The 72,089-nt window shown below is 38.7% G+C and overlaps 4 protein-coding genes across 6 annotated transcripts; 1 reads left to right on the top strand and 3 right to left on the bottom strand.

The window, feature by feature from the left end:
- Positions 1 to 13,076: 13,076 nt before the first annotated feature.
- LOC135637211 (two-component response regulator-like APRR7) lies at positions 13,077 to 14,370 on the bottom strand. 2 transcript variants are annotated; one of them, XM_065149771.1, is made up of 3 exons: positions 13,826 to 14,370; positions 13,558 to 13,713; positions 13,077 to 13,448 (listed from the first exon to the last, which is right to left on the bottom strand). In XM_065149771.1, exons 1-3 carry the CDS (start codon positions 14,345 to 14,347, stop codon positions 13,194 to 13,196), a joined length of 933 nt encoding a protein of 310 aa, XP_065005843.1. In that variant the 5' UTR covers positions 14,348 to 14,370; the 3' UTR covers positions 13,077 to 13,193. The 2 variants fall into 2 exon arrangements, with proteins under 2 accessions (XP_065005843.1, XP_065005837.1); XM_065149765.1 differs by having other exon boundaries at positions 13,077 to 13,713.
- A 21,412-nt stretch (positions 14,371 to 35,782) lies between these two features.
- LOC135624268 (uncharacterized) lies at positions 35,783 to 37,283 on the top strand. Its single transcript, XM_065127702.1, has 5 exons — positions 35,783 to 36,297; positions 36,374 to 36,453; positions 36,538 to 36,656; positions 36,826 to 36,902; positions 37,010 to 37,283. The coding sequence occupies exons 1-5, from the start codon at positions 36,063 to 36,065 to the stop codon at positions 37,033 to 37,035; spliced, it is 537 nt and encodes a 178-aa protein (XP_064983774.1). The 5' UTR covers positions 35,783 to 36,062; the 3' UTR covers positions 37,036 to 37,283.
- Positions 37,284 to 37,340: 57 nt separating this feature from the next.
- On the bottom strand, positions 37,341 to 53,211 carry LOC135624262 (pentatricopeptide repeat-containing protein At1g05670, mitochondrial-like). Its single transcript, XM_065127691.1, has 2 exons — positions 52,111 to 53,211; positions 37,341 to 38,588 (listed from the first exon to the last, which is right to left on the bottom strand). The coding sequence occupies exons 1-2, from the start codon at positions 53,173 to 53,175 to the stop codon at positions 37,521 to 37,523; spliced, it is 2,133 nt and encodes a 710-aa protein (XP_064983763.1). The 5' UTR covers positions 53,176 to 53,211; the 3' UTR covers positions 37,341 to 37,520.
- Positions 53,212 to 54,226: 1,015 nt separating this feature from the next.
- On the bottom strand, positions 54,227 to 57,772 carry LOC135637222 (transcription factor bHLH110-like). 2 transcript variants are annotated; one of them, XM_065149786.1, is made up of 7 exons: positions 57,063 to 57,772; positions 56,081 to 56,645; positions 55,337 to 55,465; positions 55,157 to 55,222; positions 54,830 to 54,895; positions 54,590 to 54,649; positions 54,227 to 54,456 (listed from the first exon to the last, which is right to left on the bottom strand). In XM_065149786.1, the coding sequence occupies exons 1-7, from the start codon at positions 57,185 to 57,187 to the stop codon at positions 54,313 to 54,315; spliced, it is 1,155 nt and encodes a 384-aa protein (XP_065005858.1). In that variant the 5' UTR covers positions 57,188 to 57,772; the 3' UTR covers positions 54,227 to 54,312. The 2 variants fall into 2 exon arrangements, with proteins under 2 accessions (XP_065005858.1, XP_065005852.1); XM_065149780.1 differs by having other exon boundaries at positions 54,227 to 54,486.
- Positions 57,773 to 72,089: the final 14,317 nt, after the last annotated feature.

Consider the following 72,089-nt stretch of genomic DNA (forward strand, 5'->3'; position numbering starts at 1 on the left):
TTCTTGATATCTTCCATATGATGACTTGAATATTTACACCTTTGTGTTATTCTCTTTTTTTTGCCTATGACAAAGGGGGAGAAGGCATGATGATCTGAGAATCATACATGATAGGATGTAATTTATTTTGATATTTTGATACCATGATTATTTGAACTATTTATGATGATGTTTGCAAAACTTATGATAATGATGCATGCAATGCAATGATATGCATATAATGTATTGCAAATATTCATGATGTAAAACTTGCTCTCTTGCTAGCTTTCTATCTTGCATTCTTTTTGAAAAACTTTCTAGTCTTCATACTTCAAAGCGAAGTAATAGTTGTCAAATTACTAGCTTGCATATTGTAAAATAATGTAAAATTTTGCTAACTTGCACTTTGCAAAGGAAGAAAAAAATTGTACTTCTCAAAAGAGAAGAAAAAACTTGCTATCTTGAATGTCACCAAAAATTGCTAGCTTGTCTATCTTAAGAAGCAAAAGTGCAAACTTGTAAAATTTATAATCTTACACATCTTTAAAATTAATGATGATTTGGTAATTATACATGTTGTAAAGTGATGAAAATTTTACTAGATTGTATGTTTTAAAACTTGCATATCTCAAAAGCTAGCTAGATGCACTTCTTCTTTTTGTTGATGACAAAAGAGGAGAAGTATGATGACGATATTAAAATCTTATGTATGATTTTATGATAACATATTGCTTGAATTTTTGAATTCAAGAGTTTTATCAATATGGCATATTGATAGGGGGAGTTAAGGTTAACTCCGTCATCAATTGGTTGTCATCATCAAAAAGTGAGAGATTGTTGAATCTTAGATTTTGATGATGAAACCAATTGATAGTTTTTATGATCTGATCTACGTTTTGAGTGACGAAGGAAGCTTCGATCAGGGAGAGATAATTAAAGCAAGAAGAATCATGTTGGGCCGGAGTGGAACATGTTAGAAGATTGGATGTCGAACCGAATGATCGGTCAACGTATCGGCAAAAGGCTTCGGGCCATGGGTTTGGGCATCAGGCTAAGAAAAGTGAAAATTATGTCAAGGAAATCAGAGTTACGAAGGTCAACTAGCCGCTTGGGCAATAGGCCGCAAGAGAGGATGATGTGCCAAAGAATCGGATGAGGAATCGATGAACCAATGACATACCGGACAACATTTGATTTAGCTTTATAATAATTATCTAGATTGAAGTAGGTTTTAGGTGTAATTGGGTTGAAATTGGGCCAACTCAATTAGGGGCCAATTGGGCCCAAGTTTGAGCTATGTTGGGCCAAATGAAAGGCCTAAACAATGACCCAATAAGTGGAACCGTCGGTGGCGTAGTCTTCGAGGCTATGTTAGGCAGTGGTATCATATAGATATAGTCTCAAGACTGTGTTAGGCGGTAATACCACTAGACTTGGCGGTGGTACAATACAGTGGCAAGGTGTTAGGCGATGGTACTGCCCAGCACTAGCGGTGGTACCGCTAGTACCCGGAAGACCCAAGATGAGACTAGTTTTAGCTCCAAATTTGAATCCATTTAGAGCCTATAAATACCCCTCTCATCCCTGCTTAAGACACACAAGCACAAAGAACTTAATGTTGAATCTCGTATTTTGATGATGAAACTACTTGATATATGTTTATGATTTAATCTGCGTTTTGAGTGACGCAGGATGCTTCGATCAGGATGAGACAATTAAAGCAGCAACATCATGTTGTGCCGGAGGAACATGTCAGAAGATTGGACGTTGGGCCGGTGGATCGGTCGACGTATCGACAAAAGGCTTCGGGCCGTGGACTCGGGCATCGGGCCAAGAAGAGCGGGTATTGTGCCAAGGATATCGGAGTTGCAGAGTCAACTGGCCGATTGGGCAATAGGCTGCAGAAAAGGACGATGCGCCGAAGAATCGGACGAAGCGTCGAGGGACCAATGACTTGCCGGACAACTTGGTTAATTGCTTAGGATTAATTGTCTCGATCGAAGTTTTTGTTTTAAGTGTGCAGGATTAACTACGATGAAAGTAAGACATGCAGCAGGAGTTGCGCCGAAGTCATGACAATGATCACGTTGGGAGTTCGAGAGCTCGACGGAAGTTCGGACAATCGTCGGAGGTTCTGCGGGAACAAATCCGAGAAGTCCAGAAGCTTGCCAAAGGAGCTCGTCGGAACTTGCCAAGTGGATCATCGCAGTCCAGGAGTTTGCCGGAAGTCCGCAGGAGCATCACCGAGGGTTCATCGGATGATCGACGGAAGTTCGCCGAAAACTCGTCGGAAGAAGCGAGTGACGCACCGAAGCAAGCTGCAGAATATGTCTTAGGAAATAATCGTAGTTAGCACTTTGATTAAGTTAGAAATGGGAGGTGATCCCATTAGCTTAATCCTGGGGCAATTGGGCCCCTGAAGAACTCAAATTGGGTCGAATGGTTTAGCCCATTCGGACCCAGGTTGCTGTGGGAGGTGCAACCGCCCAGGCAGGGAGGTAGCACCGCCCAGGCTATGTCTCCCAGTGAGACTGGGCAGTGCAACCGCCCAGGGCTCAGTCTCCGAGCGAGACTGGGCGGTGCAACCTCCTCTGTCAGGAGGTAGCACCGCACCGCCAGAGCTCCAGTTTCGAGCTCTGCCAGGCGGTGCAACCTCTCCAGTCAAGCGGTGCAACCGCCTGAGCTCGGTCTTTGAGCTCTGGCAAAGAGGTGCAACCGCCCCTGACAGAGGTAGCACCACCCAGAGGCTCAGTCTTCGAGCTCTGCCAGGCGGTGCAACCTCTCCAGTCAGGAGGTGCAACCGCTTGATCCCGGAATTCCGGGATTTGATCGTTTTGAGCTCCAAATTTGAACTGGGTTGGGGCCTATAAATACCCCACCCATTCAGCATTGAAAGCACAGAACACACACTCGAAATCTTGCTGTCTTTCTGTGTTTCTTAGAGCTCAAAACTGCTAGTTCTCCTCTTTCTATTCTTCAAGTTTGAGTTGTAAAGAGAGGAGAGAAAACTTCTGTAAGGGTTGTCTCCTAAGCCCATCAAAAGGAGTGAATCTGTAAGAGGGTAGTTGGCCTTCGCCTATTGAAAGAACGCCTCTAGTTGACGTCGGTAACCTCGTCGGTGGAGGAAGCCAAAAGTGGAGTAGGTCAAGACTGACCGAACCACTCTAAATCTCTTGTTTGCGTTTATTTTGAGCACTTTATCATTACTGCAAACCTCCTACATAGCTACTGCTCTCTGCGCTCTTACGAACAAGTTTCTAAGTTCTGATCTTTCCGAATCTGCATTCAGACGTAAATCGGTGTTTTCGTACGATCTTTACATTGCAGTTTACATTTATGTTTTGATTCTATTTATAACTGCAAACTGTCTTCTGCGCTTTTACGAATGAGTTTCTTTACAGTTTACGTTTACGTTTTGACTCCATTTATAACCACGCTTAGACGCAATCTGCGCTTAGACGCAAACTGCGCTAAGACGCAAACTGCGCTTAGACGCAATCTGAGCTTAGACGCAAACTGCGCTTAGATGCAAACTGCGCTTATACGCAATCTGCATTTAGACGCAAACTGCACTTAGACGCAAACTGTGTTTAGACGTAAACTGCACTTAATCATAAGTAATCTTAGAATCGGCTTTTGCATCGAAACAGTTCTTATCGAACAAACGTAGCTTTCGTTTTTAATCGCTGAAAGATTTCCGCTGCACTAGTTCACCCCCCCCTCTTAGTGCTCTCGATCCTAACAATTGGTATCAGAGCGGGGTATTTCTCATTTCGGATTTACACCCGAGAGAAATGGCTCTTCAAGGCTTTCAAGAGGGCTTATCGGTCTTTCGTCCATCGTTGTTTAACGGATTGGACTACACTTATTGGAAAACTCGAATGAGAGTTTTCTTGATTTCTTTGAATTTGGATTTATGGAATATCGTTGAAAACAATTTTCAACTTACCTCTAAACCGATGAACGAATGGTCGGATTTGGAGAAGAAGTATTTTTCTTTAAACGCAAAGGCTATGAATGCCTTATTTTGCGCTTTGGACAAAAATGAGTTCAATCGGATTTCTACGTGCGAAACGGCTTTTGACATTTGGCGAACACTTGAAATCACACACGAGGGAACTAGTAGAGTCAAAGACTTGAAAGTTAACATTTTATTGCATGATTTTGAGCTTTTTCGAATGCAACCAAGCGAGACTATAGGCGACATGTACACCCGTTTCACGGATGTCGTCAATAGTTTAAGTGCTCTTGGCAAATGTTTTTCGAATTCTGAACTTATGAACAAGATTTTGCGTTCTCTTTCTAAGAAGTGGGATTCAAAAGTAACGGCTTTACAAGAAACAAAAGATTTAAATATTTTTCCACTTGAAGAACTAATTGGTTCATTGATCACATATGAAATGACGTGCAATGCACGTGAAGAACTTGAGAACCACCTTCCAAAGAACAGGAAGGATTTGGGAGATAGAACATTTGAAGACCACTCGAGCATAAGCTCAAGTGATGGTGAACTTAAACAACAAATGAAACAAAAATTAAAAAGTAAAAAGAACGGAACTACTTGCTTTGAACGCAAGAAGAAGAACAAAAATTGGGATGAATCGAGCTCCTCCGAAGACGAGGAGAAAATCAACAAAGGCGAGGTGGCAAACTACGCCTTTACGCCTTTCGACGCTGAGGTAATCAAAATGCCTTTAATTTACTTTGAAATTACATGATGCTTTTCATAAAGTATTTTTCTTTTTTATTTAATTTTCTTGAAAATTGCATGTTTAATAATTTTATAATGAAAATACAAACAATTAGGAATCATGCTTATCATTCTAGTAATTTTGAAAATAATCATGAAAATTGCATGTTTATGATAAACAAAATGATTTTGATTAAAAATACCTTATGAAATCATGCTATATGTGGTTGAGAAGTAATAATGTGTATCATGTTGATTTCCATTGTTATTTCTCGATTTTGAGTATATGAAATCATGTTTAATTTGAAGTTATGATTAATGAGTATATATTTTTGAAATTATGTATGATGATTCTTGATATTTATGGATTATCGATTTTCATGATAATAACAGTGGCTTTAAAAAAAAAAATTGATGCATGTTTTCATAAATGAAAAGGCATGCTAACATGAAATCGACCACTTAAAATGAAATACTTAAAAAGGGGGAAAATATATTATCAATGAAATCATAAATCTATTTATGTTATAAATTTTGTGAGCCATAAAAATGATTTTGATGATTTAAATTTGAAATGAGTTTTATCAAAATCATGATCTTGATTTATCAAATTGAATGAATTGAAAATGAATGATGATTTTTTTTCTTGAATGATTGTGACTTGTATTCCTTGTTTTCATGATATAATTTTTATACAATTCTTTGTATTCATGAAATATTTATCTCATCACCCAATTATTTCTTTTCAATATTCCTCAAGTGATGATATGAATGCATGAGATATTCATGAATTTATTTTGATGTATGCAAATGAGAAGTTCCGATCATGCATGGTAGGATGCAATGTGACAAATTAATACCATGATGATTTGAAATATTTATGATTTGGAATGATGCATATGCTTTTTATTATGATAATATATGATGTGTATCATGAATGCTTAAAAAATTAAATAAATAAATGTTTATATCATGTTAGATGGTTTTACATATTATGCATGATAAGCTATAATGATGAGTGAAACAATGATTGAAATAATATGAATGATGATTTGGAATCATGCATATAATAATGAGTTTATATGTTTTGAAAATGTGCATGTTTTAATTTAAAAATATAATGATGTACAAATGAGATTGATACTAACCTTTGTCATGATTTAAAAATTGATGTAAAGGGTTTTTCCCTTCTTTTTGACAATGACAAAAGGGAAGATAGCTAGCTTGCACAATTCAAGAAGAAAGCAAAAATTGTACTTCTCAAAAGAGAAGAAATTGCTATCTTGAACATCACCAAGAAGTGCTATCTTGCAAATCTCAAGACACACAAATGCAATCATGAAAAATATTTTTCGAGAAACATATTTGATGATTCCCTCTTATAAAAGGAAGATATTTTTACATACAAGGATTTGACTCACTTACATATCTTAATCTTTGCAAAAATGAAGTGTGCTTTAATATCTTATCAATTTGAACTTCACATATGGCTTTCCTCCTTCATGTAAAAAGATAACAAATAAAAAGGAAGAAGCAATAAAAGCTATCTCCATGTCATGTTTTCCTCGAGATGTTTGCATAATTGGTATCCTATCACTCACTGTTGGAAAATGACATGAACCAACTTATGGCATCGCACTTATATTTAAAATTTGCTTATATCGTTCTCCTTGTTGTTGATGACAAAGGGGGAGAAATATATAAATTGATACTATGAGTGCCATATTTGAAGAATATGAATAAATGTTATGAATGTCATATTATGATGAGATATCAAAAGCAGCATTCATATGAATAGGTGCTATGAATGTCATATCATGTTAAGATATCAAGAACTTGAATCGCAATTTTATATGTTGATATCTTACCATTTGATGATAGCAAACTTGCATGATGATAAAACTTGATATTATGTTTTTCATACAATGAGTTGAACCAATATCATAAACACTTGATTGTAGTACCTCTCCTTTTTGTTGATGACAAAGGGGGAGAAGTATGTTGATGACATGACATGTTATGCATAAGTTTATGCATAAGTTCATAATGACGTGTTGTAAGTATTCATGATGAATATTGCAATGACTTGAATTCAGCTTGAATTCAAGATTATATCAATATGGCATATTGATAGGGGGAGTTTGTTTAAACTCCGGGAGTTAAGTTTAACTCTGTCATCAAGTGGTTGTCATCATCAAAAAGGGGGAGATTGTTGAATATCGTATTTTGATGATGAAACTACTTGATATATGTTTATGATTTAATCTGTGTTTTGAGTGACGCAGGATGCTTCGATCAGGGTGAGACAATTAAAGCAGCAACATCATGTCGTGCCGGAGGAACATGTCAGAAGATTGGACGTCGAGCCGGTGGATCGGTCGACTTATCGACAGAAGGCTTCGGGCCGTGGACTCGGGCATCGGGCCAAGAAGAGCGGGTATTCTGCCAAGGATATCGGAGTTGCAGAGTCAACTGGCCGATTGGGCAATAGGCTGCAGAAAAGGACAATGCGCTGAAGAATCGGACGAAGCGTCAAGGGACCAATGACATGCCGGACAACTTGGTTAATTGCTTAGGATTAATTGTCTCGATCGAAGTTTTTGTTTTAAGTGTGCAGGATTAACTACGATGAAAGTAAGACATGCAGCAGGAGTTGCGCCGGAGTCATGACAATGATCATGTTGGGAGTTCGAGAGCTCGACGGAAGTTCGGACAATCATCGGAGGTTCTGCGGGAACAAATCCGAGAAGTCCAAAAGCTTGCCAAAGGAGCTCGTCGGAACTTGCCAAGTGGATCGTCGCAGTCCAGGAGTTTGCCGGAAGTCCGCAAGAGCATCACCGAGGGTTCATCGAATGATCGACGGAAGTTCGCCGGAAACTCGCCGGAAGAAACGAGTGACGCACCGAAGCAAGCTGCAGAATATGTCTTAGGAAATAATCATAGTTAGCACTTTGATTAAGTTAGAAATGGGAGGTGATCCCATTAGCTTAATCCTGAGGCAATTGGGCCCCTGAAGAACTCAAATTGGGTCGAATGGTTCAGCCCATTCGGACCCAGGTTGCTGTGGGAGGTGCAACCGCCCAGGCAGGGAGGTAGCACCGCCCAAGCTATGTCTCCCAGCGAGACTGGGCGGTGCAACCGTCCCAGCCAAGAGGTGCAACTGCCCAGGGCTCAGTCTCCGAGCGAGACTGGGCGGTGCAACCTCCTCTGTCAGGAGGTAGCACCGCCAGAGCTCAAGTTTCGAGCTCTGTCAGGCGGTGCAACCTCTCTAGTCAAGCGGTGCAACCGCCTGAGCTCGGTCTTCGAGCTCTGGCAGAGAGGTGCAACCGCCCCTGACAGAGGTAGCACCGCCCAGAGGCTCAGTCTTCGAGCTCTACCAAGCGATGCAACCTCTCCAGTCAGGAGGTGCAACCGCCTGATCCCGGAATTCCAGGATTTGATCGTTTTGAGCTCCAAATTTGAACTGGGTTGGGGCCTATAAATACCCCACCCATTCAGCACTGAAAGCACAGAATACACACTCGAAATCTTGCTGTCTTTCTGTGTTTCTTAGAGCTCAAAACTGCTAGTTCTCCTCTTTCTATTCTTCAAGTTTGAGTTGTAAAGAGAGGAGAGAAAACTTCTGTAAGGGTTGTCTCCTAAGCCCGTCAAAAGGAGTGAATCTGTAAGAGGGTGGTTGGCCTTCGCCTATTGAAAGAACGCCTCTAGTTGACGTCGGTAACCTCGTCGGTGGAGGAAGCCAAAAGTGGAGTAGGTCAAGACTGACCGAACCACTCTAAATCTCTTGTTTGCGTTTATTTTGAGCACTTTATCATTACTGCAAACCTCCTACATAGCTACTGCTCTCTGCGCTCTTACGAACAAGTTTCTAAGTTCTGATCTTTCCGAATCTGCATTCAGACGTAAATCGGTGTTTTCGTACGATCTTTACATTGCAGTTTACATTTATGTTTTGATTCTATTTATAACTGCAAACTGTCTTCTGCGCTTTTACGAACGAGTTTCTTTGCAGTTTACGTTTACGTTTTGACTCCATTTATAACCACGCTTAGACGCAATCTGCGCTTAGACGCAAACTGCGCTGAGACGCAAACTGCGCTTAGACGCAATCTGAGCTTAGACGCAAACTACGCTTAGATGCAAACTGCGCTTAGACGCAATCTGCATTTAGACGCAAACTGCACTTAGACGCAAACTGTGTTTAGACGTAAACTGCACTTAATCATAAGTAATCTTAGAATCGGCTTTTGCATCGAAACAGTTCTTATCGAACAAACGCAGCTTTCGTTTTTAATCGCTGAAAGATTTCCGCTGCACTAATTCACCCGACCCCCCTCTTAGTGCTCTCGATCCTAACACTTAAAAGTGGAAAAACTCTATAGCAATCACTTGAGAAATTCCCTCCTCGAGTTCTAAACTCTAGAATTCTGTTTAGGGAGGAGTGAGTGCTTGTAAAAGGTTATCTCCTAAACCTATAAAAAGGAGAAGAGGGGTATAAAAGGGTAGTTGATCTTCGCCCATTGAAAGAAGATCGTTAGTAGATGTCGATGGCCTCGATGGAAGAGGAATTGAGAGTGGATATAGGTCACGATGACCGAACCACTATAAAATTCAGTTTGCATTTCTATTTATGCAATTTACCTTTATTGCAATCTGCCTTACTTTATTTTCTCATTACATGCTTCTGTATGCTTTCAAAGTTAAATATTTCCTATACGGGCTTTGTCGAAATGTTTTTTATCAAATGAGATTTTTGAACCGATATGATTTATCCGCTATACTAATTCACCCTCCCTCTTAGTACCGACTCGATCCTAACAATATTCATACAACAAGCAATATAAAGTGATAAAATGCTAATATATAATAAGCAAAAAAAGTGTGTGTCATGTCACACATGTCATCACTCACGTTATTGGCTTGCAGGGCATCTATGACTAGCATAGCCAACCTTACAATGACTATTGAGTGTCGATAGAGGATCATCTGCTCTCATTGTCATGAGACGAATATCCCATGTATTCTTGCTTAGACATATCCTTGGCTAGGGTCATTCGGATTGAGAGAGAAAAAGTTCTCTGGGATAATTCGATTAGAGCGAGACTCAAGTAGAAACTGTATAGGCCTGATAGTACCATGCCCGGTATACAGTCTTTGGGGTATTAAATAAATGAGAGATTATAGGTACATAATAACTGAAGACAGACAGGTCTAATAGATTATATTCCCTTATATCGTCTAGGGACTACGACGTAGTGGCCTAGTATGTCCGTAGTCGATGAGTCAAGTGAATTATTATAGAGATAATAATTCACTTAGCCAAAAGAAGTTCTGACAAGTATAACTCACTGCCAGCTCAATATTGGGCCTAGAGAGTCACGCACATTTGGTAGGTATTACGACGTGTAAATGTTCGGATATGGGATATCCGTTGGAGCCACTATCTTATTAGATATCCAATAAGCCCCTGAATTATTGAATCTTATGGATTAGATCGAATAAGAACCAATAATAGATTATTAGGTAGAGACCTACTAATCTAAGAGGCTTGGATAGTTGGATGGAGATTCAGTACCTAATATGGAAGGATCCATTATGGTAAGTTAATAAGGGACCTCTATAAATATGAGGGAACTAAAGGGTCATGGGCTGGGTTCTTTTTGGCTGCCACCTCCTATTCTCCTCTCTCCCTCTCCTCCTTAACCTACAGCTCCTATTTCCTATTTGGGGGTGTGTGGACAACAAGAAGAGGCATCCCCTTTTTTATTGTATGGTGCACAGAGCGAGGAGGATTGTGCAGCGATTTGATGAGCATCTTCATACCCCCTACCGTGTGGATCACCACTAGAGAGGAGGACAATTAACCTCCTTCATTCTCTCTCATAGATCTATAGGTTTTCAAGGATATATGATCTCCCTAGATAACACATCTTTCTTATACGCGTAGTTTTCAATTTCATGGATTTTTACGTATCAATTATGGAGATAATAATTTATTGAGCTAAAAAGAGTTATGACAGGTATAACTCACGGTCAACTTAATATTTGGCCTACGGGGTCATACACTTATGGTAGGTGTTGTAGCGAGTAGTAGTTCGGATATGAGATATCCGTTGGAGCCTCTATCTTATTGGATATCCAATAGGCCCATGAATTATTGGATCCTATGAATGAGATACAATAAGAGCCAATTAGAGGTTATTGGGTAGAAATCTACTAATCTAAGAGACTAAGTAGTTGGAGGGAGATCTAGTACCTAATATAGCAGGATCTATTATGGTTAAGTTGACAAGAGACCTCCATAAATAGAGCAAAATCAAATGGTCATAGACTAGACCCTTTTTGGCTGTCACCTCCTATTCTCCTCCCCCCCTCTCCTCCTTAGCTAGTAGCAATGCGTGATTTTTCGGTTTTACGTGTTTTTGTATACCAATCTTCGCACGACGATAAAAAACTATTTTCTATAAAAATATGAGATTTTTATTTTTTATTCTTCCGTTACACATGTGATGTCGACCTCAAATTTTTCGTAGAGATCCATTATCATGGTTGGCCATAATATCACATCAGCCACTGTACCATCGTAAAGAGAACCTCCATCGTTATTGGCCATAACATCAGCCACCTTTAACAAAACAGGAGCCAAGGCTGCAACTCCCACATATTGGTCATGTGATTGAACAGTAACGAAAACCTACACCGTCTGAGTCTCTAATCGAGAATAGCTAGCATCAATTAATAGCCAATCCAATATATAGATCCTCCCTGGTAGAAGAATGTTTCGTAAGTAGGGCTACAAAGCCATCCAGCTTGGATTGGGATTACTCTAACGCGGCTTGAGAATCATAAAGAGGAGAAATCTAAGAAGAAATTGAAGCCAAAAGGCAACCTCCATCTTATACCTAAAAAATTTTTATTTTAGACGATCCAACCAAATATCTAAAAAAATTCTCATAAGAGACAACCTAAAACACTTTCTCTTTGGAACGATCCAACCGAATATCTTATTTAGGAGTTTCAATAAATCAATCTCAATATAAACCTTAATAAATTATCCTCGTTCAAATGAGAGAACTTTTTTTTTATTTGAAGAGAATAGCCCAAAAGAGCGGTTATTACAAAAAAACACAATCATAATTCTAGTATTCAAAATATAAATCAGCATAAACTCAAACCAAAGCTAATAAGACTTTCTCGATAAACCGATTGTAAGTTTGCACGCCAAGTGTAACACCTCGCCATTGATAGTTCATGGACCGTCAGTAAAAACATGAACAACCTTAACCTCCAAAGGAAAATGGAAAAAGAAAAAATAATTTTAGCCATGTCAATAATTTAGTAGGAGATAAACAGTTTCATAGTCATGAAACTATAGATTTGAGAAAATCTAGTGGAGGACGTCAGAGAAAATGACCTACTAATTTATAGACACTGTCATTTCTGAAGACATGCTTGATCAAACTTTATAAAATTCATATATGACTCATATAAAATCTATAGACAATTCACAAATTCGATTATAAATAGAGAAAGAAAGCAACGAACCCAATAGGAGGAATCAGCAAGTAGTTGAGTCTAGGATATCTCACGAGCAGTAGCACGATCATTAAAGGAACGACTCTTAGAAGCAAACAGGGGACCATAGGGAACACTTTAATGGGAGGAAGAAGCATCTTTAGGATCAAGGGGTGAATCGATCGCTTTAGCTTACAATCAAATTAAAAGGGAGGAGGAGACTATCACCACTATCTTACCTAGGAAGGGAGCCAACATCTAACTACTTATCAAATTGAATTCATAAGAATTTTGACTCATTAGTTCATGAAAGTGTCATACATAATTTGATACTGCTCGGGACTTTAAGATATGATAATCTTCAAAAAATGAGTAAGGTCAAATCGATTTTGTAATATATATATATATATATATATATATATATAATGAATTATTCATGATAAGGCAATAATGTTACATGAATAACCCTTTTGTCTGCATCTCCTGCGCAGCTAGTTAATAGTGGTTGGCGAAGTTTGGCGGCCCTGTGGTCAATGCACCGGACTACATCCATCTGCTCATTAATCCCCTGAAGATGACAGGCAACCTCCTCTTCCCTCGAAACAAATTAATCCGACTTCTACAAACCTCAAAGCCGTTACGGCAACTTTGTCGTCGGACAGCGATAGATCTCACGGGGCACTCGCCGGACTTTGCCGTGCATTGCATTAAAGCAAGCTCCTTTCCAAAGCGTTGTAACACGAGCCCGATAGTAATCTGCTTTTGAAAAAGGTAAGGCTCTATTTTTTGTCTTTTTTTTTTTTTGTTACTAGCACATGGAGCATCTTTTTCCACCACCATTTTGCTTTTTCTTTTGATTTGAAATTAACGTCCACTAAATTAAGGAAGTAACTGGGAAGAAGAAAAAGGAAAGTAAGCATGCTGCTGCTACTACTACTGCAACTACGTACAGTTGCCGGTCCCACCATATCATTTGTTCTCTCTCTATTATCTTATTCTTTTCATTATTTTAGGAGAGAAGATTCATGGAAAGGACGTCAGAGATAGCGGCCCAGATGTCCTCGTCGTCGTACTCTTCGCCGGCTGTCGGCGCCGCCCTAGACCGATCACTCCCGTCGCCCACTTCTCTGCCGCCGTCCGCCTGTTCGCAGCTGTTCTCGGCCGCATCCGTTTCCACCTCCACCCTCCCGTCTGTCTCGCCGTTTCTCGCGAACCTGCCCCTCACCCGTGGCCGGCTGTCGGCTAATGTCTTCCTGCACGCGTACTGTCAAGCCAAACAACAGTGTTAGAGGTATCGTTTTTCTCACGAATTGTAAACAAGAAATGTCGAGTGTCGTAGACGAAAGGGAAGGATGAAATGGAACAGTATGCACAGTGATCTTCTTGTGGAAATTCCTATGCTTGCGTCTGCTCCGATATCTTACGATCCGCTCCTTCCTCTCCTCTGGTTTGTACCGCGCCGCTTTCGCAGCAATCTCGCCTCCTTCCTGATTATGATTCTCCCCAGACACCACCATTCCAGTCAACCTCTGTTTTGGAAAGATTCACGAAGAGACGCAAAGGTGGGATATTGATCGAGAGACGCTCATCCAAAATGCGATTCTTGGAATGACGTATGAGAAAGGCAGAGGCTTCGCGCACCTGGAGGTCGCCGGTGCTGAAGACGCACCTCACGGGACAGGCCTTGAAGTGAGGAAAGTCGCAGGAGGAGGAGGAGGGCGGGCTCGACGGCGAGGCGAGTTCTGGCGGAGGATTCTGGTGACGGGGTTGGTGCTGGAGAGGGAAAGAAAAGGGCATCGGCTTGAAGGGATGGGTGGTAGGGTGGTAGACGGGGAGCAAGTGGCTGCTGCTGCTCCTGGGGAGAGACCGAGGACGGAGGGAGGACGAAGAAGAAGCAGAGGAGGGAAGGAAGCCGGAGGCATTGACATCGATGAAGCCACGGGGTGGGGCGCCATCAACAGCATGCGTGGCGGTGGTGCAGCTGGCCGGAGGGAAAAGTGTAGCATCACGGAAAGAAGAGGAGGAGGTGGTGGTGATGGTGGAGGAGGAATGAAACATTGACGTCGGGTGGGCTCTTGTGGAGGGGTGTGCTTGGTTACCGGCAGCCGAGGGCTGGCTTTTATTGGTGGTAGCGAGTATACGCCTCAGATCAAACAAGGACATGATCGTGGCGTAGCCCAGCAAAGCTTGACGGGTTCAGCCACGGTGGTCAATGACTGACTTTTTATTTAGAACAGAGTCAATCAATGTCCGTGATATGGGCCGGTACAGAAAGAGAGAATCACATGAAGTGCAATCCTTTTTCAAATTATAGTAATAAAATATTATTAATCTAAGATTAAATCAAATAAAATAAGAAACAGAGGTAAAAAAAAAATTAAATCTCTCCAAAAAAAAATTTAAGACTTGACTTGAATACTTGAGATTTGAATTAATCTATCGATGCCACATATTTATAGACGTAAAATACAAGAATCCTTAATCTCTACAACTCTATTTAATTTTATTTGAAATCTTCTAAAATATATTTTAAATTAAAAAATCCTTAAAACTCTATTTAATATTATTTAAAAAAATAAAATATTAATTTGTGATCTTACAAAAGATAATTTAACTTCTTAATACTCCCTCTTAAAGTATACCTTTAAAGATAAAGTCCCTGCTTGCTTCAGAATCAAGTTGAACTTGTTCAGCCACCAGGATTTTGCGTCGACGATAACGAACTTAACCTCACCACCAAACCAGTAAGAGGTGATGAATAGAGGGACTAGCATGTCGGTGAAGTTGCAAAAGAAACTCGTCGATCAAGAAAACCACTATGGGCATCATATAATTCTTAATGCATCTTGAGCATGTTTCCTGATCTATGAACAGCTTAATTGTCCATTCCTTTACATAGGCAATGGCAGCTTGGTTGTGATTTCGGGTTGATACCGGTGTGATGCAGAACGAGGGGTGGTGTAGTAGAATAGAATTCGAAAGAAAACCGATAGTACAGTTTGTCGAATAGAAAAGGAGAGAACTAACGAAGTAACTTTGATAAAAACGAAAAGTAGCTCACCACCAAGTTTAAAATCACATTGGGATACAGAAAGTTCACCACCCAACAAAAATTAAACAATGATACAAAACTAGAAAATAAAAGATTTACCACTCAAGGACGCATCCAAGAGATATAGAGTTCATGGGAGCACTCCAAGAGAGCTTCTACTAAAATATCATCAGTTTCTAAAGTCCTTTCTAAGCCCTAAACACCAAAATAAATACTAGTGCATAAAACAATCCTTCATGTATAGAGAATTTTGAAATGAAGTGTTCACAGCTGCTAACCAACTCCTTTAATACATTCCTTGGTCATAAAAAAAAGTACCTTGAAACAGCCTTAACTTTGTGCAGGGAATATGCTGATGAGCTATCATATTTGAGTGAGCTGAGTTGAAGATTATGAGGCATTATTGTTGGCTGAAAAAAATATCATATCATAATCAAGGTTTATATGATCAGATTGTAGTAAATTAGACACTCTCGTATCAATCTCCCCCGATTAAAAAAGACTTGTCCACAAGTCCTTGTTTGATTGATCAACATGATTATAAAAAGAACTTAAATCAGCCACATTAAATGTAGCTCAAACTTCATGTAGCTCAATCTCATGAGCATTTTTGTCAATTCTTTTAAGCACCTTGAATAGGCCATCAGCCTTTAGTTTCAGTTTTCCAAATTTGCCCGGTGGAAACCTCTCCTTCCTTAGATGAATCCAGACCAAATCACTTGCATTAAACTCCATATGTTTTTTGTGTTTGTTGGCAACTTGCATGTACCTCTCATTTTGCTTCTCAATGGTCGCTTTCACACTCTCATGCAGTTTCTTTATCTGCTTAGCTCTTTCATCGGTATCTCCACTAAATTGTTTTATTGTAGAATGAGGTTTTAAGTCCAAAGGACCAGCAGGATTAGCACCATAAACTACCTCAAAAGGACTCTTATCAATACTATGATGTATAGAACGATTATAGGCAAACTCAATTTGTGGAAGAATAACATCCCACTACTTAATATTCTTACCAACATAGCTTCTAAGCAAATTTTTCAAGCTTCTATTCGTTACCTCAGTTTGCCCATCGGTTTATGGATGATGCGAGCTACGGAAATTCAAAGAAGTACCCAGCTTCCTCCAAAGAGTTCTCTAAAAATGACTAATAAATTTTGAATCTCGATCAGACACCATAGTTCTTGGAATACCATGTAATTTAACAATCTCCTTAAAATACAAATCAGCAATATGAGATGCATCATTCGATTTATTGCAAGGAACAAAGTGAGACATTTTTAAAAATCTGTCAACAACAACCATGATAGAATCCTTGTTCCTTTAAGTTCTTGGCAATCCCAAAGTGAAATCAAGACTCACATCCTCGCATGGAGCATTTGGAACTGGCAATGGAGTGTATAAACCAGAATTTTAACTTCTTTGTTTTGCCAAATGACACACTCGGTGTTGCTTTACATCTCTCCACATCTCTGAATATCTTAGGCCAATAGAAATTTGATTGAACAAGAGCTAGAGTCTTGTCCCTACTGAAATGTCCTCCCAAAATACCACCATGAGCTTCAACTAGAATTACCTATCTCAAAGAACAAGATGGAACACACAAAGCATTAGCTCGAAAAAGAAAACCATATAGAAAATTGTTGAACGGAACCCGATTTGTAATTATGCCATATTGAGCCGAATCTACATTATTTTCATAAAGATATTTGAATGTCTCAAATCCAACCACTTTAACTTCCATTGCTGATAATAAAGAATACTTTCTGCTTAATGCGTCAGCAACTACATTTTGAACACCAGATTTATGTTTAATTATAAAATTATAAGATTGCAAGAACTCCATCCAAGCTGCATGCCTCTTGGTCTTGTGATGGTGATTAATGAACTTTAATGCCTCATGATCTGAATATAGCAAAAATGGCTTGACAAGAAGATACTGACTCCAATGAGATAAAACTCGATAAATGACATAGAACTCTTTATCATAAGTAGAATATTTCCTTCTTATATCATTTAGATTCTCGCTAAAAAAAGCAATAGGCTTTCCGTCTTGACTCCAAATAGTGTCAATTCGTATATTAGAAGCATCACATTCAACCTCAAACATATTGTCAAAATTTGGTAGAACTAAGATAGGAGCTTCGGTCACCTTTCTTTTTTAAAGCTCAAAAGCATCATTAGCCTCACTAGTCCATTTAAATTTTATATTTCAGATATTCAGTGGTTGGAGTGATAATAGAGCTGAAACCCTTGATGAATCTTCTCTAAAACGAAGTTAAGCCATGGAAACACCTCACGTCATGCAATGAAGTAGGTGTTGGCCAATTTAGAATAGCTTCTACCTTACTTTGATCCATCATGATTCCATCTTTTGAAACAACATACCCCAAAAACACAATACTAGAAGTAAAGAAATCACACTTCTTTATATTAGCATAAAGCTTTTACTGCCTCAAAATAAGAAGGATCTCTTTTAGATGATTCAAATGCTCCTCTTCGCTCTTGCTGTACACCAATATATCATCAAAGCAAACTATAACAAATATTCCAATGCATTGTCACGGATTTAGCTGGTTTTGCCTAAGTCGTGCGGCACCCTTGCGTGTCCGTCTGCAAAGGTCAACCTCCCCAAAACCTCCCATGGTCCCTTAGGACCTACAAAAGAGAAAATGGGTTAGAGAAAGCACCTCACTCGGGATGCACAAGCAAATGTTCCAAGAAACACTTCATAGACAATACAAATTACAAGCAGACTTTACAAGCTCTGAACGGTTGTACAACAAAGGGTCAAAATGATCCACTATAGACCGAGTATCTCTCACAAGTGTCCACATGACATAACATTTATTTACAAGCCTAAGAAGGCCACCAAACCCATCTAAAATGGGGTTGTTAAGCCTTCAACCATTCCTCTACATGCTGTACAAAGCATGAACAAATATAAAGACATTGACATACATAAGTATTACATCAAACATCTTATTTAGAACTTTGTCCATGACATTCTCCCTCACTTATTCCTTCAACGTCCTCGTCGAAGCCTTTACTGACACTACAACTCCTCGCCTTTACTGAGTCTTTAATCTTTTGCTCCAGTTGCAATGCGCCTCTTGGCTCCCAACTACTCTCTGCTGTTGTTTTTAAGTAGTCGAACCTTTGATCTGCCATGCTGCTTTAACTCGCCAATTACTCTGACTCTAGTGTGGGGTTGGCTGAGTTATATTGATCCTTGTTGGTTCCTACGGATCCTCTAGATGAAGGAAAAGACTATCTTTATTATGCTCCAGTCTCTCAAATGCGTCGTGTTACTTGAACTGGGTGGATGCTTGTTGGAGCTTTAACGAGCATCGCTTTGCAAACTTCTGAAATTTTGGGTCCTTCATAAAATTTGCTTATCGACTCTTCTTTCACTTAGTTGTCACTTCCAAGTAGATTTGTATCACTTCCGCTTTCGATTGACATTCTGTTGGGAAATGAAGCGGATAATCTACTCTCAGTAGCACTGATCATCATTGGTGAGGATTTGGTAACTATTGTCTTCTAATATCTTCGAAGGGTCTTTGAACCTGTGCAAAGCTCTTCTGTTGGATAGATAAGAGAATTGGGGTACTCGGTTTTGTCCATTCTCTTAAGAGTTGAGAAGGCAATGGTTACTTGACTTCACCCGCCACCTCAAGGGTTGTAATCCATACATCGAGCTGGTTACTGGCCTTCGCCTGCTCTTTGCTTATACTTCTGAAGCACTCAAAGTATTTGCACTCCTTGCGTTGAGTTAGCTATTGTGATTCACCTTCTCAATGCCATCGAACTTTTGGAATGCAAAAAGTTTTCACCCTAACTTGGAGTAAGTCTCTAATAATTTTAGTCGCCTCTGGGATTGTACTGTCTTCTCCATCAACCTGATCGCCTACTCCACTAAGTAGCAAAGGTATAGCACCGCATACTGCCTACTTCGTTCCTTGGTCGTGCACTCTTGCATGACCTGAAGTCCTTCACTTTCGACTATCTTTGATGAGAAGCTCGTTGAAACCGGCCTCACGAAGTTCCTTAGCCTTTGCCCTTCAGCCTTGTCTCGGAACTTGGAGTTTGCCTCTGCATGCTCTACCTCCTTGACCCCTTTCACGACCAAGTGCTCTTCCTCCATGAGAGCAAGGGATCAATAACTTTCACAGAAGTCCCACCTCTACGGTACCATGTGTTAGGACTCTAGCTAGAAGAGTCCTAATTGAGAGGGACATTCATGTAAAACATACCTAAGCCGACCCCTATTAAAGAGATGAAGAGGCCGGCTAGAGTTAGGAGGTTTTTTCTTAGAGAAGAATTAGGAGTTGTAAGGGAATAGGAGTCTTGAGTAGGAGTCCTATTAGGAGTTGGTTAGAAGTAAGAGTCTTAAGTATGAGTCCTATTAGGAGTTAGGGTTTAGAAGCCCTATAAATAGCCATGTATTCCTTCTCTTTTCTTAAGCAATAGATGAATCTTTTCTGCGAGCAGCAACTTGGAGGGAGGAACCCCTATAGAGTTCCAAGGAGGCCGATCCCCTAAAGAGATCAACCCCAAGTTTAGAATCTACAAGGGTTCTAACACCTGGTATCATAGCAGCATTCTTGGCATCTCGCTACCCTTCCAAGCCATCCATCAGCCCTCCATAGCCGCCCAAAGCAATTCCCACAATTGCTTAAAAGATCATCGCCAAATTCCGCCATCATCTCCACCACCGCGGATCATCCCGTGAATTGCAATAGGTTCTGGTTTCCTACCTTACTGCTACTGCAATTTAGTTATCCCTATCCGAAAATCCAAAAAAACAAAAAATTGTTCCTATATTGCTGCATAAACTTTTCGTCAAAAAGTTTTCATCTCTACAACGAAAGATACATTGCAGAATTTCAGTCGCATAGCACTGTTTGTTTGATCTTGATACTCTATTTTCTCTGTCATATAAACTAAGATATTACCGTTAATTCCCTCCTCAAATCTCTCAAATTTTTGGTGGAGATTTCGTCGAAAAATCATTGTTTCTTCGACGACAATTCTGCTCTTACAAGACAACACAATTCTGCAGCAAACTTTCACTGATTTCTATCAAACCTTTGCTGTCATCCACCACAGATCGAAAACTTTCATCCACAGCCCTAAACTCCATAAAACCACACTCTCAAACTGCACCCAAAAAAGCCACAAAACAAACCTAAACCGCAGCCTACATCTACCAATCCACCAACCCTTTCAACCATCACTTCTCTCAACCTATACATGCCTTTAACCCATCAACAAAAGAGAGATCTTAACATCACAGATTTGGAGTCATATACTATGGCATCTGAGGAGGCAATCAATGCTAAATTTGAAGCCTTTGAGGCACGAATGGAGGATAAGATTCGGACTCTCCTTACCGAATTCAATTTGGGCTAACCACCAAGCCCGAAGAAATCACATCAAGGAGAGAGCTCTAACCAATCACATCATGCCCAAAGAGATGACTTCCAAGAGAGGGGAGGCTCTATGACTGACCCCAACTATTCACGCATGAGAGTGGACTTCCCTAGATGGGAAGAAGGAGACCCAATTGGTTGGATCACGCACGCGAAGCGATATTTTCGGTACCATAAAACTGTGGATGCATCCATGGTGGAAATTACTGCTATACATCTTGAAGGGGATGCCATACAATGGTTTGACTGGTTTGAACACACTTATGGAATCCTTTCATGGTGACAATTCAAAGAAGGACTACTGATCCGCTTCGGACCAACTTATTACGAGAACATTGACGGACAACTAGCAAAGATCCAACAAACCTCCACCATTCAGGAGTACCAAACCAGGTTTGAAAGGTTATCTAATCAAACTCGTGATTGGTCTGAAAAACAACTATTGGGGATCTTTATTGAGGGCTTTAAGCCGGAGATCCGGGGAAAAGTTAAGGCGCGATAACCATACACGCTTATGGAAGCCATCTCTTTCGCACGACTTCAAGAAGAGCAATTGAACCATGAAGCCCGGAGGACTAGGATCACTCCTCGACCTACAATACTAAAGCCCTCAGCCCCCCCTAGTATCAACCGAGTCCCTGTTGAATCTCGGATTTTGATGATAAAATCAATTGATGGGTTAATTGATCTAATCCATATTATTGAGCTAAGTGTGCAGGATTAACTATGATAACCAGAAAACACAAAGCAAGAATACTGGAGTCAAGTTCGATGGACGTTTAAGAGTCCGAAGAATCGTCGGAGATGCTGCCGGAACCAATCGAGAAGAAATCGGGAACCTGTCAGAATTTTCGGAAGTTCGCCGAAGATATCGTTGGAGGTTCACGGAGATCACCGAGAAGGCTCGGCTACTCGTTAAAGTCATCACAAGTTCGGGAGCTTGCTGGGAGTCCGTCGGAAGAAGTTCGTCGGAAAGCTCACCGAAACAAGACTCGACGTTCGTGGTTGAAAACTTGCTTAGGATGTTTTTTTTGTGTTATGTAGTTCACTTGTAATTAGGATTAGGATTAAGAGATAATCCTATATCCTAGTTAGGGGCCAACTGGGCCCAAAATTAGACTTGGTTTGGGCTAAATTTAAAGCCCAACAAATGAACCAAAGGGTCTGGCGGTGGCACCGCCAGACTGGGCGGTTGCACCGCCCAGCACTCGAGAGCTGGGCGGTGGCACCGCCCAGCACCCAAGAGCTGGGCGGTGGCACTGCCCAGCACTGTCAATGTCTGACAGTGACAAGCGGTGACACCGCCACTGACAGGCGGTAGCACTGCTAGCATCGGGAACCCAAAGAGAATTCAGATTTTGGAGCCCAAATTTGAATCCTCTTGAGGCCTATAAATACCCCTCAAATCTCAGCTGAGATTACAACTTTTTGAAAAGCAATTGATTGAGAGAAAGGTCTTAGAAAGTGTTAGCAAGTCTTGTTTTTCAATTTGCTAGAGAGTTCACCTCCTTCTTTCTTACTGAAAATTTCTAAGAGGATGAACTGCTTGTAAAAGGTTGTAAGAGGGGTATTTGCCCTTCCATTTCAAGAGATTTGCTAGTGGAAGGTGGGAGCCTCATCAAAGAGGGGCCTCGCAAGTGGATGTAGGTCATTTGACCGAACCATTGTAAAATCGACGTAATCTCTGGTTTGCACTTTCTTATCGCTACTTACATTACTGCAAACCTTCTTACGTGCTTTATTTCCTCGTTACCTTTGCTGTACACGTTTACGAACACACGTTCAAGTTAAGTTTTTCAAGTTCCATTTTTAACGTACAAAAGATTTGTCGAAACGAAAGTTTTAATCCGCTGCACTAATTCACCCCCCCCCCCTCTTAGTGCCGCTCCGATCCTAACAGTTGGTATCAGAGCAAGGCTCACTCTCATATTTGGTTTGATACCCAAGAGAGATGGCTTACTCCGGCATACATGAGGGTCATTCTATCACACGTCCACCCTTGTTTAATGGGTCGGATTATACTTATTGGAAGACTCGTATGAGGATCTTCCTCATTTCCATGGATTTCGAGCTTTGGACTATTGTTGAAAACGGATTTCAAAAATCTTCTCTTCCGATGAGCGAATGGAATGATTCGGAGAAAAAGGTTTTTGCTTTAAACGCAAAGGCTATGAATGCCTTGTTTTGTGCACTAGACAAAAATGAATTTAATCGTGTTTCAATTTGTGATTCGGCTTTTGATATTTGGAGAACTCTTGAGGTCACTCATGAAGGCACTAGCCGAGTGAAAGAGTCCAAAATCAACATCCTTGTGCACTCTTACGAACTTTTCTGAATGAAACCAAGTGAGTCCATCGGAGACATGCACACCCGGTTCACGGATGTCATCAATGGACTCAAAGCTCTTGGTAAAGATTTTACTAACTTTGAACTAGTAACTAAAATCTTAAGATCCCTCCCTAAAAGTTGGGATCCAAAAGTTACAGCCATTCAAGAGGCCAAAGACCTTAAAACATTCCCTCTTGAAGAACTCATTGGGTCTCTAATGACCTACGAAATGACATGTCAAGCTCATGACGAGCTCGAGAACCCCCTTCCAAAGAATAGGAAAGATACGACACTCAAATCACAAGAAGACCACTTGAAAGGAACATCAAGTGATGAGGACAGTGACAATGACATTGCACTTTTGACTCAAAAATTTTAAAAATATTTAAGAAAGAATAAATTTAAAAATAATACAAAAAATAAATTCAAACAAAAGAAGGACCAAGTGATTTGCTATGAATGCAAAAAACCGGGACACTATAAGAACGATTGTCCTCAAGCCAAAAAGAGAACATCAAAGAAGAAGGCACTCAAGGCAACGTGGGATGATTCAAGCGCGTCCGAAGAAGAGGAGTCCAACACCGAGCAAGTTGCTCATTACACCCTAATGGCCATCGGAGAAGAGGTAACGGATTTAATTAATGCAGATTTACCTTATCATGAATTATTAAATGCTTTCTATGAGTTATTTGATGAATGTAAGACAATTAGTAGAAAATACAAATTGCTAAAAAAGGAGCATGATAGTCTCACTTGTGATATCGATAAATTAAAAACTGAATATCATGATAGTTTAGCTCCATGTATAAAATGCCATGATCTAGAATCTCTCCAAAAGGAGAACTTGCTACTTAAGGACACCTTGAAGAAATTCGAGGTTGGTAGCAAATCCTTGAACATGATCCTTACAAATAAGGGTTACGTTCCTAAACGAAGTGGAATCGGATTTGTGAGAAGTCCTCACCAAAATCCAACCACTTTCATTAAAGGCCCCATCTTACATATTTGGCACCAAAGCAATTGCAACTTTTGTTGCAAATATGGACATAAAACTTATAAATGTCCATTCGAGAAAATTAGTCCGAACAAACTAATTTGGGTTCCTAAAGGAACCATGATCAATTCTATGCAATATGATGAACAAGTTTTTAAGGCACCCAAGAGAAAATGGGTACCTAAAAATAATCCCTTCTTGTAGAAACATACACCATCACAAGCTAGGAGCAAGAGATGGTATCTAGATAGTGGATGCTCAAGACATATGACTGGAGATCCATCTCATTTCTCTATGCTCACTAGCAAAGAAGAAGGGTACGTCACCTTCGGAGATAACAACCAAGGCAAAATCATTGGCAAGGGAACCATAGGTAACAAATTAAAATTTTCTATTGATGATGTCTTACTAGTTGACGGATTGAAACATAATCTCTTGAGTGTTTGTCAATTATGCGATAAAGGTTATATCGTTAGATTTGAATCAAATGTGTGTATTATTGAAAAACCAAACCATAACATAACTATGATTGCATTAAAACAAAATAATATCTACACCATCAACCTTGATGAACTAAGTAATGAAATGTGCTTCTCCGCTCTAAATGATGATGCTTGGCTTTGGCATAGGAGACTAGGCCATGCAAGCATGAAACTAATATCTAAGATCTCATCTAGAGAATTAGTGCGAGGAATTCCAAATATAAAGTTTATTAAGGACAAAGTATGCGATGCATGTCAACTAGGTAAACAAATAAAAACTAGTTTCAAATCAAAAACTCAAATTAGCACCACTAGACCATTACAATTGATTCATTTGGACTTATTTGAACCAATTGACACGACAAGTCTAGGAGGAAGCAAATATGCGTTTGTAATTGTGGATGACTATACTAGATACACTTGGACCTATTTCTTAGCTCACAAAAGTGATTGCTTCAAGTGTTTCTCTAAATTTTATAAACTCACTCAAAACGAAAAAGGTTTCATGATTTCATCAATTCGGAGTGATCACGGTGGCGAATTTCAAAACTGTGACTTTCAAAATTTTTGTGAAGTTAATGGATACAATCACAACTTCTCCACTCCGAGGAATCCCCAACAAAATGGAGTAGTTGAAAGAAAAAATAGAAACCTACAAGAAATGGCAAGAACGATGTTAAATGAACATAGTCTACCCAAGTACTTTTGGGCCGAAGCCGTAAATACGGCTTGCTACATCATGAATAGGGTCCTAATAAGACCATCCCTATCAAAACCTCCCTATGAATTATGGAATAACAAAAACCAAATATTTCCTATTTTAAAGTTTTCGGTTGTAAATGTTTTATTTTGAATGAAAGGGATGCCTTAGGAAAATTTGATGCTAAATCCGATGAAAGAATCTTTCTTGGTTACTCTTCCGTTTCTAAGGCTTTTCGGGTTTTTAACAAAAGAACCTTAGTAATAGAAGAGTCTATTCATGTAGTTTTTAATGAAATTTTTTTTAATCACAATCTCTTCCTTGTACACCTACAATTTTTGTTATTTATAGAAAGAAGAGATTTGATAAAATGGATGAATGTTGAATTTTCCTTTATGATGAACTCTGCGTAAATATTTTAGCATACTTTTGGATGATAAAATTTTTGTATGATCAATGTTATAATCACAAATTATGTGCTTCAAGTCTCATTCCCTTTTTTGTTGATGACAAAGGGGGAAAAAAGTGATGACTTGTACCATTTTGATAGCATGACTTATATGAATTACGAAAGCTTGTATGAATGTCTTATATGCCTTGCAAAATGCCTTGCAAAATGCCTTGCAAAATCCTTGAGAATATCACAAGATTGATTGATCATATTGAAAGCATGCCTTACATCTATATCATGAAATTCATGTTGAAAATCTTTATCTCCTGTCGTAGTAAAAATCGTCCCATATCATTTGACTTATGATTTTTATCGAAGTTTCGCATTTACTATTGCTTAATGAGAATAACGATAAGTTCTACGGTTAGAACTTATCAGTTTATGCTTGAATTCAATGAATGAAATTCAAGTGTTTTCATCTTCTCATAATATGGCATATAGGTAGGGGGAGTTATGTTTAACTCCGTCATCAATTGATTGTCATCATCAAAAAGGGGGAGATTGTTGAATCTCGGATTTTGATGATAAAATCAATTGATGGGTTAATTGATCTAATCCATATTATTGAGCTAAGTGTGCAGGATTAACTACGATAACCAGAAAACACAAAGCAAGAATACCGGAGTCAAGTTCGATGGACGTTTAAGAGTCCGAAGAATCGTCGGAGATGCTGTCGGAACCAATCGAGAAGAAATCGGGAACTTGTCGGAATTTTCGGAAGTTCGCCGAAGAGATCGTCGGAGGTTCACGGAGATCACCGAGAAGGCTCGGCTACTTATTAAAGTCATCACAAGTTCGGGAGCTTGCTGGGAGTCCGTCGGAAGAAGTTCGTCGGAAAGCTCGCCGAAACAAGACTCGACGTTCGCGGTTGAAAACTTGCTTGGATGTTTTTTTTTGTGTTATATAGTTCACTTGTAATTAGGATTAGGATTAAGAGATAATCCTATATCCTGGTTAGGGGCCAACTGGGCCCAAAATTAGACTTGGTTTGGGCTAAATTTGAAGCCCAACAAGTGAACCAAAGGGTCTGGCGGTGGCACCGCCTGGCTGGACGGTGGCACCGCCCAGCACTGTCAATGTCTGACAGTGACAGGCGGTGGCACCGCCAGCATCGGGAACCCAAAGAGAATTCAAATTTTGGAGCTCAAATTTGAATCCTCTTGAGGCCTATAAATAACCCTCAAATCTCAGCTGAGATTACAACTTTTTGAAAAGCAATTGATTGAGAGAAAGGTCTTAGAAAGTGTTAGCAAGTCTTGTTTTTCAATTTGCTAGAGAGTTCACATCCTTCTTTCTTACTGAAAATTTTTACGAGGTTGAACTACTTGTAAAAGGTTGTAAGAGGGGTATTTGCCCTTCCATTTCAAGAGATTTGCTAGTGGAAGGTGGGAGCCTCATCAAAGAGGGGCCTCGCAAGTGGATGTAGGTCATTTGACCGAACCATTGTAAAATCGACGTAATCTCTGGTTTGCACTTTCTTATCGCTACTTACATTACTGCAAACCTTCTTACGTGCTTTATTTCCTCATTACCTTTGCTGTACACGTTTACGAACACACGTTCAAGTTAAGTTTTTCAAGTTCCGTTTTTAACGTACGAAAGATTTGTCGAAACGAAAGTTTTAATCCGCTGCACTAATTCACCCCCCCCCCCCCTCTTAGTGCCGCTCCGATCCTAACAGTTGGTATCAGAGCAAGGCTCACTCTCATATTTGGTTTGATACCCAAGAGAGATGGCTTACTCCGGCATACATGAGGGTCATTCTATCACACGTCCACCCTTGTTTAATGGGTCGGATTATACTTATTGGAAGACTCGTATGAGGATCTTCCTCATTTCCATGGATTTCGAGCTTTGGACTATTGTTGAAAACGGATTCCAAATCTCTACGAAATTTTTATGATAGCTTTGACACTTCTTAAGAGTAGATTTTCCTTTGGTTTCATCAAAAAATTCTCAATATAAACTACTGATATTTTACGTCCAATCTGCTATACTTAAAAATCTGTGCTGCAGAAAATTTCAGCCGCATATTGTTGCCTTAACCCATCTATTTGCAATCTTTTTTGAATGAAATTTCTTATACACTTCATAGATCATCTTGGCTTTCATCTAAGATTGATCTATTAAGAAATTCATCTCTAAAAATGATTTTGTGTTGCTGCAAATTTTCGTCGTAACCCGTTAAAATTTTTTGACGAGAATTCTGCAATCACAACTTGCACCAATTTCCTTATTGTTATACTACCGAAATTTTCTTGATTAAATTAGATATCCTTGCTGTCATATAAACTGTGATTTTTCTATCAATTCCCTCCTTAATTCTCTCAAGTTTTTGGTAGAAATTACGTCAAGAAATCGTTGTTTCTTCGACAACAATTCTACTCTTACAAGACAGCACATACTTGCTGCAACTTCCACTGATTTCTATCAAACCTTTGCTACAATCTACCACAGATCCAAAACTTTCATCTACAGCCCTAAAACTCCACTAAACCACACCCTCAAACTACACCCAAAATAGCCACAAAACAAGCCTAAACCGTAGCCTACATCCACCAATCCACCAACCCTTTCAACCATCACCTCTCTCAACCAATACATGTCTTTAACCCGACAACAAAAGAGAGATCTTAACCTCACAGATTTGGCAGCATATACTATGGCATCTGAGGAGGTAATCAATGCTAAATTCGAAGCCTTCGAGGTACGAATGGAGGATAAGATTCGGACGCTCTTTATCGAACTCAGATTGGGCCGACCACTAAGCCCGAAGAAATCACATCAAGGACAGAGCTTTGTCCAATCGCACAAAGCCCGAAGATATGACTTCCAAGAGAGGGGAAGCTCTATGACCAACCCCAACTATCCATGCATGAGAGTAGACTTTCCTAGATGGGAAGAAGGAGACTCGATTGGTTGGATCTCATGTGCGGAGCGATATTTTCGGTACCATAAAACCGTGGATGCATCTATGGTGAAAATTGCAGCTATATATCTTGAAGGGGATGCTATACAGTGGTTTGACTAGTTTAAACATACTTATGGAGTCCTTTCATGGTGACAATTCAAAGAAAGACTGCTGATCCGCTTCAAACCAACCGATTACGAGAATATTGACGGACAACTAGCAAAGATCCGACAAACCTCTACCATTCAGGAGTATCAAACCAGGTTTGAAAGGTTATCTAATCAAACTCGTGATTGGTTTCAAAAACAGCTATTGAGGACCTTCATTGAGGGCTTAAAGCCGGAGATCCGAGGAGAAGTTAAAGCGTGACAACCATATACGCTTATGGCAGCCATCTCTTTCGCACAACATCAAGAGGAGCAATTGAACCATGAAGCTCGGAGGACTAGGGTTGCTCCTCAACCAGTAATATTGAAGCCCTCAGCCCCCCCACTGTCGACCAAGTCCCTACACCAAAGAGGTTAACAAGAGAAGAGCTTCGGGAGCGATATGCGAAGGGGTTATGTTGGCATTGTGACGAGCCGTGGAGCCGTGAGCATCGCTGTAGTAAAGAGAGACTTCTTATGATTGAACCAATAGAAAAAGAGGCCATTGAACATCCAGAAAAGAGCCTTGAACATGAAGAAGAAGATGCAGAAGAAGAGCCACAACCGACCGAAGTTACAGTACATACACTAGCCGGCTACTCAAATCCGCAAACGATGAAAGTTGGAGGCCTTCTCAAACAACAACCGATCACTGTTCTCATCGACACGGGCAGTACTAATAACTTTCTAAATAGTAAGGTTACTATCCAGATAGCCTTACCTATCGAGAATTGCAACAGGTTTGACGTTAAGGTCGCTAATGGATGGATTTTGAAGTATGATCGTAGGTGCCGGCAAGTGAAACTATTGCTGATCATGAGGCCTTACCAAGAGATAATTGCATATTTCTTCCTTCTCCCTCTTGATGATCATGAAGCCATACTCATAATTAAATGGTTGACGACATTAGGTAATATTTCTTGGAATTTTATGCAACTAATTATGAAATTTTACAGTAAGGAGAAACAGGTGATACTGAACGGGAAACGTGGGGGCGACGTAACGACGATTTGCACACAATAAATGGAGAAGGTTTTGTATAAAGTATGCAGCAGATTTTTGGTACAACTTGAGCAGCAAACTAAGGGAGAGCCAATAGAATTTGAAGATCCAAACCTACTTCCTTTGCTTGCTGAATTTTCAGATATATTTGACGAACCGTACAACCTACCTCTTACCCGTCAGCATGATCACTATATAATGATTCTTTCAGGCAAACCTCCAGCAAATACTCGGCCATATCAATATCTACATTTCTAGAAGGATGAAATAGAAAGTATTATAAAAGAAATGCTCGAAACCGGAGTTATTCGGCCAAGTTGCAACATCTAATCTTCACTGGTGCTACTTGTACGCAAGAAGGATGGAACATGGCGAATATGCGTTGATTACCGAGCTCTCAATGGCATAACCATCAAGGACAAATACCTTATTCCAATAGCAGATGAATTTCTAGATGAAAGGAAGCACAAATCTTCACAAAGCTGGACCTTTGATCCGGGTATCATCAAATATGAGTGTGCGAAGAAGACATACCGAAAACCACCTTTTGAACACACAACAACCACTACGAATTTTTGCTTTCTTCGATAGAAGGTGGAATATCTTGGGTATATCATATCAAAGGAAGGTGTGATGGTGGACCCCTTAAAAATTGAAGCAATGCAAAACTGGCCTACCCCGAGGAACATAAAATTGCTACATAGCTTTCTGGGTTTAACAGGCTACTACCGTAAGTTCGTGAAAAACTATGGAAAGATCAATGCACCACTTACTTTCTTACTGGAAAAAGATGTCTTTCAATGGTTGGACAGAGCCTCCGCTGCCTTCGATAAACTTAAGGCAGCCATGACGACGACGCCGGTACTAACACTACCAGATTTCAACTGACCCTTCATTATTGAGGCCGATACATCTGGAGTCGGAATTGGAGTCATTCTCATGCAAGATGGTCGACCACTCGCATACATTAGTAAAGCATTATCTCCCTCCCATTAAAATAAGTCATAAAGAGATGCTCGCCATTATGCGCACAGCAACGAGGTGGAGACCCTACTTGATTGGTCGACGATTTCAAATTAAAACCGACCATAAAAGCCTCAAGTACTTTTTGGAGTGAAAGATATCATCCCCTAAGCAGCAAAAATGGGTAACAAAACTTCTTGGATTTGATTGTGAAATAACTTACAAAAAGGGGAAAGAGAATGTTCTTGCAGATGCGCTTTCGCAGCTACCCGAGCAAGCTGAAGTTTCGACCGTTTCACTTCCGACCAGCGACTTCCTTGAGGATATTAAAATGGAATGGCAGGAAGATTCAGAGACTAGTAAGATTATAAAAAAATTGGAGGAAACACCAAGCTCCGTGGCTCATTACAATTGGGACTCAAAAGAATTACACTATAAGGGACGCATTGTGCTTATGATAAATTCTACTTGCATCTTCACGAGCAGATTTTGGACAAAGTTATTCCATATGCAGGGTACTAAATTGAAAAGGAGTATGGCATATCACCCACAAATCAATGGTCAGACAAAAGTTGTAAATAGGTTCTTGGAGATAGCCCAAAACCACCCACCAAATATGACTATCCAAGGAGAACTCCAGACCCAGCCAAGTGCCATTATTGATCGACGGATCGTGACTCAACGATGACGACCCACTACTAAAGTGCTAATACAGTGGGTGAACCTACCAACAGAAGATGCCACTTGGGAGAACTATGACGACTTGAAGATCAAATTTCTAAAATTCATGAATCGTCAGCCTCGAGGATAAGGTTGATTTGAAGATGGCAGGTCTGTTAGGACTCTAGCTAGGAAAGTCCTAATTGAGAGGGAAATTTATATAAAACCTACCTAAGCCGACCCCTATTAAAGAGGTGAAGAGGTCGGCTAGGGTTAGGAGGTTGTTTCTTAGAGAAGAATTAGGAGTTGTAAAGGAATAGGAGTCTTGAGTAGAAGTCCTATTAGGAGTTGGTTAGAAGTAGGAGTCTTGAGTAGGAGTCCTATTATGAGTTAGGGTTTAGAAACCCTATAAATAGCCATGTATTCCTCCTCTTTTTATAAGCAATAGATGAATCTTTTCTGCAGTCTTTGAGCAGCAACTTGGAGGAAGGAACTCCTATAGAGCTCCAAGGAGGTCGATCCCCTAAAGAGATCAACCCCAAGTTTAGAATCTGCAAGGGTTCTAATAGGACGCCACCGCCGACGCGGCCTGCTCCATCCGTTTCCCCGAGTTGGACAACACTAAAGCCGGGCAGAGAACACCGAGGCAATCGGAGAGATGGAGCCAAGGCTGGTGGATCCGAATTGGAGGTACTTCAGTGCCTTCCATTTTTATAGATAAACAGTATTATTTACGATGATAATTATATAATTATCTTCATATTGTCGAATATCAATAAATTTAGATGATGATCACATGCTGAATCAATAATTCAGTTATTTTTAAAATTGATAGTTTCAGCCATAAAGTATTTACCTCGATTTTTAATTTTCATCAATAACATTAGAATAATCTTTTTTATTTATAATATTTTTATTTTTAATAGAATAATTTCCTTTTGATTTACACCATTCTTTGAAAAAAAAATTCTTGTTTGATATTAGCATCATCTTTCTTCTTTTTATCATTATCATTACCTTTTTATTATTTATAAAAAGAATATTTTCATCTCCCAAAAAATAAAAGCTTCTGTCATTTATCGAGTTAAAGATTCTTGAGAAACGTAATATAAGGAATATAATCTTTTGGAATACCATGAATAATATAATCTTTCATTGGAGCATCAGAAATAGGCTCATCTAGATCTAAGAGTAATATCTGTAAATTTTCAATCTTCAAAGAATATTAAGAAATATAGAAATCACCTTGGATAATATTTGCCAAATCAATCTCCAAATACTGAAGCTAAATCATATTCTTTTTTGTTGAGCAATACATCAAGATAAATCTTTGAAGCTGATGTACAACAAATAATGTGCTTAAAAAGATCATGAGAAATAGATCTTTTTAATATAAATTTAGCTTTTGTATTTAAAGTCCTCCATCTCTTCGTGATGTCTGTTAAATTGCTACCAACCACATTCTATAGATAAGAATCCAAACAAGTCCTTCAAATCTTGTAATCATACTAATTGAGAAATTCAATACTAAATCTACTAACTTAACTATAATATTTCATAATAGAAAAAAATTATCTTCCTCACCAAAAAGATCTTGAAAACACATATTATCATCCTTATGACTCTAATACCATGTGAAGAAAGGAAGAATCACATGTAAGTGTAACCCTTTCTCAAATAATAGTAACAAAGTACTATTAGCTTAAGATCAAATCAAATAGAAAAAAAAAAATCAAGGCAAAAAAAAAAAATTATTGAACATCTAAAATAAAAAAAATCACTTGATCTCGAATGACTTTGAGACTTGACTTGAACAACTGAGACTTAAATTAATCTATATACTACCTATTTATAGATGTAAAATACAAGAGTCTCTAATATCTACGACTCTATTTAATCTTATTTGAAATTAAAAAATAATTATTCATAAAATTCTATTTAATTTTATTTAAAAAAATAATAAAATTTTAATTTATTTTAACTTCTTAACCAGAATCAGGTCAAAGAAGAACGACCCAAAGAAGCGTTGACCGTGTTTTCGTTCACAGCTCAACTGGCTTCCTTCGTTCGTGCCTTTTCAAGCAAGTCAACTAGCAGGGCCCAGCAAAGCCGACGTAGGTCCCGCGAAAGACTCCGTGTGAGTCGGCTTTAAATTGAGAGCCATCTTCTACCTCCTTTCTAGGTAGCATAGGGAGATCCAGGACAAGAATAGTGATGATGGAAGAAGGGAATAAACGACAATGACGAATATTAGAACGATTGAATTTCACCTAATTCATTCGTGGTTTAAAGGTAGTGATTGGATGAATGTTGTTGTGATTCAGTGTTAGGCAATTACGATTTTGAGGAGTAATAATACGATGGCTATTGTTGGTTTTACAAATGGAGCAAGTCAATTTTATTTTATCATAACCCAATAATTTTTTTAGCACAACCCTTATGTGATTGGATGTGAGATTCGCAATTTAATTGGATTAAGGTTTAGATCCATATTTGATTCATGAAGCTTGTTATTTACTCAACAAGTCATTTAAATAGTGTTGAGAATCACAAGTTAATTAGATTGAGTTTTATCCACATATAATCGATTATGTTTGAGATTTATTCAACTACTCATTTAGAAAGTGTTATAAATGTGAATACAATACAATTATATTTGACAAGTCTGAGTTATCTATCGATTCCAATCGAGGTACTACTATTGAGTATGATGTGATTCATGGTCTAAATCTTATGAACTCAAATCATATTTATTGGATTATAATTATGGATTCTGATTGAAATTATGGATTCTTATATGTTGTGACCATGATGATGAAGTTAAATATAATACTGATGTTGAGGTTCATTAAAATATTATTTTAATGATGATGATGATCATGATGTATATGTTTGGAGTCCTATAAATCATTAAAATTTCATAAGATACTCGATGATGATGGTCTAGTGATTTGAGTAATATTATTGTCATGATGGTGATATAGAGTTACTAACAACGAAATAAAATATTTTTACTTGTCACAAATGACGATGTTATCAAAATTGCTTTAAGTTGTTTACATTATGGATGAAAGCATCAAGTGTTATTAGGATCGTAAATCATTCTTTATTGACTGTGGGTGAACTTTGGGTATATAAGTAGTTTTTGGCATATGAAAGCTTGGTAATTCGGGATCTAATTTAGATCGTTTTGTTGCTCTTAACTTGCTCTAACTATAATTTCTGAGTCTTGACTGCTATAGAATTGATCTCTTTTGTAATATCAAGAAGGCGTATTATTGCATCGCCTTCAAAAGTTTGTTTATTCTGTGGTAGTATTCAAGCAAAAGTTGTCTCACGTCCACTGAAATTACTCGATTGTTTGCATCGACTCACTCAACTACCAAACTGGCCTTTCTTGTCATGCCCTCTCTCCAAAATGATGGGAGTGCAATGCTCAGCTTGAAGGATTCACTTGAATCGCCTATGCAAATTGGTATCAATCAACCAATCGCATGATTTGCTGCTGATGACTTCTTCCGGGTATTGTCTCTTGTGGACTCGAAGACTCGAAAGATAAGGCGACACCTGGTGGTAGAGACGACTCATTCGGTCAAGGGGGCGGCGGCTTCCTTATCTGATCTCCGATAGAATTGGATTCTTTTCTCCCCTCAGATTGCTTGTTTACGGAGGTTTGATTCTTCCAAGACTCGCAGGTGAAATCACATTCAACGCGGATCGGAAGTTTCCCGGAAAATTTCCTTGTAGACAGACTCGGCCAAGTTTGACCTCTCTTGTGTTTATTTTATTCCGATTAAAAAATAATTTATTTTTTATTATTATTTTATATGTTTTTTTCATCTTTCTTTCAATAGAGTATTTTTATTTTTTTAAATATAAGATTATTTTTTATGATCGATTATCGTTATCTTTTTCTTTCGAGTGACTGGGCATCGTCGTTAATCATCACCTTCGTCCCACTATGATATCTTTGTTTATAGACTTTCCGAATAAATGTTAAGCATTCAAGACCTAAGAAGATTTTGGATTGCGAGATCCTCAAACTCAGAACCAACAATGTGAAAGAGGAGCGGACATTGGTCCTCTAGCAGAGTATTCCGATCTCGATCTTCTTCCAAAGGATCTACTCATTGTTGTTTTATCGTCACAATCTTTATTGGCCAGCCAACCTAATAGGGAGGTTGGGTCAAGACGAACATGCCAACAACGTTGTGAGATCAAACGGAGGTCAATGTAAAATGAAGACAGAGACAAAGATAGAAATAAAACAGGAGAGTGAGGGAGAGGAATAACAAAGATAATTAGAGAGGGAGATATGATCTCAAAAGGACAATGTAAAATGATAAAGATGGTAAAAAAGAATGCTCGGTAAAAATAAAATAAAATAAAAACGATGCTACGAGAAAATAATAAAACTTTTAAGTTTGTTTGAAGAATTTTATCCTAAAAATCAATACTTGTTGGCGTGTTTCGCCTTCTCTTTTCCCATCCACCGTGCAATAATTGCTAGGTTTGACCAGCAGCGCATGCACCACCCTCTTTCATTTGCATCACATGTTCTTCTAATCTTCTTGGCCATCTCTTCCCTCAAATCTTCCTATCTGTTGTGGTGTCATCTTTAAAGTACGGATAAGGATCATCAAGAGAAGGAATCATCCTCGACGACACACATATCAGAGGCAAAGGGACCGGTGGTGGGTGGAGTAATCGAGTGGCGAGAGAAGAGTTGAAACGAGAAGAGGATCGTGGTGGAGTACATGGAGACGGTGCAGGAGGAGGTGGAGTATAGCTGGAGGGAGGTGGTGTTGCCGGCGCTGATTCCGGTGGTGCAGGAGCCGGTGGAGCTGGACCGGGAGACCGGGGAGCGGCGGCGCGGCCGAGACATCGTGGTGGCGGTGGACCACGGCCCCAACAGCCGCCACGCCCTCCACTGGGCCCTCGTCCACCTCTGCCGCCTCGCCGACACCCTCCACTTCGTCCATGCAGTTTCCAGTACTACTCTTTGCCTTCTCTCTTCTCGTCTTTCCTTTTTCTTCTCCTCACCAAAATCTGTGCAAAACGTGGACAGGCGTACAGAATGAGGTGGTGTACGAGGCTAGCCAGCAGCTAATGGAGACGCTCGCCGTCGAGGCCTTCCAGATCGCCATGGTATCACGCTATCATCCTTCGAATAGCCTTAGCAACGGTATCCATCAATCAATCGGTATCACTAATTGGTGTTGGCGATGGCAGGTGAGATCGCAGGCTCGCATCGTGGAAGGTGATGCCGGTATGGTGATATGTCGGGAGGCGGAGAGATTAAAACCGGCGGCCGTCGTCATGGGAACCCGTGGCCGGAATCTTATGCAAAGGTATTCTCTTCGGTTACCTCAATCCAAGCGGTCTGACTTGCCTGAGATCTATAAAAGCCCAAACAGAACTTTAATCCTTATTCACCGAGAAGACGACTGTTCAATTTGTATGAAAGGTCATGCTGGCTAAGGGGAGGTTGTGATGTCTTTTCCTGTCTTCATGTTGCAGTGTACTGCGGGGTAGCGTCGGCGAGTACTGTTTCCACCATTGTAAAGCAGCACCAGTTATCATCGTCCCCGGGAAAGGTTGACTGACAATGTTCTTTAAAGCATTAAGTTTGTTCACGAAAGCAACATTTGATGTTTTGGGGTTTCTCTACGAAGGAACTGATGTTTCTTTTTGGCCTTCGCAGAAGCTGGCGATCGGTCTGTGCTTTGATGAGCGATATATACAGCAAGATTGCAGCGGTTGCAGGGATTTATAGTAGCTACTATTGCTTGTGCTTCTTCCTGTCAATTTTACTGTGTGCAACTAAAATTTGTAGCAGTACTGGTGATGTCTGTGGGATCTCGAGAGTTCATGTTTGGTTGACTGTAATAGCATTGTACCATAAGATTTTACTGTATTTGATCTGATGGGATTTTAATACATAAAAAATACAAGTAACAAGGGATAAATTTTGTCAACCAGCACAACAATTATAGATGATTTCCTGTAACAGTTCATCGAGAGGATTCGGCCAATGAATTAATTATTCATGCATTTTAGGCAAATGTTTACCATCATTAAAACAAATAGCCCTAAGGCTATAAAAAGTTGCTACTTAGAAACATCCAGACATCCATATCGAAGACCTAGAAACCGATGATCCGCATGCAACCACAACTGATACAAATTAACCTCATGTCATGTTAGATTAACCTCTACCGCGACTTGCCACCTCTCCTTGTCGGAGATTTCTGACGACGGATCGATTGAGCTGCCAGGAGTGCAACCCTGATGGGCTCTGATGGAGCCAAGCCCTGCGATTGCATGCAATCATATATCCTCTTTGCATCTTCCAAGAGTCCACCTGCCAGGAGACCGCTTATGATCCTCTCGAGCTGATCAGCACGCAACAATTTGCTCCTGGCCTCCAGAATCTTAAGAGACTTGCGAGCCTTCTCCAGCCGGTGTGCCCTCGAGTACATGTCGCAGAGGCTAACATGAATCTCAAATGGAGCTTCGCCCTTCTCTGCTAGTTTGCTCAACAGCCCTTCTGCCTCATCCACTAGCTGTAACCTGCCCAACCAATCCACCAGAATACTGTATGTTGCTATCCCCGGTTGGAAACCATCCTTCTCAAGAGTTAGCAGCAGGTCCAAGGCCTTGTCCAAGAGGTTCTTCTTCACATAGGCTGCCATCATGCTAGCAGTGCATCGGTCATCTGGCTTATGGCCAGATCTAATCATGTGATCAAAGTGACCCCGAGCCTGGTCAGGATCGCCTGACTGCCCATAGGCCTCCACGAGCAAGGTAAATGACTCCAAGGTTGGCTGGATTCCTGCAAACTGCATGGTGTTCATAATTCTCTGTGCTCCATCAACTTGCCCAAGCTTTGTAAATGCTCTCAGCAGCTCCATGTATATTTCCTTTGTGGGTTTAATATCTCTCGACTCCATTTCCCTCACCAGCATCTCCCCTTGTTTTGGAAGGCCAGCCTTCACATAAGCTGTAATCATTGAATTGTACACCTTCAGGTCCGGTTGGAAACCTTCCTTCCTCAAGCTCTCAAAGGCATCTTTAGCACGATCAAGATCTCCTGCCTTGCTATACATATGAACTAATATAAGAAAAGTTAGAATATCTGGCATGATGCCCCTTCCGGTCATCACCTCAAGAATTCTCTCAGCATCTTCCATGTGATCTGCCTTGGAGTGTGCATCGATTAGCTTTGAGTAGTCACGAATATTTGTCTCGAAAGATTCCTCAGACAAGAGGAGTTCAGCAACCTGCAATGTTAGGTAAATTGCAAGACATACATCAGTAGATTTACATCTAAAACGTGATGTGAAGCATGCAAATGGGGCACTAAACAAGGTTCAGAAACTAAAAACAGAACATACTTAAGGGTCAGATGTTGTTGGTTCTTCCTTTTACATGATAGGAGTAACTTTATTACTTACTGATTAAGCTAGACATCAAGTTGAAATATGCAAACCATGAGATGCCACTGCTCTAACTCATTCATAGCATCTAGATTGTACAGGATGGTCATTTGCAGATATACATATGTAACCAAAGCGTAGAAACTGTCTCCAGATAACCTGAAGATCAACCATATGCAGGGCTGAGGTGATAAAAAAACCAATTCATTGACAAATGAGGAGTTAACCTCGGAGAAGCCGAAAGACTATGTTTTTAAGATTGATTTCTAACATTTTCGGCATTCCTACAAATATCTAACAACACTGACTGTGAAGAAAGAATATCATCATTAATGAAGAATGGTAACTTGATCACTGGTTAACAACAGGGAGAGGGAGGGGAGGTTAAAGCAACAAAATAGTATCAGATTACCTAATAAATTGAATAAAATTAGGCAATGCTGTCATACCGGATCAGCTATGGATATGCTATAGGAAGTTTATGCTGATCCTCATTATCAAGTCTGCAGTTCTAAAAGGCCCCAAAGAACAATTTTAGAACTAATCAGCAAACTGTCAGCTTTGGTTGTATTTGATTTGGTCGGTCAGTTATTGATGTTTAAATATCACCCTTCAGACACATAATTATCTGGAAATAATCAATGTTTGAAAGAAAAATGCATTCTTTAAGTATAGATGTGCTAGTTCACCACTGATAGGTCCATCAGGTCTAATAAATAAATAAACCGAAACCTTTGAATATTAAATTCTGTGAAATGCAGCAGGTCATTCCTATAATCTTCCTTTAATCTACCTTTTTTCTTCATTTCTGCATTTAGTTTCCTCTTGACATGTAAGTTTTTTCTCTCTATTTCCCATGCCAGAGACTATATTCTAGAGCAGCAAACCTAATTATGTTTATTGGATCAGTCCACTTCTTGAGTCAAAAACCTCAAACTCAACCTCTGTATTAACAGGTATTCTCAACATGTATTTCCGAATAAATGCTCCATTAAATGTTTTAATTGCACATTGCTGAATAAAATACAGAAATTAAATGAATGCAGGCTATAATGATGCTAAAATCATGCCTCAACTATGAGGATGAACGAAATTATAAAAGAAATGTTGCTGCAACTCTATCGATCACGTAACTTGTCCTACACAAATTCCCAAATGGATATAGCACCCTTAATGAATACATAATGTGAATGCAAAACTCAATCTCAACTTCCATCGACAAAGGGAAGAAAGGAAGATACTTCAATATCATTCTTTATGAAATTTTTAACTAAATCAGCCTACAAACAACTGAAACATAGTAGTAAAATAATATTCTCTTGATTGAGCTAATCCTCCAACAAGTGTACTATGTTGAATCTCGGATTTTAATGATGAAATCAATTGATGAATTTACGATCTAATCCATGTTTTGAGAAAAGTAATGCAGGACTAACTTCGATTATGAAAAGACAAAACAATTAAAGCAAAAGAATCATAAGTTGGGCCGTAGTTAGAGATCGGGCATCGGGCCAAAAGAATCGGACATTACGGGAGTCAACATGCCGATAGATTAGGCGATACGCCAAAGGTTCGGGCAAAGCGTCGAAAGTTCAATGGAAGTTCGCCGGGAGCTTGGATGAACAAATGACAAGCTGGACAACTTAGATTTACTGTTTTGTAATTGTTTAAGTTAGATCTTAATTTGAGTTAGGTTTGGGTATAACCCTACTAACTCAATTAGGGGCCAACTAGGCCCAAATTAGGGCTGAATTAGGCCTGCTATTTAACCTATTCAGTGACCCAGAGCCACGTCAGGCGGTGGCACCGCCAGCCCTAGCAGTGCCACTGCTTGAGGCTCGGCCTCCCAGGTATTGTCTGGGCGATGGTACCGCCAACAGTTAGTGCTATCAAGCGATGGTACCGCCAGAGCTCAATCTCCGAGGCTCTCTCAGGCGATCGTACCGCTTAGACCGGCAGTAGTACCACCAGTTGTCAGAGCAGCAGGCGGTGGTACCATCAATACCTCGAAAACCCGAGATGAGGCACTTTTTGGCTCCATTTTTTAAGTCATTTAGGAGCTATAAATACCCCAATCTTTCCTGCTTGCAAATGCACGAAATTGAGAACAAAAGTCTTAAGATTCTAAGTTGTAAAAGTCTTGAAAAAGTGCTATGTGTCCTCCTCTTCCTTAAGATTTGTGATCATTCTAAGAGATGTGTGAGAGGTTGTTTCCTAAACCTGTGAAAAGGAGAAAATGTTGTAAGAGGGTAGTTGATCTTCGCCCGTTGAAAGAAGATCGATAATAGAAGCCGGTGGTCTCGACGGAGGAGGAATCGGGAGTGGACGTAAGTCACGACGACCGAACCACTATAAATCCAGTATGCTCTTTTCTTTTGTTGTTTACCTTCATTGCCTTCTTATTTAATTGTCTACTACTTTTTCATGCACTCTTACGAACGTTTTTAAGTTTAAATGCATTTTCGTTACGAGCCTTATTGAACGTAATTTCTCAAAATAGCCGAAAGTTTACGATAGCAATAATTCACCCCCTCTCTTACTGTCATTCACGATCCTAGCAGTTGGTATCAGATCTACGTTTCTCTCCATTTGGTTTAACACCCAAGGGAGGTGGTTTTTGCTAATAATCTAGAGGGTCACTCTATCACTCTTCCTCCTATGTTCAATGGGACAGACTACACATATTGGAAAACTCGCATAAGGATTTTTCTTATTTCTATGGATTTTGAGCTATGGAATATCATTGAAAATAGTTTTCAAGTAAAGTTAAAGAGTCAAAAATTAATCTCTTGATACATAGTTATGAGTTGTTTCGAATAAAATCAAGTGAGACCATTGGAGACATGTACACCCATTTTACGAATGTCGTCAATGGTTTAAAAGCAATTGATAAAAAATTTTCTAACTTTGAACTTGTAAATAAAATACTAAGATCCCTTCCAAAAAGTTGAGATCCAAAAATAACGACAATACAAGAAGCAAAGGACTTACATAATTTTCCGCTTAAAGAACTTATCGGGTTTTTAATGGCCTATGAAATAACATGTATGGCACATGATGAACATGAGAACAACCTTCTAAAGAACAGGAAGAATATGGCACTTAGAACTAAAGAAGACAACTTGGAAGAAAACTCAAGTGATGATGATGATCATGATGATCATGATGATGATGATGATGATGATGACTTGGCACTTTTTACAAGAAAATGTAAAAAATTCTTTAAAAGGAACAAAACAAAACAAGACACTAAGAACAAAAATGAACTCAAAAATGACACAATAATATGCTATGAATGCAAGAAGCCGAGGTTCTTCAAAAATGAATGTCCCTAAATGAAGAAGAAGCTACCAAAGAAGAAGAAAGCACTCAAAGCGACTTGGGACAATTCGAATGCATCCGAAGACGAGGAGCTAACAAACAAAGATGAAGGTGCAAATTACGCTCTAATGGCGCTCAATGACGAGGTAAGTGACTCAATCAAATCTCATTTAGCTTATGATGATTTACTTCGTAGCTTATGATGATTTACTAAATGCTTTTAATTATTTATATGATGAATGTAAACTAGTTAATAAAAAATATAAGTTGTTAAAAAATGATCATGCTTCTCTCTCTAGTAAATTTAAAAAATTAAAAAATGAGCATGATTATAGTATGTTAACTCCTTGCATTAAGTGTAAACAGTTAGATTTACTTAAGAAAGCAAATGTAGTATTTCAACAAACTTTAGAAAAATTTAAGATTGATAACAAATCATTAAACATGATCCTTGCCAATAAGTGTCATATTCGTAGAAATGAAGGAATTGACTTTATGAGTAACACTCAACAAAAGCCAACTACTTTCGTTAAAGAATCCACATTACATGTTTCCCCTGAAAATAAATGTAATTTCTATGGTACATGTCGACATTTTACTTATAAATGTTTATTTAAAAAATATAGCTCACACAAACTAGTTTGGGTTCCTAAAGGAACCATAAATAATTCAATGTCATTAGTCAAAATAGGTAGATCATTTCATAAGGTACCCAAAGCTAAATATGTACCTAAAGTGAACCCTCCTCCTTTCTTGTAGATATGTCTACAATCAAAAGCTAATAGCAAGAGATGGTACCTTGATAGTGGATGCTCAAGGCATATAACCGGAGATCCAACACAAAGGATTTGTGTTGGATTTGTCACCTTCGGAGACAACAACAAAAGAAAAATTACTGGCAAAGAAAATATAGGTAACAAATCAAACCTTTTGATTTAAAAGGTTTTATTAGTGGATGGTTTAAAACATAACTTGGTATGCATTAGCCAATTGTGTGATAAGGGTTATAACATAAAATTGAATCTAATGCTTGCATTATAAAAATACCACACAAAAATAGATCATTGATTGCCTTAAGGACTAATTATGTGTATACCATTTACCATGATGAGTTTTATGATGAAACTTGCTTTTCGGTTTTAAACGATGACGCATGGTTGTGACATAGGAGACTAGGTCATGCTAGTATGAAACTAATCTCACAAATTACAACTGAAGAACTCGTGAGAGGAATGCCTAACATTAAATTTGTCAAAGATAAAGTTTGTGATGCATGTCAACTAGGTAAACAAATAAAGAGTAGCTTTAAATCTAAAAATTAAATAAGCATCTCTAGACTATTACAATTAGTTCATATAAAATTATTTGAACCAATTAATACAACAAGTCTAGGTGTCACATCCATCATTTTCGAAAATTTTATAAGGGCTTAATTGTAATGTAGGGACCTAAATGTAAATTTTAGCAATTAGATATGATTTGTGAAAGATTCATATTAAATTTAAAAAAACAAAATGGAGGACATGTGTCACTAGCTAACCTAAGGATGGTGTCACCTATGTTTGTCTATGGATGACACATAAGCTTCTTTCATGCGAATAAGAAACTTTGCTTTGGCTCGAGGTTGTGCATCAACTCCCCACATTTGGGAATCATATTTTTCTAAGGCAAGTGTTCTAACCCTTTCCTATAATAATCTTGATCTCTGATTTCATCTTAATTCTGAAAATTTTGAAAGATTTTGGCTTCGTACATGATATTTATGTCGTTTGAGAATAAAACTATGAATCTGGAATTTTTCGAGATTTGACATTTCTACATTGTTCTAACCATAACTTTCTGCACCGATTTTTGATTTAAGAAAAATCAAATTCATCCGAAAATAGACTCACAGCTCTTTCTTTTGATACTAAGATCGATAAATTTGAAGTTCAATTACCTTCCCAAATTGTTATTTCAACTTACTCTATGAAATTTGTAAAACAGAGACTGTCGGTTCTAACCTTTTAGTACTCTCTTGCTTATAACTCTCTGTTATAAACTCTTATTTATGCAAAACATGATTTATTAGAAACTAGACTCATAAATCTTTCTAAGCATAGCTGATTTAAAATATTTGGAGCATAAATGCCTATCCAAGCATATGTTCTAATCAACTCTATGAATTCTGCAAAACAGAGATAATGTTCTCTGGCCTTTGGTTACTAAATTGTTTATAACTCCTTGTTCGAAACTTCAATTCATACAAAACTTAATTTATCTAAAACTAGATTGATACATCTTTCGAATGACACCTAAATTGTGCAAATTGGAGCATACTTGGTCATCCAAATAATTCATGCAATGTGCCTCTCAAAATCTATCAGAATCGAGCTTTGGTCGATTTCACCTATTCTTGTTTCATCTCTTTCGAAATTGATTTATGCTAAAATCCTTACTTTAGTTGTGCTTTACATTATTGCTTTGAAATCCTGTATACTCTTGTCCTTACAAGTATTTGCATACCTGAATCTATTATGTTAAAGTTTGTGTTTGTATCGCATTTCGTATAAGCACATGCATTTCATTTGTTTCGCATGTGCTTCCGATATGTGCCAATTTTATTGTTCACAATGTCCTTTTGTACTCTGGTGTTTGTGGGATAATGTGAACCTTACTAGAAATGATAAAGAGAGTTATGTTTAGAGCCCACGATGCTCTGCCGACCCCCTATGACTTCACTCAGACGTGGGTGGATGGAGCTCCCAAACGTGGGAGACTTATGTTTGGTGGTCATTCAAAAATGGACGGACTATATTATGTTATGATCCCACTTCACCTTCTATGTGTTTGATATAATATCCAGAGCTTTAATTATATACTTCTATGTATGCTTTGGATAAGAATAAAATGAATGCAACGTCAAATACGACGTTTGAGCTTCTGTTTCGTATTTATTCTTTGATATGTTCCGAAATGCTTCTTATGCCTCCGAAATGTTTATACGCCATCAATACGCTTTGAAATATTCTATATGTCATTGATATGCTCCAAAACATTTCATACGTAATTGATATACTCCAAAATATTTCATTTGTTATTAATATGCTCCAAAACATTTTATGTGCCATTGATATGCTCCACAATGTTTCATATGTCATTGATATGCTCCGAATCATTTCATACGCCATTGATATGCTCCAAAATATTTTATATGCCATTGATATATTCCGAAACATTTCATACACCATTGATATGCTCTGAAATGTTTCATATGCTATTGATATGCTTTGAAACATTTTCCTTTCGCCCTTGATATGCTCCGAAATGCTTTATATGTTATTAATATGCTCTATAACATATCATACGCCATTGATATTCCCATAAATGTTCCTTACGTCATTGATATGCTCCAATTTGTATTTGCTCCCTTGTTATGAACAAAACATGCTTCGAATGAAATGACATTGTAATTCTACATTCATTGAGTGGCTATCTATGAACTCTTGTATCCCTGCCTTGTATTTGATACCTTATTGTTTCAAACTATCCTCTTTCGTCATGGATATGTTAACCGCTTACTGAGCTCTATATGCTCACTTTGTTGCTATATAAATTTTTCAAGATAGCTTGTCGCTCGCTAAAATGTTTAAATTATGCCGAGGCAATAAAAAGCTAGAAGATTTTGGGGCAAACCATAAGTGGATGATATGTTTTTGTTGTATAAGTACACTTGGTGTCTAATGAAATGTTGATGGTAAATCTGAACTTATGAGTTTTATAGAAGTTTAAAGGACCTCTCATGTTTAGGATTTTGAAGTGTTAAGTTTAATTTGTGTAATGATATGAACATGTGGTAAATATTGGTTTTTGTGATTGTATAGAATGCCACACTTGTGGATTTATAAGGTGGTTATTGTCTTAGTGAGTTTGGCTTCAGATTTTATGATTCATCGAGTGATGTGGTATATGATTTTAAACTGCACAAGCTTTATGAATTATGGAATTATAGATGTGAATGAATTAAATGTTTTCTCAGTGTTCTCAAATGTGTTTGGATCGTGGATTATGATTAAAATCTTAATATTATCGATTTAAGACAAGTTCACGCTTTCTGAATGAGAAATAAATTTAGGGGCGCGACACTATGAGATAGTAAATACGCTTTCGTTATAATTGATTATTATAGTAGATATACTTGGACATACTTCTTGACACATAAAAGTGATTGCTTTAAATGTTTTTCAAAATTTTGTAAACTAGTTCAAAGTGAAAAGGATTTTATGATTTCCTTTATTCGAAGTGATCATGGTGGTGAATTTCAAAACCATGATATTTAAATTTTTTATGATTTAAATGGTTATAACCATAACTTCTCTACTCCAAGAAACCCACAACAAAATAGAGTTGTTGAGAGAAAAAATAAGAGTTTACAAGAGATGGCAAGAACCATGTTAAACGAACATAACCTACCTAAATATATTTGGGCCAAAACCGTTAACACGACATGATATGTCATGAGCAGGGTTCTTGTAAGACATCTCCTATCTAAAACTCCCTATGAATTATGGAACAATAAAAGACTCAATAATTCTTATTTTAAAGTTTTTGGTTACAAATATTTTATTTTAAATGAAAATGATACCTTAAGAAAATTTGATGCAAAATTCGATGAAGATATCTTTCTTGGATATTCCTTTATTTCTAAAGCTTATCGTATCTTTAATAAAAGAACTTTAGTCATTAAGGAATCCATTCATGTTGTTTTTAATGAACTTCCCGAATTTAAGAAAAATAATTTTGATAATGATTTTGATGTTTTTAATTTGAATGAAAACTCTCCTCCTTCAAACAACTTGAATGCATCTTCTTCCAAGAATCCTTACCCAAGGAATGGAACTATGTAGATGCTCATCCTGAGGAGCTAATCATTTGAGATACATGAAAAGGTGTTCAAACTCGTTCTTCTTTTAAAAATTTTTGTGCAAATATTACCTTTTTGTCTCAAATTGAACCGAAATGCATTGACGAGGCTCTAAAAGATGAATCATGAGTTTTTGCAATGTATGAGAAGTTAAATCAATCTGAGAGAAATAAGGTGTGGAAGCTTGTTCCTAAACCTAGTGACAATCTTGTAAATGGACTAAATGGGTCTTTAAAAACAAACAAGATGAACTTGGCATCGTAGTTCGAAACAAGGTTAGATTACTGGCCAAAGGTTTCAACCAAGAAGAATGTATCGATTATGAAGAAACCTTCGCTCCTGTGGCAAGATTAGAAGTCATAAGGATACTCCTTGCCTATGTCAATTGTAATAATTTTAAGTTATTTCAAATGGATGTTAAAAGTGTTTTTCTTAATAGCTTTATTTTCGAAGAAGTTTATGTTGAACAACCATTCGGATTTAAAAATGCTCTTTTTCCAAATCATGTTTATAAGTTATCTAAGGCTCTCTATAATTTGAAACAAACCCCAAGGGCTTAGTATGAGATACTTAGTTATTTTTTAATTAAGAATGATTTATTGAAAGGCAAAGTCGATACCACATTGTTTATTAAACATTATGAAAATAATTTTCTTATTGTTCAAATTTACATTGACGATATTATTTTTGGTTCTACAAATGAATCCTTGTGTAAATCTTTTGCCAAGAATATGAGTCAAAAGTTTAAAATGAGTTTAATGGATGAATTAACATTTTTCTTAGGATTATAAATTAAGCAACTAAATGATGAAACTTTTGTTAGTCAAACTAAATATGCTTTAGATCTATTAAAACGATTTAATATGGATAGTGCTAAGGCTATTAATATACCAATGAGCATTTCTACAAAATTAGATATGGACATTGATAGAGAATGTTTTGGTCAAAAAACTTACAAGGGTATGATAGATAGTTTACTATACCTCACAATAACTAGACCTGATATTATGTTTAGTGCTGAATTATGTGTCAGATTTCAATCTAATCCCAAGCAATCTCACCTAAAAGCTGTTAAGAGGATTTTCATATACCTAAAAGGAACTCCTAATCTAGAATTATGGTATCCAAAAACCAAAAATTTTGAATTAATTGTTTATGCCGATGCCGACTTTGGTGGATGTAGAATAGATAGAAAAACTACATCTGGAATATGTCAATTCTTAGATCATTCACTTGTTTCTTGGTCTTCCAAAAAACAAAATTTGGTTACATTATCTACCGTAGAGGCTGAATATGTAGCAGCAAGTGCATGTTGTGCATAAGTTATTTGGATAAAAAACACTTTAGAAGATTATAGAATTTATTCGAAAAATATCCCTATAAAATATTATAATACTAGTGCTATTTATTTAACAAAAATTCTCATTTAACACTCGAGAACTAAACATATTGATATTATACATCATTTTATTAGAGATCATATTAATAACCATGATATATCTCTAGAATTTATTGATACAAAACATCAATTAACTGATATTTTAATAAAACCTTTGAATGAGGAGTAATTTGATTTTATCAAAAGAGAATTAGGCATGTTAAATCTTCCTAATGCATGAATTCCTCTTATACATTTTTTTTATTTCTCAATTTTTCGTAACTTGAGTTTTCCTTTTAAATCGAGATCGTCCTTCCTCTTTCAATTTACAAAAATAGAGCTTTGATTCATGGACTTTCGGATTCATGACTTAATCTCTCTTTCGTTAATGTGATGATTGAAATATTTGCACCATTGAATGTTTGCACCATGTGATGATTGTTATCTTGTTCATCTCAAAGAAGATGCAAGAGTACTCGCTTGCTAGCATCTCAAAAGAGAAGCAAAAAATGCTAGAAAAAGAGAAAGTCTAGCTTGCACATCTCAAGAAAACCAGGAGTGCTAACTTGCACAATTCATAAAGAAAAATTTACTGGCTTGAATGTTAAATGTAGGACAAAGTAAATGTTTAATGATTGATGCAAACAGTCCATGTTGCAGTGCACCAACGATGACACTACTAGACTGGCGATAGCACCACTTATCTTTTGGGACATCATATATCTATTATGGATAGCACAATTTACAATCTTATAAGAATTCCTAAAAAAAGATGTTATTTTATAGGACAATGGGACACTGAATCGGTTAGGGTTACATATTCTAAGGCGTTATTTACTATCTTTGAAAATCCTAATCTGTCTATTGTTCCTAAAAGTTGTGAGCATATGCTATCATTCAACACAAAAGTACATCATAGCATAATTAGTATTCTACTTCCAAACAATATCATCATGATGAAGTTAGTCAAATGGAAATAAGTACAATATATTGGATTATAAAAGGACGTGATAACTACTTTGCATATTTGATACGTCAAAACATGATTGGGTTACCAATGAAAGACGTGATGCTTCCATATGGTGGCTTAAGTACTAGACTGATACATGCACACGACATAATCCTTCCCCCAAATGAAGAAACTATGAAACTAGACAAATTCAACATTATCAATAGAAACTTATTAAGAAGATTAAGATACATAGTAATAAATCATGTTTGGACTAGATTACCTAGGAGAACTGATCCTCCCCCCACCTGAGCTAGAACCAGAAACACCTAAACATAGGGGAAGTCAATCTCATCCTACCAGTCCCTTTGAGGCAGCACCTCCGACAGATCCAACACCCTCCTCATCTACTGATTCTATAGCAACTAGACTGGATCGAATTGAACTTCGTCAGGATCAAATTTTAACTGAGATATAGCACATTCATGCTCAGTTTGATACTCCATTTAGGCAATTTGGATTACCACCACCTGAGTAGCTTGTATATTCCTCCTTTTTGTTGATAACAAAGGGGGAGAAGTCGATGGTTTCTTAATGTGTACCTTGTCTGAGCATGAATGTGTTGCACTCATCCTACCAGTCCCTTTGAGGCAGCACCTCTGACAGATCCAACACCCTCCTCATCTGCTGATTCTATAGCAACTAGACTGGATCGAATTGAACTTTGTCAGGATCAAATTTTAACTGAGATATAGCACATTCATGCTCAGTTTGATATTCCATTTAGGCAATTTGGATTACCACCACCTGAGTAGCTTGTATATTCCTCCTTTTTGTTGATAACAAAGGGGGAGAAGTCGATGGTTTCTTAATGTGTACCTTGTCTTGCACTCCTTGGTGTTGCACTCTTTGATGTTATAATGTACATTTTAATGTCTTGCACAATGTACTTTTTAATGTTTTGCACTCTTTGATATTATGATGCACTTCTTGATGATATTATGATGATATGCATATAATACTTTTGATATTATGTTGATGCAATGCATATGAAGTATGAAATGATGAATTTTGCAAAGAAAATGATTAAAATTATTTCGACTTGAATTCTAAAGTTATCATTTTTTGAATTCAAGTTTACCTTATCTCGATATGGCATATAGATAGGGAGAGTTAAGATTAACTTCATCATCAATTGGTTGACATCATCAAAACAAAGAGAGATTGTTGAATCTCGAATTTTGATAATGAAATCAATTGATGAATTTACGATCTAATTTATGTTTTGAGAAAAGTAATGCAGGACTAATTATGATTATGAAAAGGCAAAACAATTAAAGCAAAAGAATCAGAAGTTGGGCCGGAGTCGGAGATCGAGCATAGGGCCAAAAAAATCAGACGTTGCACCAAGATCGAACGTTGCGGGAGTCAACATGCTGATGGATTAGGCGATATGCCAAAGATTCGGGCGATGCGCCGGAAGTTCGCCGAAAGTTCGCCGGGAGCTTGGATAAACAAATGATAAGCCGGCCAACTTAGATTTACTGTTTATAATTGTTTAAGTCTTAATCATCGTAGTTAGGTCTAAATTTGAGTTAGGCTTGGGTGTAACCTTACTAACTCAATTAGGGGCCAATTGAGCCCAAATTAGGGTTGAATTGGGCTTGTTGTTTGGCCCATTCAGTGACCCGGAGCCACGTCAGGTGGTGGCACCGCCAGGGCTAGCGGTGGAACCGCCTAAGGCTCGACCTCCCAGGAATTGCACCGCCCAAACTGGGCGATGGTACCACCGACAGTTAATACTGTTAGGTGATGGTACCGCCCTGTCAGGTAGTGGTACCGCCAAAGCTCAATCTTCGAGGCTCTGTCAAGCGATCGTACCACCAGTTGTCAAGGGAGTAGGTGGTGGTACCGCCCAGTACTAGCAGTGATACCGCCAGTACCCCGAAATCCCGGAATGAGACACCTTTTGGTTTCATTTTTGAAGTCATTTGGGGCCTATAAATACCCTAATCTTTCCGCTTGCAAATGCACGAAATTGAAAACAAAGGTCTTGAGATTCTAAGTGGTAAAAGTCTTAAAAAAGTGCTAAGTGTCCTCCTCTTCCTTAAGATTTGTTATAATTCTAAGAGAGGTGTGAGACTTGTAAAGGTTATCTCTTAAACCTGTGAAAAGGAAAAATAGTTGTAAGAGGATAGTTGATCTTCGCCCGTTGAAAGAAGATCGATAGTAGAACCCGATGGCCTTGACGAAGGAGGAATTGGGAGTGGACGTAAGTCACGACGACCGAACCACTATAAATTCGACGTGCTTTTTTCTTCTGTTGTTTACCTTCATTGTCTTCTTATTTAACTGTCTACTACTTTTGCATGCACTCTTACGAACGTTTTTAAGTTTAAACATATTTTTATTACGGGCTTTATTGAACGTAATTTCTCAAAATCGTCGAAAGTTTACGATAGCACTAATTCACTCCCCCTCTTAGTGTCATTCACGATCCTAACATACTGAATATATTCTGAATAATAATAGAAACAATGAAATTTTAAGTTCTTTATTTTGTTTCCACCAATTTGTAGCATGTTTCTGCAAACTCTAGAACCTATTATCTTGGGCTCTAAACACTATAAACATAAGATTTTGGTTAACCAAGGCTCCACACTATGCAAATAGAAGCATGCCAATTTAGATTTAAATAATTATTTAAAGAAATATCCTAACAACAGTTAACGCAGATAAAGTTCCATTAACGCAAACAAGGTTTCTGTACCAGAGAGGATATGCATCCAAGAATATGAAAACGGAAAGAACTGACCTTTAAGTACAAATCCACATTTCTCTGCTTGATTCTGTCAAGCAATGCAAGCCAATCAATCCTCTTTGGCTGGAGGAGCTCCTTCCATTCTGCCAGCAATGGTGCTGGGTCATCCCTTTTAGCCTTCAAAGAAAGGATCCTCTCATCAACCTTCTTACACTTCCCCTCAACAGGCTGCAGCTCCTCAGGCACAAAATGCTTCTCAGCCTCCTCCACCTTCTCTGCCACCTCCGCCCATTTGGGATCCGACAAATCCAGCCCATAGATCTTGTATTTGATCTTCCCCTTCCTCTGTGGCAAAGCTGCCACCTTTGACCCCCCAACTTTCTCCTCCGCCAAAGACACACTCCCTGCATCAGTCCCAGAGCTCAAAGACAATACTTTTTGTCGCTCTTGGTTCTGGGCCTGCTCCCGCATCCGATCCAGTTTCCGGTAAAACTCGACGTCCTCCAACTTTTCTCTCGCCCATTTGAACCGAAGCTCCCGAAGCATCGGTCCCTGGATGCCGATGTCCCCTGCGAATCGGCACATCTCCTTGACCTCATCCCAGTGGAGGTACTTCTTGAGCTCCTCCCTCATCCGGTCCCTCCGCATCGCCTCGTACACCGAGTTGCTCACCTCGACGACCGTCTTCCATAAGTCGTCGCTGAGATCCACGGGAGGATCGTCGACGCTAGCGCCGGGCTCCATCAAGGCGACGACTTTCTGGCAGACGACGAGAAGCATGGCCTCGAGGGTGTCTTTTGGGAGGGCCGGGTAGGCGTCGGCAAGCTTGGGGCGGATGATCCAAACGAAACGGGAGAGGAACTCGTTCATGGGGCCGTCCTCGTCGTCGCAGCCGTCGGTGTGGGTTTCCTCCGGAGAGAATAATTGGACGACGCGCGAGGAGCTTGGTTGGGCAGGAATGACGCTTTGGGGGTTCGGAGGGAGACCATGGAGGGTTCGAATTAATGGCGAAGATAGAGGAGGGGGAGGAGAAGGGGATTGAGGAGTCGAGATGGAGGCTATCGGAGAGAGAAAGAAGCGAGGGTTTCGTCGGAGGCGGGAGAGTAGGAAGGATCGCATGGTCGAAGAGGAGATACCCTAGAAAATGAAATCGCTTCGTTTGCTTAATCCCTAATATTACGAGGGAGAAGGCGACGCCAACGTGCAAAAGTAAAAAATATTTTTTTTTTTTAAATCATATATATATATATATATACATAATAATGTATCCTTTCGAAAAAAGGACACATTTAAGCTTTTTTCCTTCTCTCTTTTCAAAATTTATCAATGGACACCCTTAAGATAGTCCTTACATGTTCTATAAGAAGAATTAAAGGAGAATTATATGGTTTACAGGTTCTTGCTCAATCTTGTATCATATTTGTCTATTATGGGAACATCGAGATAATTTGGATAAATTTTATGGTGGTACACTCATGAATAAATTATTTTATACTTGATGATAAAATCAATTTTTAAAACATAATAAATTTGACTTAAAATATCTAAAATTACTTTAAATAGTAAACTAATGGAATATATATATATATATAATATACACACACACACTATTTAAGTTTGACAAATTGTTACACTCGTTTATAGAATCAAGATAAAAAATTATACTTATATAAATAGAATGCAACACAGAGTTCCTTTATGAGTGTAACACAATATTTACTGTATATTTTAAACATCAAAGGCAAACATAATGTAAATTTATTTTATTATTTTAAGTATTTAAAAAAAAAATTGTAATCTAATTCACACATCTTCATCTTGATTTTGCAATCAAGTGCAGCTTCAAAATTATATATTGGATTACAAAGTCTTTGAAGATCATCCTCGATAGAGAAAAAGTCTTTAAGGTCAAAATGTCCATGAAAAGAAGTCAAAGGGCCTATTAGAGAGTAAGAATTTGCGCGTAAATGTCAACTCAAAGGTAGCTTGTTTTTAGGGGGGAATTCTTTCACCTTTGTGGGGATCGTCGTGTTTCCTCCCCTTATAATTATCGTGATTGCAGCTACATAAATCTTCGCCGTCATGTCAGCTGATGATTCTATCAAATATACGGCATTTGCTTCAAAGCTGCATTTACTCACACAAGAAGTGGAGACGACAAAAGAGAAAAGATCAAACATGAAACATTCCTAATTCCATTCATCAAAGCTGGGATTAGTAAAGCTCAAAACCTTATACTAAATTACACTACATAGTTCAACCACTTCCAGTACAGGAGGATGGAACTGGCGACCAGACTCCTTGCTCGGTTGTCACGTATGATGTGCATGACAATGGTACCAGACAAAGCCCTCTACTCCTCAGATCTCGCCTTGGCTCGTCACTCTCCCCATTCGATGCCTTGGAAGAAGAAACAACGCTGTGTAAGTTCTGTGAGGACGGAGTGGAAGCGTTCTTACGTCCGTAAACCTCCGACTACTTAATTCATCCAACATTTCTTGATATATATATTTTATGAGATGCTGCTACGTACCTCTTCCATTGTCCTTGATCTTTTACTGCCACATGACCTCATGTATGGTACACTTAATTTCTGTACGATATTCATGGAAAACAACTATTAATTATTTGCACAATTGTCGCAAGTGTTTCTCAGATATTGCTGCATTTAACTGTCTAATGTGGAAAAATAAATAAATTAACTGTATAATGTGCAAACGAAGAATAAGTTTGAGCTTGTCTTAAGTGTTTATTATATACTGATGGTGATTACCTCAACCTGGTCCAGCAGAAATTTGATGTATCCAATGGCCTCCATTAGCACTGAAGCTGTGTCAGTCTGCACATCAAGCGATGAAGCTTTTACTGTATGTGTTGCATCCGTAGATAAACATGTTATGAGCTCATAAATTGGCAGCAACAGGATAGGCTAACCGGCATACTTTTTTCTTTTTTTTCCTTTTCTTTCTTGTATTAAAGAAAAAATGGGGTTTATATATATATATATATATATATATATATATATTAGCTCGCCATGTGTTCGTCGCCAATTACGCTCAAGAAGCAGTAACAATTGTGACAGAGAGATGGGAGGAGTAACCTTGCCAAATGGTGCCACCAGCTGCTGTAGTGCTGCAATCCTATCGCCCAGCTTCTCCTTCCTCACCTTTGAATAAACCAAGGAAAACACAAAGGAAATAACCTCGACTTTATTCACTGCTACAATTACTTCCTACTCTTGAAGAACTCAAAAGCATGCTCTCAAGCAGATGCAACATACCTTGAAAGGAGAGAAGGACGAGCGCTGCTGCTCAAACCGAGGCTTTCCTGGTGGTGTTTGAGATGATTTGTCTTCCCAAGTGCTGTTGCATCTCCGTGCTTCTGCTACTCCACTGGCCAAAGATGGCATCTGAGCGATAGTTGAAGAAAACCTCGAGGGTTAGCCTGATTGGTGTATGTAAAACCCTAAAGCAACACACTTCTGCAATCTTTCTTTAGAAAAGAAGATTCATGTCACTCGGTAAAGCTGAAAAGTGCTTTGTACTCTATGGCATCAGTGTAGGACTTCTGAAATGATGAACACGAGAACAGTGATCTCTGGTGCAACGAAAAAACAGTTAAATCTCGAAATCTCTTGCAAACATCAGAAGAATCCAAGGAAGTACTGATCTTCTCCGATAGGAAAAAAACAAGAAAGTTCCAACGAGCATTTTGACTCAGACAGTCAATTGACATTTCATGATCGGACCTTCCAAAAGTTCTACTTGGAGGTCAACAACTTCACAAGTATGTTGCCAAAGACAGCAGAGATGATCATGAAGTGTTTTATGTGAGGAAAACCCATACATTATGACACAAGTGTGTGATGGATAGGAGTGCATCATCTTGCTTTGTGCTTTTTCCTTGATCTTTTAAAGGAAGGCTTCCGTGCTGTTTACTCTACTATCACTGTTCTTCTAAAGGTTATACGTACTATCAGGTTCATCACATCAGATGTTTAGATTGGAAATGCTAGTATACCCACCTTAAGGTGGTGGTGGTGAAATGGCTCTGGAAGTACTGATTCTTGAAGATGGTCTAACGCGGAAGTTGCATCCTCTCCAAACAAGGCCATTCCAGTGAGCGAAGTCTGGCAGAAGCTCCTTCCTAATCTAGCTGAAGCCAGCAGATCCAACTCATGTAGATCCATGTCTAATGAACCTGCGACCAACGGCGGATGCGGACTCGAGCGTGAGAAATTAGCTGTCGGAGGAGCAAAGCTCGAGCTTTCAGACAAGTGTCCCAGGAGAGGCTGAAGGCCATCAATCTGGCGATCTGAGGCCAATGCTCTTACCAAGAGCTTCTGGTGTAATTGGTGGTCTAGATTAAGCGTGGGAAAAGAGTTCTCTGACAACTCTTTGACCTTCGCTGCGTTGAGCTGATGGGCAGGCAGCTGGTTCATGAAGCCTTCTTCGGTGTTGCTAGCCCAGTGATGAACCCCTAGGTCATGAACCATTAGTGAGCTAGCAGGTGAGATTTCATGGCTTGAACTGAAATCTCTGTGGCCAGATAGAACTCCATTGGCATTCGACACGAAGTCGCCGCAGTTCCTGCATAAAGTCGGTCTCCATATGATTCAAAGCCAAGCTAGGGAAGTAGTTCTAAACGTGCATATAGAGAGAGCATCATCATGCATAGATTTCAAATCCCTAGGATCTCCGAAAGAAGAAAAGGCAGCAGCAAACTAACCAAGCAAGAAAATTCCAAACCCTAGGAATTAGATAAAAGTTTCTGACTCAATTAAAGTTTCCAACACATAGAAGCGTCGATGAACTGTATATTTATATATATACATATATATATATATATATATATATGTATATGTATATATATAAATATATATACATATACATATATATATATATATATATATATACATACATATATATATATATATATATATATGAAGGAAGAAAAATTCGGCGGAGCTAAATGTGGAAGAACTTGTTGAGTACGAATTAACTTACAAGAGCTGGTTTTGGTTCCACTCGCGGTTGCTAGCAAGATCATAGAAAGCTGGAACTGTCGCTAAAGAGGAGAAACCGTGAAGCTCTTCTTGGTGGTAGTGATCCAGATATGAAGACCCCATCATGGTGCTTCAAAAGCTTGATAGTCCCAAGAAGAGAAAAAGAGAGGAACTTACTGGAGATCTGAAATCTACTACTCCTCCACCCAAAGAAACGTTTGAACAGCCGATGCATATAAATCTACTTGACTTTATCCAACTTTTTCACTGACTTTCCTCTTTGCTTTTTCAAACCCATGTCTATATATGTATACATAAGCCTCAAAGCTGATCGAATTGTAGTGAAAGAGAGGATGGAGCGAAGTAGTCGATGGTGTGTCCTCTTTCTAAGCCATCTCTGTGCGTGCCTCTGGCGCGTCTCTTATAGCTTTTCTTTTCAGAGGAACTTTCTGCAGCTCTAAAATTAAAGATAGGCGATCATCTTTTTACCCCAAAGAAGAAGATGAGAGATGCTCTCTCTATCTCCTGGCCCTTTCCTTCTCTCTCCTCCTCTCTCGCTTCTATCTTTTGGGCTTATATGATGGTGTTGTTGCAGGCAATTACAGGGGGATGATTGCACTTCATATGTCATTATAACTCTGCCTTCCATCCCAAGGCTTTTTCCAACAAGGTCTCCAGGAGATGGTAATAATTGCACCCATGCTCTCTCTCTCTCTCTCTCTCTCTCTCTCTCTCACACACACACACACACACACACGACAATTGAGAACATGGCAGATCTTCTTATCACATGGAATCTTAAGCATGTCGACTATAGTACTGTATTATATCTGGTTGCGTAACACATGTTTGAGGCAGCTTTATACCATGTTTTTTTACGGTGGAATGCAACGTACAAACATAATACCAAAAAGTAGACAACCATACGACGCTCGGGTTCACGTCTCTTCTATTTTCATTTTTATAATATTTAAAATTAATGAGGATATATTTTTCTTATTTATTTTCTTTTAAAGATAAATCACCATCGACACATTTTTACCCTTTCAGAATGAGCTCAAAAAACACTTGTAAGGATAAAAAGGTGATGCAGATTTTAATCCTCCTACTTTTCAATCAATATGTATGGGACTAAGTGTGCTTATCAATTAGTATAGATTATGTGGTACACATAAACAAAAAATTTAAACAGGATGTGGCCTTAACGTTGATGGTAGAAACAAAGCGGTGGAAATTTGATTTACAGAAATGTGGCACAACTTCTATAAAGATTCTAATTGTCTGTCACGATCTCCTGTGGAAAGCGAAAGAAAGCAAGTTAGTGTTGTTGCAATCAAGATGCATAGTAAATGCCTTGCATAACTTGAGAATTAATTCCAAAGGAATCAAACACAACTCTATTTATTCATTAAAAAGATAACTGATCTTGGGCGCCAACTTTGACCAAAGGGTCTCTAATTATTGATGGTGAACAGATATCAGTGTTGATGCCTGCGTAGTACCTACACTTCCATAAAGCTAACGTGTTCCCTGTTTCGCACTCCATCGTCTCCCACAAAAGCATATGGCATTTACTCAACGATAATATGGAGCACGGTCATTCAATGTCCTTTTTTTTTATTTTTTTAATGCACTGGGGGACATAACTCGGATATCTAGTCAACACTTCCCGACATCATTGGACATTTATGCGACTACCATTCATTGTGTCGAGCTTCTTTTAAATTCGTATACTTTTTTTTTATTTTTAATATATATATATATATATATATAATGTACTCGATGATTCAATCGAATGACTAACACTTGGAAGCATGTCCTCTTATTCGTTTAATTGTTCAGAATTTGGCTTATGAATAGATCATTTTGCTGACTATTCAACATGAATATATGTATGTAAGTTTTACTAATGTCCACACCTTCTCTCTCTCTCTCTCTCTCTCTCTCTCTCTCTCTCTCTCATTCTCTCTCTCTATTTATGTTTTCTTTTCTTAGAAGGCTACATTTTGAAAGTTTGTTCCGTGGTTTCATGTGCTTTAATCGTGGCTAATAAGTTAGGATTGGTACTTACTACTGCATGGTCATTGATTTATTTGGAAAAAGATTTGATGGTCTCTAACATTCCTCCTAGTAGATTGACATTTTGTGGGAGGTTTGATAGAGTTGTTGGAAGGCGAAAAAACTCGAAAGAAGAAAAAGGATAGAAGAAATACTTAATCACATAATTACAAATAAATTTTTTGAATAACAAGCTACGACTTCTTGGGTGATGATGGTTCCGACTGACTTTTTAAGCTATAGTTCCAACTTCTTAAAGACAACAATTTGCTTTTGTTGTCTTTTTTTTTTTTTTTTTTTAAATTTCTATGTTTTTAGGGTTATCACACCCTTTGTTTTTTTTTGGTGAATGTGAAGAGGAAGACTCCTCTTTATGGTTGAACTCTCCTTCTAACGTAAGTCTAATTCGGATTGAGTTGAGTTAAAATTTTAAGCTAATCAAACCTAGGCTTTGCACTTGGGTCTGAGCTTTGGTTTGATTCAGCTAGATCTGAATTAAATCCAAGTATGACTCAAATTAAAATTGAGTTTATTCGGAGTGTGATTCCGAATACGTTTGATCATCGTAGAATCCAAATATTCTTTGATATAATTGTTTTGTATTATATGATAACATTTAATCATGACTAGGGTTTTCTCCTCAGACATGACGTGTAGTTGGAATCCAGCTACTGGTAAAGGGTATGCATGCATAGTTTGGGCATGTATGCTTCACTCCTGCACAAATCCCAGGAAAATAAATGAGCTCAACCCCACACAGCTTCATGTCAGAGAAAAGAGGTCGGGAGAATGTGAAACACAGAATGGGCATGTATGCTTTCCTTTTGCTTCGATTCATCGCCTTCTTTTCGTTCTTTCTTTCTTTACTGATCTCATCCCGGAAAAGCTCACTAACCTGCATCTACTCCCAGAAAAAAAAGCAAGCATGAATTCTTTTTTGTTCTTTAGATTAGATTAGAGCTTGGTTGTGCTACGGGCCTCGTCTTTTTCCCTTTGGCAAAATACACACTGATGAGATGCATGTGTCCATTGCTTATCCAAATACATCTGTCGCAGCTTAAATCTTCTTATCCCAGTCTGTTGAACTTACAGGAGCCTTCATCATTGATATAAGACTTGTCTATGATATATAAGACTTATTTGATTCAGTAGGGGGGAACTTGCAAGGCTCCACTATTCAAAGAGTTATGTTGCCTTCTCCCTCAGGAGCTTATTAATGACTAAACCATTACTTTGTTCTATTAACTAGCTTGCAGAATTTTTTGCTGCCCGCACTGGATGTGTGTCTAAGCATGGAATAATATGAATTCTACCATGTTGATTGACATGTCAATATCTAGCATCTAGCTTGTATTAAATAGTACATAGATTTATTAGTCTGCGAAAAGATCCATAGTCCATATCCACAGAGCAGATATATGGATGAAGGAACGTGAGAAGAAAGAATAACCGGGGTCTGAAGAAGCTTAGATTTTATATACTCGACTGATGGAGATTTAATTGGCTGTCAATGAGATACCATAAGGAACCTGTACGCAGTCGACACGCATCTAAAAATGCTTTAGCAGTGTCACTTTAATCAAGCTGACAAGGTTCCCATGTCACATGACCAAGACCATATGGCCTGATATGATTGTCAACTTTAAGGACCATTTCTTCCCCTTCATTATATCCAAATCAACTTCGCTTTGTCAGGCTCTTAACTGGTCAACTTCAGCTCCAAAGTACATCTACATCAGCCTTAATTTGATGCTCTCCTTTGCCTCTAAGCATATATCATGCTACCACTTTACATATCCCTACGTGCTTCTTTTATCTTGTTTTCTTCCTCCTTCCTGGTGAGATCGATGGAGCATCGGGAACAATTCAATAAAGATAAGAAAGCATAGAAAGGACTGTGAAGAATCATACACAAAAATGATATAAAAACGTGGGATGGAGTACTTGCAAGGTGAAACGAAACAACGCCGAGTGGGGCCTCCCTTGTTCTTCTTCTTTCTCTGCTGCTACTGTGTTCAGATTTGAAGGGCGTGATCCATGCCTAGGTCCTTGGAAAGGGGGCCTCGGGTTTATGATCCCACAGCTGCTTGGGGAAGAAGACAAGGAGGTGAGAGTGGAATATATGCTTTGAGTAACCTAAGGGCATGGATTCCAACACCGGAAGAGTATGGCTGTCTTTGCACATACTTTAAAAGGCATAGATGGTAGGCCGTGGTGTCAACCCTGGCGCGCGTACATCGAGGTAAAGCGTCGAAGCTGTTCACGTTTCTGGGTGCCATCTTTTGTGGGGCGGAAGGGGCCGCCGTCGCCCTGTCTTGTGTATGACATGCATGGGGTGTACAAGTCCACGCACTGTCTTGTGTATGACTTGGGGTGTCAAATTCTCTACTGCCTCAGCACTACCACGCTACTCATCGTCATAATGCTAAGGATAAAAACTTTGGCAAGTAATAGAAGGGGGGTAGGGTCCGCCGGGAAGCCAGTCAAGGTGGTGGAGGTACAACGACTGCTTGGGAAGGCTGCAGCTTTGGGTGGAAGGGGATGGAGGCTGCGTCTGAGGACTCAAAAAGAAGCAGCTACAGTAAGGTCTGGTGCGTAGCTTTGTGCCCATCGGTGAGGAGGATCTTTTTTTCTTGGCCAATTGCAGCTTGGCAGTGGCAGAAGGGACCACATGCACCGACCACCTCTGGTACGGTCTCCGGCCCCAAACGCACGCCTCACACGCTCAATTATATGTACAATTTTTGCTGCAAAAGGAAACAAGGGAACAAAAGAGAAAGTGGGATTCCTCATCGACTTCTGTAGTCAGGGGTTTGTGATCCCACTGACACACAGGGAGATGAAAGGAAGGGCATGGATTATAGACTCTATATATATATATATATATATATATATATATATATATATATATATATTATAATTAAAATAAAATAAAAGTTATTATTGCTTAAATAAGATGAGTACAAAAAGTCATCAGAGTGAATCAAGGATCAAAGACGAGAGGGTCATTCTTCTTTTCGAAAAACAAAGTTTTAATAGGTTCTAACCAATTGATCACATAGTTAACTGGTATCAAATGTTAAGCATAACAACACACTTGTTGTCTATCATAGAAAAAATAATCGTTGACTCAGATTTAATTTAGATCTTTCTTACATCATCAAAACCTGCAACACGTAAGTCCTGATAAGCATATAAGATTTCCTCAAGGCAGTTGAGGAAATCTCTCAGTAGTTGAGAAAAATCCTCCATGCTGAATGTGTATAAATGGCTGTCAAGAACTCACTATCAAAATGTATTAGGCAATTATATCTTATACATTTCATAGTTTCTTCTACAATTTCTATCTTTCTATCTTCTTCGCTTAATTTCTATCATGGTATCAGAGCAGTTTACCTAGAGCAAGCCCTCTTCTCCGGAGTCCAACCATCCCTCTCGTGGCGACGCCTCTGCCCCTCAGCCGTAGCCATTCGCTGCAGCCTACTGCAGCACTTGCGGCTGCTAATATCAGATCCTAAAGGAAGCACAGTCACGGCCTTTGTTTCTACCGCCGGTTGCTGCTCCCTTGCCAACCGAAGTCTTCCACTGAAAACTCCGCTGCTCTTCCGGCCACCAAACTCCAATACTGTATTACTGCAACTATCTCCAACCTTGCAGATTTCTCCAGCATCGCTGCAGAAATCGCTGCAAGCTGCAGAGATTTCTTCCACCTTGCTGCAACAATCTCTCCTGCACTCTGAATCGCTGCAGCCTACCAGTGCCTCTGGAAGAAGCAGCAGCCCTCTTCGGCATTGCATACAACTACTCTTCTACATCTGACGTCTTCATCATCTACCTCCCGCCACAGCCATCGCTGCCTTTCTTGCTGTAGATTGCTCGCCCGTAAACTATTTTCATCTCATCGGTCCAAGATCGGCATCCTTGATGGAAGCTCAATCTTGCGGGGGCATGATAAGCAGATAAGATTTCCTCAAGGCAGTTGAGGAAATCTCTCAGTAGTTGAGAAAAATCCTCCATGCTGAATGTGTATAAATGGCTGTCAAGAACTCACTATCAAAATGTATTAGGCAATTATATCTTATACATTTCATAGTTTCTTCTACGATTTCTATCTTTCTATCTTCTTCGCTTAATTTCTATCAAGCCCTCTAGTACTTCCGTAGCTTCAACCCTGTGTACCTTAATGAATCTGCACTCGATCAATAAATAAAGGGCTATTAGTATCACTTACCTCCCTCGTATGACTCTTTAACGAAGTCATCACAATTCAACCTAACCCACCCCACCCCACCCCACCCCACCCCACCTGAGGGCAGACTCAAGAAATATGATACGAAAATTTTTCATACAAAATGCAATAAGATAATTTGGCCCCATCATTAGTTAGGATTATTGTAACTATTCTTTATGAAATCATACTAAGAGATGAGATAACTTTGATTAAAAATCATATCTAGATCCACCAAAGGCCAATACCAATCAAAGCCAAAGGTTCTGACCACCCAACTGTTGAAGTTATTTTTGACTTGATAAAAGTGTTATTTGACTTTGAGTTAGTAAAAGATATTGCAAGATTTACGATTATAAACTAGGGCTATTAAAGTTGTTTAGGGCTGTTTAGATTAGTAGGTTACACATCTTTTTTTATATTTTTTTTTTCATACAATATAAATAAAGAATAGCTCTTTTGAGAAGTGTGTGTGTGTGTTAAGTTGTGGTAGAAGTTATTAAGAGTTGAGAGCCCCTATGAGAAGTGATTTTTTTATACACTTGTAATTTTTCTCCCATAGTGAAGATCTATAGCAACTCTGTGAACATAGCTCAGATTAAGTGACCTATATAAATCTCTATTACTTCTTTCACTTTTTAAATCTGATACCAGAATACTTGTTCTTTCTTTTAACATCAAACTATCATCATCAACCAAGTTTACGAAGAAGGAAAAATTCACTTAAGTTTAGATTTGAAAAGATACTATAAATAAATAAATAAGGGACATTGATAGAAACAATGATTGATGGATTCAATAACAGAATCACAAAAGGATAAAAGTGAGAATTACAAATACTAAATCAAGACAAAAGATTTAAAAAAAGAGAAGTGGCAGTGCAAAAGTTTCTAATAAAATATTTTAATTCGAGACAATACCCGGAACAACACCGTCATTTCCTCTTAGGGTCATTCATTCAACCTTGATAGGAAAGAAAAGTATATTTGATAGAAAAGCAAATCCCTTATTAATAGGTTTCTAAAGTCAAAAATCAATACATGACTATAAAAAAATTCTATATCACAAATATGGACACATAAGATAAGATAAGGCCAAATAAAAGATCCAATAAATCAACATTCTATTATTAATTTATAAGAAGATTATATACCACAAGAGAATCATCCAAAGCTTATACATCACAAAACATGGGTTTTAAATTAATCAAAATATCTAAAAATTCAGTTATCCTTCGAAACATTAATAGCAAAACTATTACCCATAAATTTAGAAAAATCATCTCTCAAATGTTCAAAAGCAAAAAGAAATAAATGCCAACTCAAGCTTTGTTTAGAAAAATACCGAACATGACAAAACAAGCCCATATTTAGTGTTAAGCTTGAAGAGCCAATTTCATATGATGTAATTTCTTAACCCTAAAACCTAGTAAACTTAGGGAGAGTACCTGTGTCCCACAAAAGAAAATTTATCATTATTAGCTCAAAGAAAATTTCTAGTAGACCTAACAATAATGCTATTAAGAATAGCTTCAGATATCTAGATTACACTTAAAGAATGAAGAGGTATAGCATTAAGAAACAATTCTCCTAATTTAAGATAATAGGAACCATGCTAAAGATTGAATTTGTTTAGCATAGGTTCAATTAGGATGTTCATATCTTTACTTTTCCACTTCATTCAATTATTTATATCTTCACTTTAGTTATGAAATCAACTAAGAGTTATCTTTTTCTTCTATTTCGTCGTATAAAAGGAAAGAAATAAATAAATAGGGGATATATTTTTATCGATTATTTGGATTACTCTTTTAATATTAAGGCCTTTTCACATTCAAATATTATAAAATCTAAAGTTACTTGTAGGGTAACCACAATACGACGTCATAATTACATCACGTCGACGTTAGGGTGACACGGAAGCCCCATTGACCATGGTCGTAGGGGTCTTACAACCAACGCTTTTAGGTTCCATCGACTGGAAGCCTCCGCACGGGAGGCAGGAGGGTCGGCTCAACCTCCATCATGAGACTGTAGAAAGCGGAGCCATCCGAAGGTCCATGCACAGGGTTGAACAGTGGAAAAGGCTGTGGCAAAACACACCAAACCCACCGGGGGAGGACTCAACCCCTGCTTTCAACTCACACATCATCACCATGATCATTCCATTTGACTCCTGCAGCAGCAGGTTCAGGTTCACGCTCACGCTCGCCCTGCATCCTTTTCCGGTCGCACAAGAGGCAATGATGGGAGTTCTTCCCCGACATGAAATGGCCGGTGCAGGCGGTCTGGATTCTGAGACGCCCGCTCAAGCAACCTTAGCATGTGAAGGTGAATGGGCTCATATCTTAGTGGATCATGGAAATGTAATCTGTAAAATTGAACAACACTTATGAGACTAGATCTCTAATTTTGATGATTCAAGTGGTCTATCGTGATTTTGTTTTCTCTAGGTTGACTTATCATCAAATTTCTCCCTTTTGGGATGCAAAACAGTCAGAGGAATCAATTTTTCTTTTCTTTCTTTTTTGGTTCTTTGTGACAGTAGATTTCCCTAATAGAAAATCTCTCTACTCTGTTGAGAGAAATCCTCTACCCTATTAGGAAAATTCTCCTTTCTAACCTGTATAAAAGGAAGGGGGATATGTTAATAACAAAACTTCTTCTACAACGTTTATCTATTTATTTTCTAACATGGTATCAGAGCAGTTCCTCCTTGGTGACAGCAGTATCGCCGTGTGTTAGCCAAGCGGCCATAGTAACACGTTGCCTCAAGCGGAGTCATTGAAGAAGCACCAAGACACGGATTCAGAGCTAGTGCTAACGAGCACCGTCTTGGCTCTACTCATCCACTCCTTCTCTTCCTTCATCGCCGGTCTTGCTTTTCTTCGTCGCCACGCAAGGAGGAAAACATTCTCTCACTGCGTCCTCAATAGTGGCGAACGACGAATAGCGGTGTCTTCCTAGCTTCCCGGCCAGTAGCAGTCGCAACTGCTGCATCTTCCTTCCTACCGCAGCAACTTTCGCTGCCGCTTCCCTCTACACAACGGTGCCTCCTCAACGGCGATGTCTTCCTCTTCAATAGCGACGAATGGTGAATAGCGGTGTCTTCCTTGCTCAGTCTTCCTTGCTTAATGATGGCTGCCACGTCTTCCTCCTTCGTTGTCGCAGTCGCTTCCCGGCCAGCAGCAACCGCAACCGCTGCATCTTCCTTCCTCTACCGCAGCAGCTTTCGCTGCCACTTTCCTCTATACACCTAATTGCTACAGATTTCTCTCACTACAGTTTCCTTGAGTACCGCTGCAGATTTTCGTGGCCATTTCCCGACGAATCGCAGTCTTGAGTATCGCTGCAATTTTCGCGGCCATCTTCCGACGAACTACAGCCTCTATAATCTGCTACAGCAAGCAGCAATCCACAACAGCTACCGGCAGCTTTGGGCACTGTTGTAGATTGCCCAATTTGCTGCAGTAAGTAGCAATCTATAACAGCGGCCCCCCCCTCCCTCATTCTCCACCTTGTGTGACCTGAGTATCACACAAGGTTCGCTGCATTACTTCTACAAAAAAAAAAAAAAAAAATCTTCGTTCACTTCTTCTGATGTTTCAGTTCCTGTAGGGACTCCCACTTCTTGTTCTTCTACAGGGCTTATCTCCATCAATGCTGCCACGTTGATCCCCTTTAAGTTATCAAAGGGTGGCAACTATGCATCCTGGCGAGCTCAATTTTCTAATCTTTTATTTGGATACGACTTGTTAGGTTACATTGATGGCTCCTTCAGTTGTCCTTCGGCCATGCTCAACATTTCCGGAGATCCCAGTCCAGTACCCAATCTAGCTCACAAATTGTGGCTACATCAAGATCGTCTCATCCTCCAAGCTATTCAAGCGTTAGTTGCTGGATTCGTTGCTCCCTTGATATCTTCATGTGTGACAACTGCCGATGCATAGTCTAAACTGCAAACCACCCTGGCAAATCATTCGCGTACTCGCAAGCTCAGTCTTCTATCCAAGCTTATGGTGACAAAATAAGAGGGAAGTACTATCTCTGATTATCTACAACATATCAAGGTTATTATCGATGACTTGGCTTTGATAGGTCATTCCCTATGTGACGAAGAGGTTGTCATTCATACCCTCATTGGTCTCGACACCGACTACAAGGAATTGACTGCTGCAATTTGAGCACGCGACTCGCTAGTCTCTTTTGAATATCTCTATGATAAGCTGACTGACTATGAGATGTACTTGAAGCGTGCGGACAAATTGTCTAGATCGACTATCACAGCTCAAGCCAGTCACAAGTCTAAACGGAAGAGCACTCGGTACTCGCCGAACATCACCCAAGGTTTGGCTAATGCGCCTCTTGATTCTGTGAGTTCCATGCAACACCCCTCCTATTGTCACGCCCCCCCGAATTTAATTCTCATTTAGGAGGTGTGAACCTAACTCAAGATTGATAATATTATAATTCAACAAACAATCCAGGATCCAATCACACATTTGAGGTTACTAAGAAAAACATTCAAGTCATTCATCTCTACAATCCACAATTCACAAAACCTGTGCAGTTTATAATCAAACATCATGTCACTAGAAGATTCTTAAAATCCAAAAGCAACTTAATTAAACCATAACTATATCATAAATCCATAAGCGCGGCAATTAATGCAATCACAAAACCAACATGTACTACATGTTTATATCAGTACATAGTTTAAACTTTAACATTCCCAAAATCCCAACGCAAGAGGTACTTTCCAAATATTTACAAGATACATCAATCTAGATTTGTCGTTGATACACACAAAAGAACTTATACAATATCAACTTATTAATTACGAAAGATTTGCCCCAAAACCTTCTAGCTTTCCACTGCCTCAACCCAATTCTAGCTTTTCAGTGCATAACAAGCTACCCTGAAAAATTTATATAGCAACGGGGTGAGTATAAAGAGCTCAACAAGCGACTAACATATCCATGGCGATAGGAGAAGTTCAAGCAGGCTTAGTATCAAGATAACAAAAGTAGAAATACAAGTGTTCATTTGAAGTCATCTCATTGGATATAAAATCACAAAGGTTTACCTCATTCAAAAACAGGCATTAGACATAACAATAGGAGAAAGGAAATTGGAGCATATCATTGGCATAAGGAGCATATCGATAACATATGATAATTTCAAGGCATAACAAAGACGTAAGGAGCATTTTGAATATCTATGACATATGAAACAATTCGGAACATATCAATGGTGAATGAAATGCTTCATAACGTATAAATGGCATATGGAAATATTTCGGAAGCATAAGAAGCATTTCAGAATATATTAAAGAACAAATATGAAATAGAAGCTCAAACGTCGTACTCTAGCATAGTGCATGTGAGGATTAACTCAGTGGTGGCTCCACGCCGTGATGAGTTCTCGACTCCATCCACGGGTAGCCCTTTCCTACTCGAGCCCTCTCACCCTGCCCAAGTGCTAGGTCGGCTCTGAATTTTATATCAAACAGATAGAAGGTGAAGTAGGATCATAACATAATATGGTCCATCCATTTCTGGATGACCACCAAGCATAAGTCTCCCACGTCTGGGAGCTCCATCCACCCATGTTTGAGTGAAGTCAATGGGGCCGGCAGAGCAATCGTGGGCTCTAAGCATAACACCCTTTACCATTTCTGGCAAAGGTTCACAATATCCCACAAGACACCGGAGTAAAAAAGGGTAGTATGAACAATAACATTGACACATATCAGAAGCACATGCGGAACAACGAAGATATGCATGTGCCTTTATCAAACAAGGAAATGCAAACAAAGCATTACATAATAAATTTTAGTTATACAATAATTTCAGGATGAACAAGAACTTCAAAGGACTAACATAAAGCTCAATTGAAGAAGAATTTAGCCGAAATCATATTTCCAATAGGATGAAAATTGAATAGGCAAAACCCAACAAAGTTTTCAATTTTGATAGAATTTGAATGGTACATTTCCTGAATTGTTTGAGTGACCAAGCATGCTCCAAATCACTAAAAATAGATGTCATTGGAAAGTTGTATCAATCTATTTTCGGATGAACTCAGATTTATAATTTTTTGAGTTCTTAACAGGAAGTTACAACAAATAGAGTAAAGGAAGGTCAGAATTGATCATCTCTATTTTGCAGAATTGATAGAGTCAATTTAAACAGATGTTTCAGAAGGAAAACGTATTTTAAAATTACTAAATTATATGTCAAAAGAAAGATATGCGAATCTAGTTTCAAAATAACTAAGCTTTGTATAATTCAGAATTTTCTCTAGAGAGTTATGAGCAATTTAGTAACAGAAGGTCAGATATTTCAGTCCCTATTTTGCAGAATCTGTAGGGTTAATTGAAACAGAAGTCTTAGTAGGTATTTAAACTCCAAATCATTCAATCTTAGTGTCAAAATAAAGATATTTGAGTCTACTTTCAAATGGATTAGGTTTTGCCTAAATCAGAGTTTAGTGCTAAAAGTTAGATCCAAAACAATGTATAGAAGTCAAATTACCGAAAAAATTTCAGATTCATGGCTTTGTATCAAAAGGAAAGAACGGTTTGGTACTAAGCTGAAATCTTTCGAATTATGAAGAATTAAAAGGAAAACAGAGATTAGGAATTCTGTAGGAAGAGGTTAGGACACTTGCCTTAAGCAAATTTGATTCCCAAATGGGGGGAGTTGATGCAAATCCTCAATCAAAGCTTCTTCTTCAATTCCTCTTCTTCTTCTTCTTCTTCCCTTCTCTTCTCTTCTTAAACTCACGTTGGAGTATCTGAAGGTTACATTTAGTTTCTCCTTTAATCTCTTATTTAATTACTTTTGGTTAATACAAGGGTTGCAAAGTTGCAAGGTGGCAAGCATGCATGAAAAATGCTAGGTGTCATCCTTAGAGCAAATTTAGGTGGCACCATTAGGTTAGCTAGTGACACATGTTCACTAATTTTTTTTTTTAAACTTAAATCTGAATCTTAAATAAATTATATCAAACTTCTAATATTTACTCTTAGGTCCTTAGCCATAAATATTTAATCATTTAATATAAAATAATTATTAAATAATCCTTATTTTTTACAAACAAACCTTTTACTAAATTTTTAAAAATGGGGGATATTACACGTATCCTCCTGGTCATCACTTCTCGTAAAGTGGCAACTTAGCCATCATCCGTCTTAGCATCCTGCCCTACCGAGCCATCAAAGACGGGTCGTTTGCCAACTGTGTGACAAAGTCGGCCACTCCACTAAAGTTTGCCGGTCTCGTCCCCGCCTCCCTGCTCCGTCACACTGGCCTTAGGCAAATCTCCTGACTACTCCGACACCTAGCCAATCCAATTGGATTGTCGACTCTGGTGCCTCTCATCACATCACTGCTGATCTTCAGAATTTGTCTCTTCACAATCCCTATGGCGGCGATGAAGATATCATCATCGGTGATGGTAAAGGACTTCCTATAACTCATACTGGTTCCACAACGCTTAATTCTAACTCTACTACATTTACCCTCGATGATGTTTTATGCACCCCTCATATTAAACGCAACCTCATTTCTGTTTCTCAATTTTGTAAACATAACAATACTTCCATTGAATTCTTTCCTGATTCATTTCTTGTTAAGGACTTGAGCACGGGGGCATCATTGGTCCAAGGCCCGAATAAAAACAATATCTACGAATGGCCGTCAGCCTCTCGAATAACCCAGCCCACTGTTCATTCTTCTATTGCAGCTCCAGTTGATGTGTGGCATCGTCGGCTTGGTCATCCCTCGTCCTTTATTTAGTAGAAATTATTTTCTCGTCACTCTTTTTCTCTTTTTAAGTCCATTAATTCTATGATGCAGTGTGATGCATGTCTTAGTAATAATAGTCATCGGCAACCTTTTGGCTCATCTTCTATTTCCTCCTCTAAACCTTTTGAAATTATATATACTGATGTTTGGGGTCCTGCTCCAATCTTATCTTTTGATAAGTTCCGATTTTATGTTATTTTTGTAGATCACTTTTCTAAGTACACATGGATATATCCTCTTTCCCATAAATTTGACATTTCTTGCATTTTTTCCACTTTCCAGAAGTTGGCCGAAAACTATTTTCAGTCTTCTATTAAAACGGTCTACTCTGATGGTGGCGGTGAATATCAAGTCCTGGCATCCCATCTCTCAACTTGTGGCATTCAACACCTCAAGTCTCCCCCACATACTCCTCAACTAGTTGGTTCTGTCGAACGCAAACATCGGCATATAGTAGAAACTGGACTCACACTTCTACATCAGGCTTTCATGCCTTTAACTTTTTTGGACAGCAGCCATTCAAACTGCTGTCTACCTTATTAATCGAATGCCTACACCAGTCATACAATACCAGTCCCCCTTTGACACACTATTTCATAAACCCACTAACCTTTGTAAACTCCGAGTGTTCGGTTGTTTATGTTATCCTTGGTTACGTCCCTATGCCTCTCATAAGTTAACATCTCGATCTACTCCTTGCGTCTTTATTGGTTACTCGCTTGAACATAATGCTTTCCGCTGCTATAATCTCCACACTCACAAAATCTTCATATCACATCACGTTGTCTTTGTTGAGTCTAACTTTCCTTTCCAAACCCTTCCATATCCTGCCATACGGACCACTTCACTATCTCACTGGAGTATACCTTCGGACCAATTGGACGAGCCTCCCATGCCTTCGTCTACTTCCTCCCCTCCTAATTCGCACTATA

Source organism: Musa acuminata, chromosome BXJ1-3 (genome assembly GCF_036884655.1).
Source record: "Musa acuminata AAA Group cultivar baxijiao chromosome BXJ1-3, Cavendish_Baxijiao_AAA, whole genome shotgun sequence".
NCBI classification, from domain to species: Eukaryota; Viridiplantae; Streptophyta; class Magnoliopsida; order Zingiberales; family Musaceae; genus Musa; species Musa acuminata.

Excerpts from the sequence above, each read along its gene's own strand:
- LOC135637211 (XM_065149765.1), bottom strand. The coding sequence starts at position 14,347 with ATGTCCTTGTTTGATCTGAGGCGTATACTCGCTACCACCAATAAAAGC. Across the intron at positions 13,714-13,825 it reads TCAGCACCGGCGACCTCCAG|AGGTTGACTGGAATGGTGGT; the intron begins GTGCGCGAAGCC and ends TTTCCAAAACAG.
- LOC135624268 (XM_065127702.1), top strand. The coding sequence starts at position 36,063 with ATGGAGACGGTGCAGGAGGAGGTGGAGTATAGCTGGAGGGAGGTGGTG. Across the intron at positions 36,298-36,373 it reads CTTCGTCCATGCAGTTTCCA|GCGTACAGAATGAGGTGGTG; the intron begins GTACTACTCTTT and ends AAACGTGGACAG. Across the intron at positions 36,903-37,009 it reads TATCATCGTCCCCGGGAAAG|AAGCTGGCGATCGGTCTGTG; the intron begins GTTGACTGACAA and ends TGGCCTTCGCAG.
- LOC135624262 (XM_065127691.1), bottom strand. The coding sequence starts at position 53,175 with ATGCGATCCTTCCTACTCTCCCGCCTCCGACGAAACCCTCGCTTCTTT. Across the intron at positions 38,589-52,110 it reads ATGTGGATTTGTACTTAAAG|GTTGCTGAACTCCTCTTGTC; the intron begins GTCAGTTCTTTC and ends CTAACATTGCAG.
- LOC135637222 (XM_065149780.1), bottom strand. The coding sequence starts at position 57,187 with ATGATGGGGTCTTCATATCTGGATCACTACCACCAAGAAGAGCTTCAC. Across the intron at positions 54,896-55,156 it reads TGGTGGCACCATTTGGCAAG|ACTGACACAGCTTCAGTGCT; the intron begins GTTACTCCTCCC and ends CTTGATGTGCAG. Across the intron at positions 54,487-54,589 it reads GATCAAGGACAATGGAAGAG|AACTTACACAGCGTTGTTTC; the intron begins GTACGTAGCAGC and ends CCGTCCTCACAG.